General features: G+C 38.6%; 2 protein-coding genes and 1 non-coding gene across 8 annotated transcripts; all 3 read right to left on the minus strand.

The window, feature by feature from the left end:
- Positions 1-20,722: 20,722 nt before the first annotated feature.
- Positions 20,723-27,197, minus strand: LOC135585211 (calmodulin-binding protein 60 B-like). 4 transcript variants are annotated; one of them, XM_065186662.1, is made up of 9 exons: positions 27,111-27,197; positions 26,572-26,730; positions 25,664-25,739; positions 24,713-24,771; positions 23,202-23,695; positions 22,955-23,115; positions 22,674-22,877; positions 21,813-22,056; positions 20,723-21,618 (listed from the first exon to the last, which is right to left on the minus strand). In XM_065186662.1, exons 2-9 carry the CDS (start codon positions 26,694-26,696, stop codon positions 21,077-21,079), a joined length of 1,905 nt encoding a protein of 634 aa, XP_065042734.1. In that variant the 5' UTR covers positions 26,697-26,730; positions 27,111-27,197; the 3' UTR covers positions 20,723-21,076. The 4 variants fall into 4 exon arrangements, with proteins under 4 accessions (XP_065042734.1, XP_065042725.1, XP_065042717.1 ...); XM_065186653.1 differs by having other exon boundaries at positions 26,936-27,152; XM_065186645.1 differs by having other exon boundaries at positions 26,808-27,152.
- A 2,534-nt stretch (positions 27,198-29,731) lies between these two features.
- Positions 29,732-29,805, minus strand: TRNAN-GUU (transfer RNA asparagine (anticodon GUU)). Its single transcript has one exon. It is a non-coding gene; the product is annotated as a tRNA-Asn (tRNA).
- A 1,293-nt stretch (positions 29,806-31,098) lies between these two features.
- LOC135585726 (general transcription and DNA repair factor IIH subunit TFB1-1-like) lies at positions 31,099-47,745 on the minus strand. Of its 3 annotated transcripts, none has more exons than XR_001978827.2 (20): positions 47,406-47,745; positions 46,869-46,947; positions 43,842-43,906; positions 43,564-43,627; positions 41,942-42,077; positions 41,516-41,591; positions 41,314-41,409; positions 41,080-41,124; positions 40,718-40,774; positions 40,407-40,562; positions 40,205-40,270; positions 39,245-39,368; positions 38,184-38,240; positions 37,947-38,071; positions 37,690-37,881; positions 34,435-34,580; positions 34,083-34,160; positions 32,762-32,809; positions 32,074-32,139; positions 31,099-31,293 (listed from the first exon to the last, which is right to left on the minus strand). XR_001978827.2 is itself a non-coding variant. In XM_065186673.1 (20 exons), the coding sequence occupies exons 1-20, from the start codon at positions 47,478-47,480 to the stop codon at positions 31,204-31,206; spliced, it is 1,809 nt and encodes a 602-aa protein (XP_065042745.1). In that variant the 5' UTR covers positions 47,481-47,745; the 3' UTR covers positions 31,099-31,203. The 3 variants fall into 3 exon arrangements, 2 of the variants coding, with proteins under 2 accessions (XP_065042745.1, XP_065042751.1); XM_065186673.1 differs by having other exon boundaries at positions 34,435-34,548; XM_065186679.1 differs by lacking the exon at positions 31,099-31,293 and adding an exon at positions 31,318-31,921 and having other exon boundaries at positions 34,435-34,548.
- Positions 47,746-64,397: the final 16,652 nt, after the last annotated feature.

Consider the following 64,397-nt stretch of genomic DNA (forward strand, 5'->3'; position numbering starts at 1 on the left):
AGCATTTGTTAAAATATCTACTTATGGGATCTCGAGTTTACGTTTCCACAAAATAACGACGATAGTTTGCTCATGCGTTCGCATGTTTTCTAGTTCAATTTTGATTTTTATTTGCATGTCCTCAGGGGACCATGCGAGATTATATGAAGATTAATTTTTTACGAACGGATACGTAATGACATCATACGATTTAGGCAAAACTAGCTAAGGATGGTATTAGAGTGAGACAAGCACATTAAGAAACACTTAGCATGCAATGTGGGAGACCTAGTTGGGTTGCATGGAGGGCAGTCTATATGCTCAACCGTTTGAGGGAAACAAGTATAGAGATGTAAGAAATAGAGTCACCTAGAGGGGTAGGCATTCGAGATTAGACCCTTCACATGAAAAAGTGTCACGAGAATAAGAAAGTTGGAAAGGACACATAGCACACAATGGTTGAGTTTAAGCTATTTTTGACATCGTCAACCTAACTTGATGATGTTTAATGCAAGCACGAGCGCTTAGCAAAGAATAAGATATACAAATAGGGATAAGTTGATAGTTAGTGAATAAGATCGAGCAAGTGAATGTTGCTATCAATGATGTAAAAGAAAACAGAATAAGTGCAAGGCTTATAACATGATTATGGAGGCTATGTGTGGGAGTTATAGCCTATCTTTCCATCAACTAAGAGAAAATTACTTTGAGAACACAGAGATATTGAAGTAGGTGGTCAAAAGGGGCGAGGAAGTGACGATAAGTCTAAAGGAACTCAACTCCTCGAAAGCAAGCATTCATTAGAATGGAAGTGAACATGGAGGGAGTGTCACGATTTCATAGTGGTAGATTTGTCGATCACAAAGAGAAGGAACATGCATGTGAGATGACAAATCATAGGGCCATAGGCATAAGAGAATGCCATGGTACCATAGGAGCAAGACTTCCATGAAGCAACCGATCCCTTATTCTCATGGAGGGGAGTGTTATAACAGTAAAAGGAGACCGAGGCCATGGAAAATATAATGACAAAATTCAAGTACTAAGAGAAGGCAGAATGGTAATGGCTAGGAAATTTCATAAAACTTATGTTGAAGGACTTCAAAGTAGGGGGACTTCGATCAATGTAGTGGTCATTGACCAAGGAACATAGTAGATAGCATATGGTATTATATCCTTTTCTACTCAGATAGGTAGGGTGACGAAAACGATAGAGAAGATAGTCCCCTTTAAGATGATCAAATCTATCATACACTTGCTCTATTCATGATGAAATTTTGCTATTTTTAAGCAATACTTAATCTAAAAGTTTAATGGCAATGTGGAGATGAATTGTAGTAGCTAACTCAGTATGAGTCCAATACTTCAAGTGCTTTATAAGTGTGAGCAAATGATTGATGAGGGCTAATAACTAGCTTTATACATGAAGTATAATCCTGAAGGAGTCAGATAAAGTCAAGTAACCATGGTTTTCTTAACTTTTGAGAGAATGTATAAAGTTATTTTAGTTATCCAACCGAAGAGCTCTTCACACTTTCAAAAATCCTTCTAAGAGTTTTTAGTGGCAAACAATAGTTGTGAAACCTTTACACCAATAATGATATATTCTACCAAAGGTAACTTATTTATTTTATTTTCTAATAGAGTGATAGTCAAAAGCTAAGATGATCGAAAACTTACTTTGAGGTGACAACTAAGCATAAGAGGAATTCACGGGCAAATCTTGTAGAGTATAAGACCTCAAAACTTCAAATTTTGTTTTGTGAGGCAATGCTCATAAAAATTCTAATAAGTATCCATTTAGTTCAATTGATGTTGAATCTTAGATTTTGATAATGAAATCAATTATAAATTTTTGATCTAATCTATATGTTGAGAAAAGCGTATAGGATTAATTACGATTGCAATAAGACATAAAGCAGGTGTTGTGCCGAAGTCAAGATCGAGATCTCGTTGGGAGTTCAAGAGTTAGTTGGAAGTTCGGACGTTCGTCGAAAGTTCTGCCAGAACCAACCGAGAGGTCCAAAGACTTGCCAAAGAAGCTCATCGAAACTCGCTAAGAAGATCATCGTAAAGTCCAGGAGCTTTGTTGGGAGTTCGTCAGAAGTTCGTTGGAAGCTCGCCGGAAGAGCAATTGACGTACCAGAACAAAAATGCTTTGTCAATTGTCTTAATTATTATAGTTAGTCCATAAATTGAGTTAGGATCGGGAGGTAATCACACTAACTTAACTAGGGGCCATATGGGCCCTTAATAGGGCTGAATTGGGTTTGATTGGACAGCTCATTCAGCCCCATGGCCGACGGTGGCACCGTTTGGGAGACCCAGTCTCCCAAGTGGTTTGGGCGGTGGTACTGCTGGTAATAAATGCTGCCAACAATGGTACCACCCCTGTTAGGTGGTGGTACCGCCCATTAATGGTGGTGGTACCACTAGCATCCTGAAATCCAAGGATTTGAATTTTTTGGCTCCAACTTTTAAATCGTTGGGGCCTATAAATACCCCACCCTTTTCTGCATGAAAGGGTAACAAAGTGTTACTATATGTGTGAAAAATTCTAAGTGTTTGGGGTGCGAAAAGCATTGTAAAAGTGAGAAGAGTTTTTCTCCTCTCTCTCTCTCTCTCTTAGCCTTGTAACCATCTAAGAAAGAGGAATGAGACTTATAAGGGTTGTCTCCTAAACCCGATAAAAAGAGAAAGAGTTGTAAAAGGTGATTGGTCTTCGCCTATTGAAGGAAGGCCTTTGTGGACGCCGGTGACCTCGATGAAGGAGGAATCCGAAGTGGACGTAGGTCTCATTGACTGAACCACTCTAAATTTTGGTTTGCTTTTCCTTTTGTGTAATTTACTTTACTGCAAACCTCCTTGAGCTTCTCCTTACGTTCTTACGAAAGTTTTAAGTTCAACATCTTTCCGAAATGATTTGAATCGAGACGAACTTTATACGAAATTGAAGAATTTTCTACTGCACTAATTCACCCCCCCACCCCCCCTAGTGCCGCTCTTGATCCTAACAATTGGTATCAGAGCAAGGTTCACTCTCATTTGATTTAAAACCCAAGAGAGATGATATTTGTTGGCAACCTAAAGGGTCATTCAATTACACATTCGCCCATGTTTAATGGGACGGATTACATATATTGGAAGACTAGAATGAGGATCTTCCTAATTTCAATAGATTTCGAATTATGGAATATTGTAGAAAATGAGTTTCAAAAGTTTTCTCTTCCAATGAACGATTGAAATGAATTGAAGAAGAAGACTTTCGCTTTAAATGTCAAGGCTATGAATGCCTTGTTTTCTACTTTAGATAAAAACAAGTTTAATCATGTATCTATTTATGAAACAACTTTTGATATTTGGCACATACTCAAAGTGACTCATGAAGGCACTAGTAGAGTGAATGAGTCGAAAATTAATCTTTTAGTGCACACTTATGAGTTGTTTTGGATGAAACCGAGTGAGACCATTGGAGACATGTACACCCGATTTACGGATATCGTCAATGGTCTAAAAGGACTTGGTAAAAGTTTCTCGGATTTTGAACTTGTTAATAAAATTTTAAGATCCCTTCCAAAGAGTTGGGACCCTAAAGTCATGGCCATTCAAGAGGCCAAAGATTTAAATAACTTTTTCTCTCGAAGAACTAATCGGGTTACTAATGACCTATGAGATGACTTGTAATACTCATGAAGAGCTTGAGAACAACTTTCCAAAGAACAGGAAAGATATGATACTAAGAACTCAAGAAGACCACTTGAAAAAAAATTCAAGTGATGAAGACTTTGATAAAGACTTGACACTCTTAGTAAAAAGGTTCAAAAAATTCATAAAAAGAAATAAATTTAAAAATAATACTAAAAATAAAATTGAACCCAAGAAAGAATAAGTGATATGTTATGAATGCAAGAAGTCGGGACACTTCAAGAGTGAATGTCCCCAAGCAAAAAGGAAGCAACCCAAGAAGAAGAAGGCTCTTAAAGCAACTTGGGACGACTCAAGTGCATCTAAAGAAGATGAGCCAACCAACATCGAGCAAGTTGCTTACTATGATGAACTATTAAATATTTTTCATGATTTATTTGATGAATGCAAATCAATTAGTAAAAACAAATAAATTATTAAAAAAAGAGTATGATTCTCTTGTTAGTAATTTTTGTTAGGATCAAGAGCACTAAGAGGGGGGGGGGGGTGAATTAGTGCAGCGGAAATCTTTCTGCGATTAAAACGAAACTGCGTTCGAACGATAAAAACGATTTCTGTGTGAAAGCCGATTCTAAGATTACCTTAACTTAAGATCAAACAAGATGATGTTAAAGTCAATCTATGAAGGCAGTTTGCAGTTATGATGAAAACCAGAATATAAGCGCAAACTGAAATACGACGTTCGTACGAAGAAACTGATTTACGTCTAAATGCTGATTCGTAAATCACTTGATTAGGCGAGATGCAGTTTAAGCAAGGGTATAAAGGCAGTTTGCAGTTATGATAGAAATCAAGACGTAAACGCAAACTGAAATATGATGATCGTACGAAAAAGCAGATTTACGTCTAAACGCTGATTCGGAAAGTGCAAAGCTTGAAACCCGATCGTATATGCGTAGAAAGCAGTAAGCTTCAGAGGAGGTTTGCAGTAAAGATAATATGCTCAAAGTAAATGCAAACCGAGATTTAGAGTGGTTCGGTCAATCTTGACCTACTCCGCTTTTGGCTTCCTCCACCGACGAGGTCACCGACGTCAACTAGAGGCCTTCCTTCAATAGGCGAAGGCCAACCACCCTTTTACAGTTTCACTCCTTTTGACGGGCTTAGGAGACAACCCTTACAGAATTTTCGCTCCTCTCTTTACAACTTAGAACTTGGAAGAACAGAGGGAGAAGAACTTTTGGCCTTTACAACAATTTTGAGCTCTAAGAATCACAGAAAAGGATCAAGATTTCGGTGTAAGTTCATGCCCTTTCAGTGCTGAATGGGTGGGGTATTTATAGGCCCCAACCCAGTTCAAATTTGGAGCTCAAAACTATCAATTCCCGGAATTCCGGGATTAGGCGGTTACACCTCCTGACTGGAGCGGTTGCACCGCCTGGCAGAGCTCGAAGACTGAGCCTCTAGGCGGTGCCACCTCCTGTCAGGGGTGGTTGCACCTCCTGCCAGAGCTCGAAGACCGAGCTCAGGCTGTTGCACCTCCTGACTGAGGCGGTTGCACCGCCTGGCAAAGCTCGAAGACTGAGCTCAAGCGGTGCCACCTCCTGTCAGGGGAGGTTGCACCGCCCAGTCTCGCTCGGAGACTGAGCCCCAGGCGGTGCTACCTCCTGGCTGGGGTGGTTGCACTGCCCAGTCTCGCTCGGAGACTTAGCCTAGGCGGTGCTACCTCCTGGCTTGGGCGGTTGCACCTCCCGCCAGAAATTAGGGTCCGAATGGGTTAATCCATTCGGCCCAATTTGGGTTTTTCAGGGACCCAATTGCTCCAAGATTAAGTTAATGGGATCACCTCCCATTTATAACTTAATCATTGTGCTAATTACGATTTTTCCTAAGACATTTACTGCAACTTGCTCCGGTGCGTCAATCGCTTCTTCCGGCGAGCTTCCGGCGAACTTCCGTCGATCATCCGATGAACCCTCGGTGATGCTCCTGCGGACTTCCGGCAAACTCCTGGACTTGCGACGATCCACTTGGCGAGTTCCAACGAGCTTCTTTGGCAAGCTCATGGACTTCTCGGATTTGTTCCCGCAGAACCTCCGACGATTGTCCGAACTTCCGTCGAACTCTCGAACTCCCAACGTGATCATTGTCTTGACTCCGACGCAACTCCTGTTGCATGTCTTTCTTCCATCGTAGTTAATCCTGCACACTTAAAACAAAACTTTGATCGAGACAATTAATCCTAAGCAATTAACCACGTTGTCCGGCATGTCATTGGTCCCTCGACGCTTTGTCCGATTCTTCGGCGCATCGTCCTCTCCTGCAGCTTATTGCCCAATCGACTAGTTGACTCTGCAACTCCGATATCCTTGGCACAATACCCGCTCTTCTTGGCCCGATGCCTGAGTCCACGGCCCGAAGCCTTCTGTCGATACGTCGACCGATCCACTGGCCCGACGTCCAATCTTCTGACATGTTCCTCCGGCACAACATGATTTTCTTGCTTTAATTGTCTCATCCTGATCAAAGCATCCTGCATCACTCAAAACACAAATTAAATCATAAACATATATCAAGTAGTTTCATCATCAAAATACGAGATTCAACAATTTTAATAGATTAAAAGTTGAGCACAATGATGGTTTAGCTCCATGTATGAAATGTGATGAAGTAAAAATACTTCAAAAGGAAAACTTGCTACTTAAAGAAACCTTAGAAAAGTTTGAGGTTGGTAGCAAGTCCTTGAACATGATCCTTGCCAACAAGGGTCACGTTCATAGAAAAGGCGGAATCAGATTTGTGAGTAGCTCCCACCAAAATCCAATCACCTTTATTAAAGGCCGTACTTTATATGTTTCACCCCGAAATAAATGTAACTTTTGTTATAAATTTGGGCATATAGCTTATCATTATCCATTTAAGAAATGTAGTCTACATAAATTGATTTAGGTTCCTAAAGGAACCATAAAGAATTCTATGTAAAATTATAAGTTAAGCCGATCGATTTTTGAGGCACCCAAGGTCAAATGGGTACCTAAAAATCATCCTTTTTTGTAGAAATGTTTACCATCACAAGCTAGGAGCAAGAGATGGTACCTTGATAGTGGTTGCTTAAGGCATATGACCAGAGATCCATCTCAATTCTCTAAACTCACTAGCATAGACGAAGGATATGTCACTTTCGGAGACAACAACAAGGGTAAAATTATTGGCAAAGGAATCATAGGTAACAAATCTAATTTCTTTATTAAAGATATGTTATTGGTTGATGGCTTAAAGCATAACCTTTTGAGCATTAGTCAATTATGTGATAAAGGTTATATTGTTAGATTTGAATCTAATGCTTGCATTATTGAAAAATCACACAAAAACATATCTATGATTGCCTTAAAATAAAATAATATATATACTATCGACATTGATGATCTTTGTAATAAAATGTGCTTTTCGATTTTGAATGATAATGTTTGGCTTTGGCATAGGAGATTTGGTCATGCTAGCATGAAACTAATCTCTTAAATCTCATCTAAAGAACTTGTAAGAGGAATTCCTCACATAAAATTTGTTAAAGACAATGTGTGTGATGCATGTTAATTAGGAAAACAAATAGAAGGTAGTTTCAAACCAAAGAACCAAATAAGTACCTCTAGACCATTGCAATTGATCCATATGGACTTGTTTGGACCAATTGCTACATCAAGCCTAGGAGGTAGCAAATATGCCTTTGTCATTGTAGATGACTATAGGAGATACACTTGGACTTATTTTTTGGCATACAAAAGTGATTGCTTTAGGTATTTTTTTAAGTTTTGTAAACTTGTTCAAAATAAAAAAGATTTTACGATTTCATCAATTCGTAGTGATCACGGTGGTGAATTTTAAAACCATAATTTTTAAGAATTTTGTAAATCTAATAGGTACAATCACAATTTTGCTACTCCAAGAAATCCTCAATAAAATGGAGTTGAGAAAGAAAAAATAGAAACTTACAAGAAATGGCTAGAACTATGTTAAATGAACATAGCCTACCCAAATATTTTTGGGCTGAAGCCGTAAATACGACATGCTATGTCATTAAATAGGGTTCTAGTAAGACCATTGCTTTCGAAACTCCTTATGAGTTGTGAAATAACAATAAATCCAACATTTCATATTTTAAAGTCTTCGGATGTAAATGTTTTATTTTGAATGAAAAAGATACCTTATGGAAGTTTGATGCAAAATCCGATGAAGGAATTTTTCTTGGTTATTCTTCTATTTCTAAGGCTTTTCGTATCTTTAACAAAAAATCTTTGGTTATAGAAGAGTCTATTCATATGGTTTTTAATGAAGTTTCTAAAACTAAAAAAAAAAGATTTTGATGATGATCTTAACTTTGATGTTTTAAAATTAAATGAAACCCCTTCTCCATCTAACAACTTGAATGTATCTTCTTTCGAAACATCATTACCCAAGGAATGAAAGTATGTAGATGCTCGTCCTAAGGAGCTAATCATAGGAGACACATCAAAAGAGGTTCAAACTCATTCTTCCCGTAAGAATTTTTGTGTAAACGTCGCTTTTCTCTCCCAAATTGAACCAAATGCATTGACAAGGCCTTAGAAAGATGATTCATGGCTTATCGCAATGCAAGAAGAGTTGAATCAATTTGAGAGAAATGAGGTGTGGAAGCTTGATCTGAGGCCAAATGACCATTTAGTTATTGGCACTAAATGAGTCTTTAGAAATAAGGCTAGATTAGTGACCAAGAGTTTCAACTAAGAAGAATGTATCGATTATGAAGAAACCTTCGCTCCTGTGGCACGATCAAAAGCCATAAGGATGCTCCTTGCCTATGTTAGTAGTAATAATTTTAAATTATTTCAAATGAATGTTAAAAGTGCTTTTCTTAGTGGTTTTATTTCCGAAGAAGTTTATGTTGAACAACCTCCCAGATTTGAGAATGATAAATTCCTCAATCATATGTGTAAATTGATTAAAGCTCTCTATGGTTTAAAACAAGCCTCAAAGGTATGGTATGAGAGACTTAGCTCTTTTTTTATTCAAAATAATTTCTCTGAAGGCAAGGTCGATACTATATTGTTTATCAAAAATTTTAAAAATGATTTTTGTATTGTTCAAATTTATGTTGATGACATTATTTTTGACTTTACAAATGAATCCTTATATGAATCGTTTACCAAAAGCACGAATCTAGAATTTGAAATTAGCCTAATGGGGAAACTAACCTTCTTTTTAGACTTACAAATCAAACAACTTAAGGATGATATTTTTATTAGTCAAACAAAATATATATTAGACTTGCTAAAATAGTTTAATATAGATAGTTCAAAGGTTATCAATACTCCTATGAGCCCCTCCACTAAGCTAGACATTGACGAAAGTGGAGAAAGCTTTGATCAAAAAGCCTATAGGAGTATGATAGGTAGTTTGCTATACCTCACCGCAACTAGACCGGATATCATGTTTAGTATAGGACTTTGTGCTAGATTTCAATCTAACCCCAAGCATCTCATTTAAAAGCTCTTAAAAGGATTTTTAGATACTTAAAAGGAACTCTAAATTAGGATTATGGTATCCAAAATCTAAAAATTTTGAATTGCTTAGTTATACCGATGTTGATTTTGTTGGGTGTCGAATAGATAGAAAAAGCACATCCGGAACGTGTCAATTTTTAGGACACACACTTGTCTCTTGGTCCTCTAAGAAACAAAACTCTATTACACTATTCACAACCGAAGCCGAATACATTGCGGCTAGTGCATGTTGTGCATAAGTTGTATGGATGAAAAATACATTAGAAGATTATAAATTTTATCTTAAGAATATTTCTATAAAATGTGATAATACATGTGTAATATGTTTAACAAAAAATCATATTCAACACTCTAGAACTAAACATATTGACACTAGACATCACTTTATACGAGATCTTGTTAATAATCATGATATAATCTTAGAGTTTATTGATACGAAATATCAATTGGCCGATATCTTTATAAAACTCTTAAATGAAGAACAATTTGATTTCAATAGAAGGGAATTAGGGATGTTAAATTGTCTAAATACATAAGTTTGTTGTATTTCTTTTCCGGACTTGGTGACTTCTCTTAATGTATTTCATGAATGGAGCTTTCATGAATTTATTTCGGTTTCATCTTCCTTGATATCAAGTTTACTTTATATCTTTGCTCCATCACTTAATGATGTTTGACATATGGAATTCATTGACGAATGCATCTCTCATGCATTTCACTCTTATAAATTTTTAAATGAGAAATGGATTTGATTTATGAAGGCTTATTCATGGAATTTCCTTTATCCTTGATATGTTGCTTCTTTCTCATGAATTCTTCCTTATTTTTCTCATGAAAGATGAATTTTATGAATTCCAATGGATATATTGATCCATGAAAGATGAATTTTCGTGTGAGATGATTACTTACAAAACGGTGATTTGATTTAAAATGATATTTTGATTCAAATCATTTCATAAATTAGGTTTTTAATGGATTCCTTCCTTACCTTCCCTTCCTTGCTCTTCTTCACGTAAAGTTTTTGATGACAAAGGGGGAGAAGTTGATGGAATCTATCTCTTTAGTATTGAGAACTTTTGAATGTTACCATGCAACAATGCAATATTGATTGGATAAATTAGTGTGAAACTTGCATGATTTTTACCACACTTAGATTGTTGAATTGTTCTTCTTTTTGTTGATGACAAAGGGGGAGAAATAATACCAAAAAATAGTAAATTGATGACAAATTGGCATTGTAAATGTATGCAATGTATCTTATCGTAAATGCTTATCATAAACACTTGTATGCTTTGTGAATGCTTGATAAATATCTTTCATTATGATAAGATATCTTGAGCTTCGCTTGCTATTTTACAATTGATATCTTACTATGGAATGATGAATTGCTATCTTAGTCATCTTGCTATATTTCATATTTGAAATTCGTATCATACTTACAAATGATGAATGTCTATGATTGGACTTGAAAATGTATGTCATGCATTGACATCATTTTCATTGATAAATACGTAGCATCGTATTATGAGAATGTTAAATCATGATAAGAATCATGATGTGCATGTTGATAAGTTTAAATGAACTTAACTTATCGATTTGATACTTGAATTCAAAGGTCTTGAATTCAAGAATATTTTTTCTTATGTATGGCATATAGATAGGGGAGTTAAGGTTAACTCCGTCATCAATTGATTGTCATCATAAAAAAGGGGGAGATTGTTGAATCTCTAATTTTGATGATGAAATCAATTATAAATTGTTTGATCTAATCTATATGTTAAGAAAAACGTGCAGGATTAACTATGATAGTAGTAAGACATAAAGCATGTGTTGTGCCGAAGTCAAGATCGAGATCTCGTTGGGAGTTCAAGCTTTCGTCGGAAGTCCGGACGTTCGTCGAAAGTTCTAATGGAACCAACCGAGAGGTCCAAGAGCTTGCCAAAAAAGCTCGTCGAAACTCGCCAAGAAGATCGTCATAAAGTCTAGGAGCTTTGCCGGGAGTTTGTTGGAAGTTCACCGGAAGATCGTCGGAAGCTCACCGGAAGAGCAATTGACGTACCGGAATAAGAATGCTTTGTCAATTATCTTAATTATTGTAGTTAGTCCATAAATTGATTTAGAATTAGGAGGTAATCCTACTAACTTAACTAGGGGCCAACTGGGCCCTTAACAATGTTGAATTAGGCCGGATTGAATAGCCCATTCAGCCCCTAAAAATATGGCCGGCGATGGCACTGCCTTGTCACGACCTTAGCTGGAATTGCCTAAGGCGTAAGGCACCCTTGCGGCCAAAGACGCGAACTTAGCTTGCGTTGCCTAAGTCGCGAGTTACCCTTGTGGCAAAGACGCGAACTTAGCTTGCGTTGCCTAAGTCGCGCTTCGCCCTTGCGATATTGCTCCGCAAGGATCAGCCCACTTTGTAACCTCTCGCAGGTCCCGAAGGACCTGTAAAAGAGAAAGTTGGTTAGTTCGAAAGAACAAGCAACGGACAAGTCCCGAAGTCTCACGAAAAGGGGAAGCTTTACAAGCAATTCGACGAACACCTTGTGTGCACAAGAGAAAAGAGGGAGAGGGAGAAAAACAAGGCTTTCAAGGATGAACGAACAGCTGCAAGCCCACAAACAACCGCTCACCTGGTCCCGGGCGCGAAGACAAGTTCCCGTAAAGGTCACGTGCGAACTTGCGAAAGAGAGTTCAACGCTCGGTATATAACCGAAGCCCCATCCAGCCCTGTGCCACCCAGGGGGTTCCAGGGGTCTAAGATGGTTGACATTTTGGTGAGCGGAGACAGTTCTCCGCAACCCTCCCGCGGCACGCGAAAACAGAGCTGTTTTGGGGCTGTTTTGCTCGGTTCGGTGAGCGGTCGCTTTATAACGTAGCAGCTTGTTCAAACTTACATATTTACAAGCAAAATGACCCAAAACCAAGAGAAAACATGCTGTCAAGCAGCTGTACATGCAGGTGTGAGCAACGAACGGTTCGTTGAACGAAGTTGTTACGGGTGCGCGACGACCGTTCGTGACATTCTCCCCACTTTAAACTGTCGACGCCCTCGTCGACGCTTATTGGTAGTTGTTGATGACTTCTTCTTCATGTCGCAGGGCGTCTTCAGGCTCCCAACTGGCTTCAGTTCGGGGAAGCTTTCGCCACTTCACCAAGTACTCTGTCTGCTCGGCTCCGTTGGGTAGCTTTATCTTGCGGTCCGCCAGAATGGTTTCCACTCGCTTCTCGTAGGAGGCAGTGATTGGAGGTAGCCGAGTTGGAACATTTTGGGAAGCATCTTGCGGATCCGAGTGGTAGGCTTTTAGGTTGCTGGCGTGAAGAATGTTGTGAATTTTGAACCACGCCGGTAGCTGCAACTTGTAAGAGACGTTGCCTACCCTGCTGATAATCGGGAAGGGCCCTTCATACTTGCGCACCAATCCTTTGTGGACTCTGTTCCTAAAGAATTGGAGTGATGCTGGTTGGAGCTTTACCAACACCAAATCGCCAACTTTGAACTCTTGCGGATGCCTTCCCAAGTCGGCCCACTTCTTCATCCTTTTTGCCGCCTTCTCCAAGTAAGCCCGCGCAATATCTGCATTTCGATGCCACTCCTTTGCGAAATGATAGGCTGATGGACTACTCCCAGTATACCCAATTGTCATGGTGTGCGGAGTTAACGATTGTTGTCCTGTGATAATTTCGAAGGGGCTCTTGTTGGATGCAGAGCTCCGTTGCAGGTTGTAGGAGAATTGGGCAATGTCCAACAGCTTCACCCAATCTCGTTGATTGGCACTCACGTAGTGCCAGAGGTATTGCTCCAAGAGCGAATTTATTCTTTCCGTCTGGCCATCCGTCTGGGGGTGGAGGCTTGTAGAGAAGTATAACTTTAACCCCAACAATTTGAACAGCTCGGTCCAAAATCGTCCCAGGAACCGAGCGTCTCGATCACTAATGATATTGTGCGGGACTCCCCAATACTTCACTACATTCTTCATCATCAGCTTGGCCGCCTCCTCTGCTGAACAGTGTAGGGGAGCAGCAATGAAAGTTGCATACTTTGAAAACCGATCGACCACCACGAGTATCGATCCGAGTCCCCCTACAGGTGGCAAGCTTGATATGAAGTCCAAGGAAATGCTCTCCCACGGTCTTTCTGGTACGGGCAACGGCTCCAGAAGTCCCACCGGCTTGCGCTGCTCCACCTTGTCTTGTTGGCAAGTAAGGCATGTTCAAACATATTCCTCCACATCAATCCCCATCTTCGGCCAGTAGAAGGTGCTAGTCATAGGTGCCCAGCAAGCCAATCACGTGAGTGATGGCACGTGTGACTTGATACAGAATCTTTTTGCTTATTATATTTTGGCGTATATCACTTTATAACTATTGCATAAATACATATATATTGTGATGTCCTTGGATTTGTGCAATGGGAATCGGATCGTGATGAGATCACGATAATGAGATCGATTCACCTTTAAACACATATCGTAAATAATCCCGGTCATAGGTTACTCGAGAGGGACATCGTGATAACCGGATAGACTGGTGTGCTGTATACCCGTCTATATGATGGATGCAGCTGGTCTCATAGCTGCTCGTGTAGGGACACTAGGGATACAGTACAGGTGCTCATTGGAGAATGAGTTCACTGATTGATCCGCTTACGGAATGCTGGATGGTTGATGATGCCTTATTGTCAGACAGCGATTCCGTAGTCCTAGTGGTGTATCTGGTCCTTAGACTTGAGACACCAAGGATGTCCTGTATGAGTGCTCCACTCTTTGATACCAGACTTATAGGTTTGGCTGTCCCCAGATCTAGTACAGCTGGTCATTGGGAGTGGTAGTCGACCTTACGAGGGCTATTGAGTGTCAATAGAGGATCATCCACTCTCGGCGTCATGAGAGGAATATCCTATGTGTTCTTGCTCAGACAAATCCCTGGCCAGGGTCATTCGAGTTGAGAGAGAAAGAGTTCTCCGGGAGAATCCGATTAGAGCGAGACTCGAGTAGAAACCGTATGGGTCTGACAACACCATGCTCGATATACGGTCTCTAGGATATTAGATGGATGAGGGACTATAGGTACATGGTAACTGAGGACAGATAGGTCCAATGGATTGGATTCCCCTGTATCGTCTGGGGACTACGGCGTAGTGGCCTAGTACGTCCGTAGTCGATGAGTCGAGTGAATTATTACAGAGATAATAATTCACTGAGTTAGAAGGAGTTCTGACAGGTATGACTCACAGCCAGCTCGATATTGGGCCTAGAGGGTCACACACATATGGTAGGCATTGCGATGAGTAGAGGTTCGGATATGAGATATCCGACGGAGCCCTTGTCTTATTGGATGCAGATCCAATACCCACTAGGGAAGGACCCATTAGGGTTTGACACGGGATCTCTATAAATAGGAGGGATTCACAGCCTCATAGGCTAGAGTCTTCGCTTGCCTTTCCTATTCTCCTCTCCCTCTCCACCTCAGAGTAGGCCTGGAGTTTTGAGGAGCGTCGTCGCAACCCTGCTGTGTGGATCACCGCTAGAGAGGAGGACGCTTGACCTCCTTCCCCCTCTCCTAAGGATCTGCAAGGAAACAGGGATATACGATCTCCCTAGGTAACACAATCTCTATACACAATTTTGTGTTTTGCGGATTTTTTGCGCACCAATCTTCGCACGACGACGAACATCTTTTTGGGAATCGGGGATTTTTGTTTTTTTGTTCTTCCGCTGCGCATATGATGTTGCCCCCCAATGATTTCCCAACAGAAGGCCCTCTCCACGAGAGCCAACGTTCTGTGAATGCTTGGGTGTTCAGCCTAAAGGGAATCGTGACACTCTTTTAAGAGCTCACGCCTTAAATTGTCTACTCGGGGAACATACACCCTATTCCCTTTTGTGTAAATAAGCCCCTCCTGGACCCAAAATCGTCGTGCCTTGCCTTCTTTGATGAGTTGCATTGGGATAACTGCCTAGGGATCACTATACAGTCCATCCCTAATTCAGGAAAGGAAGTTGGAGTCCAACTGACTTGCTTGGCCTCTGCCCTCCAATTGTACGGCATTCACGCATTCCACTTTCCGACTCAACGCATCGGCCACGACATTCGCCTTCCCGGGCTTGTACTCCATTGCCATATCAAATTCAACTAGGAAGTCCTGCCATCGTCCTTACTTTGGGGAGAGCTTCTTCTGAGTTTGGAAATAGCTCAGGGCGATGTTGTCCGTCCTCAGCACAAATCGCGACCCGAGGAGGTAGTGTCGCCAAACTCGCAGATAGTGGATCACGACTGTCATCTCCTTCTCATGCACTGGATACCGCCGCTCGGTCTCGTTGAGTTTGTGGCTTTCGTAGGCCACCGGATGACCCTCCTGCATGAGTACCCCCCCAATAGCGAAGTCCGAAGCATCTGTATGGACTTCAAAGGGCTCTCCATGGTTCGGCAATTTGAGCACTGGTTCTTCCAGAACAGCAGCCTTTAGGTCTTGGAATGCTATCTCACATTTATCCGACCACTTCCAAGGCTGCTCCTTCTTCAGCAACTCCATCAGTGGGGTTGCCCGCATCGAATATCCCGCTATGAAGCGTCGATAGTAATTGACGAAACTAAGGAAGGATCTTAACTCTGGCACCTTCTTTGGAGTTCGCCATTCCGCAACTACTTGCACCTTCGACTTATCCATCCGAATGGAGCCATCACCGATTCGATGCCCCAAGAATAAGATCTCAGTTTGAGCAAAGTAGCATTTCTCCCTTTTCACGAACAAAGTGTTCTCCCTGAGAACTTTGAAAATCGTCCGAAGGTGCTTGACGTGCTCCTCGAGCGTTTGACTGTAGACGACGATATCATCCAGGTAGACGACCACGAACTTATCCAAATACTCCTTGAATAGCTGGTTCATGAGAGTACAGAATGTGGCCGGAGCGTTGGTTAAGCCGAAAGGCATCACTAAGAACTCAAACGCTCCATACCTAGTCACACAGGTAGTCTTCGCTTCGTCGCCTTCAGTAATGCGCACCTGCCAATACCCCGACCGAAGGTCGAGTTTTGAGAAATACTTAGCCATGCCCAATTGGTCGAACAAGTCCGCGATGAGCGGGATGGGATACTTGTTCTTCACTGTTACTTTGTTGAGGTCTCGGTATTCGACGCATAATCGGAGGCTCCCATCTTGTTTCTTCTGGAAGAGAACTGGAGCTCCGAAAGGTGCTTTAGAGCTGCGGATGAGACCACCGCTTAGCAGTTCCCCTAACTGCTTCCTAAGTTCTGCCAACTCTGGCGGGGGCATGCGGTAGGGTGGTCTCGCTGGAGGCTTCACTCCTGGCTCCAGCTCGATGTTGTGATCCACGCCTCTACGTGGTGGAAGAGTCTTCGGCAACTCGGGTGGCAACATCTTTGAACTCTTTTAGGACGTTCGCCACCACAGCAGGTTCTTGAATGGCCTCCTCGTTGAGTGGCTCTAGCTTCATAGCAGCCACGAATGTCAATTCGCCCTTTCGCACCCCTTTCTTCAGTTGTAATGCTGAAATGTGTTGGGGCTCCTTAGTTCCTCTCCGAGAGACGGGAACCACGCAGGGGTCATTGCCTCCCATCATTCATAGGGAGTTCAAGAACGGCATCGGCACCAACTTCGCCGCGTGCATAAACTCCATTCCAAGAATCACTTGGAAGTCGTCCAGTGGTACGGCCATCATGTTGGTGTTTCTGCTCCAAGTCCCGATTTTGATGGGAACTCCCTTCGCCAACCCAGAGATTCGCCTGGCCTCCGAGTTCACCGCCTTCATTCGGCTTGGGCTCTTCTCCAAGGTCAACCCAAGTCGTTGTGCTTCGCGATCGGCTATGAAGTTGTGGGAAGCGCCCGTGTCCACCATTGCACGGGTCGTTTGGCCATTTAGCTTGATGTCCACATACATCAGCTCACTACTTCCTGCTTTTTGTGCCTTTGTCTTCATGTTCTCCCCCACTTGACCCCGCATAGCGTTCAACAACCGCATTGCTCCCATTTGGGGTCCTTGCGACTCCTCGTCGTCGCTGTTGGATTCTGAACTGCTCGAACTAAGAGCAACAGCTTTGCCCTTGTCCGATCGGGGAGGGTGGATGGAAGCTGTCAAAGCATTAAGTGCCTGTTTCTGTGGGCACTCCCTTACCATGTGTGGTCCTCCGCACAAGAAGCATCCTCCAGGTTTTGAGGCCTTGCCTTTTGGGTTCGGCCCTTTGTGGGAGCTCTTCTTCTTCTGTTCGCCCCCGAGCTCCTTCCCTCGAGAATGTTTTGGAGGGCGATTGCCTGAAGATTGTTTCCTTCTCGCTGGGTCTTCAGAGGAAACAAAGTCGGTGAGCCTTTCTGCAGCAGCTATTGCCCCGACCACGTCGGTAACATTCCTTCGATTTAGCTCCTGTTGAGCCCATGGTTTCAAACCATCAAGGAAACTGAACAACTTGTCCTTCTCGGACATGTCCTGTATGTCCAACATTAGTGCAGAAAATTGTTTCACATAGTCTCGGATGGTGGTACTTTGGCGGAGTTGTCTCAACTTCCTTCTTGCGACGAACTCTGTGTTCTCCGGTAGGAACTGAGTTCTCAACTCCCGCTTCAAGTTCTCCCATGTGTCGACTCGACACCGACCTTGTTGGATCTCCTCCCAACGAGTTCGCCACCAAAGTTTCGCATCTCCGTTCAGATACATTGTTGCTATAGAAACTTTGGTATCTTCAGAATCGGGCCTCATAGCTTGGAAGTATTGCTCCATGTCGAACAGAAAGTTCTCGAGCTCTTTGGCATCTCTGGCCCCTCCATATCGATGAGGCTCAGGTGCCCTCAAATTTTGTGGCGGTGCAACGCGGGTGTTGCCTCCTCCCGCATTTAGTGTTCTTGTGAGCATGGCCACCTTAGCAGTGAGTTCTGCCACAACATCTTGTAAGTGTTGCACGGAGTCTTTGGTGTCGTAAGACAGTCGGTCGACTTGGGCCTCGACCTTGTCGATCCTGGACTCTGCTTCCTCTTGCGGGCTCTCTATCCCAACAAGCCTTTGTTGGCCATGGTAGAGTTCCTCCATGCTCGCCTCCAGAACATCCAGGCGGGTTTCCGCCGTTGTGAGTCTCTCCTTGTGACTCTTTTTCCCAGTTAGCGCACCAGATTGTGCTTCCTCCGCTCGCGGAGAGTAGCCAACTTCTCGCTCATCTTGTTCGCTGCCGCGCTTCTCTTGAGCGGCTCCAACAGCATGAGAGCGAGTGTCCACATGCAGCCCACCTGTGGCTGCTTGGGGCAAGGGTCCGACTTGCCCCGTCTTGCTTGATTCGCCACGATGCTTAGCCATGGCGAAGTTGCGAAGTTCGTTCGCTGTTCGCTCGAAGTGCTTGCCCGCTCTGATACCACAATGTCACGACCTTAGCTGGAATTGCCTAAGGCGTGAGGCACCCTTGCGGCCAAAGACGCGAACTTAGCTTGCGTTGCCTAAGTCGTGAGTTACCCTTGTGGCAAAGACGCGAACTTAGCTTGCGTTTCCTAAGTTGCGCTTCGCCCTTGCGATATTGCTCCGCAAGGATCAGCCCACTTTGTAACCTCTCGCAGGTCCCGAAGGACCTGTAAAAGAGAAAGTTGGTTAGTTCGAAAGAACGAGCAACGGACAAGTCCCAAAGTCTCACGAAAAGGGGAAGCTTTACAAGCAATTCGAGAACACCTTGTGTGCACAAGAGAAAAGAGGGAGAGGGAGAAAAACAAGGCTTTCAAGGATGAACGAACAGCTGCAAGCCCACAAACAGCCGCTCACCTGGTCCCGAGCGCGAAGACAAGTTCCCATAAAGGTCACGTGCGAACTTGTGAAAGAGAGTTCAACGCCCAGTATATAACCGAAGCCCCATCCAGCCCTGTGCCACCCAGGGGGTTTCAGGGGTCTGAGATGGCTGACATTTTGGTGAGCGGAGGCAGTTCTCCGCAACCCTCCCGCGGCACACGAAAACGGAGCTGTTTTGGGCTATTTTGGGGCTGTTTTGCTCGGTTCGGTGAGCGGTCACTTTGTAGCGCAGCAGCTTGTTCGAACTTACATATTTACAAGCAAAATGATCCAAAACCAAGAGAAAACATGCTGTCAAGCAGCTATACATGCAGGTGTGAGTGACGAACGGTTCGTTGAATGAAGTTGTTGCAGGTGCGCGACGACCGTTCGTGATAGCCTGGGAGACCCAATCTCCTAGGTGGTCTGGGCGGTGGTACCGCCCAGATTAAGCGGTGGTACCGCTCTTGTCAAGCGGTGGTACCGTCAGAGCTCAGAGATCAAGCTCCGTCCGGCGGTGGTACTGCCCATTAATGACGGTGTCAGCATCTCGAAATTCAAGGATTTGAATTTTTTGGCTCCAACTTTTGAAGTCATTGGGGCCTATAAATACCCCACCATTTTCTACATGAATGGGTAACAAAGTCCTATTATATGTGTAAAAAATTCTAAGTATTTGGGGTGTGAAAAGTGTTGTAAAAGTGAGAAGAGTTCTCCTCCTCCCTCTCTTAGCCTTATAATCATCCAAGAAAGAGAAGTGAGACTTGTAAGGGTTGTCTTCTAAACCCGACAAATGAAGAAATAGCTATAAAAGATGGTTGGTCTTGGCCTATTGAAGAAAGGTCTCTTTTAGTGGATGCCGATGATCTCGACGGAGGAGAAATCCAAAATGCACGTATGTCTCATTGATCGAACCACTTTAAATTCTGGTTTGTTTTTCCTTTTATGTAATTTGCTTTACTACAAACCTCCTTGAGCTTCTTCTTACATTCTTACGAAAGTTTTAAGTTCAACATCTTTCTGAAACGATTTGAATTGAGACGAACTTTATACGAAATCGAAGAATTTTTCATTGCACCAATTCACCCTCTTTAGTACTATTCTTGATCCTAACAATTGATATAAGATATTTGAGGGATTTGCAAATAACAAGGAAGGTTCATTTCCTTCATTCAAGGGATTCACAAGTACTAATATTAACACAATTCAATCGAATCTACACTTAGAGTTAAAGTCATTAGCAAGTTGAAACAAAACAAGGAGCTCAAACAAGGAGTAAGTGAGAAGAATATCACAAACAAAGGTGTTCAATGTAATATTCATATTTTAAGTTTCATTCATCCCTTAGGCAACATGTAAGGGACTTCCAGTAAGCTTGATAAACCTATTTTGATTGAGTTTTCTGTTTTTTTTTTGCTTTAAAGTACAATTTGTATATGGTCATCATATAGTGACAAAATTATTCAAAACAGTCTTTAGCTCACAAACTTCAAAGCTTTTGTGTAGAAACTTTTGCATTCAATGGACTAACTTGGATCCTTTATCATGTGATCTTTCAAAGATTATAAAGTTCGGCTGTGCCTATTAATTGTTTGATAAAATATCTTCTTATAAAATTTCGAGTTATACGCTTCAGTAAAGCAACATCAATAGTTTACTTGCACGTGCACATGTTTTCTAATATGTTTTCTCTCAAGAAATGTCATTGGGGACCTTAAGAGTTATAAAGAGACAATACATGGCTTAAATAAAACCAACTAGATATATTACATAAGATCTAATTGCATCCTAACATACTCTCAAGGAATCCAAGTGTTCTTTATTATGACTAACAACTTTATTAACAATGACGTTTGTCGGCCATTTGCTTCGACTGATTCATTTTTCTCCTTATAATCATCTAACATGGTGAGATTATAAGTTTTGACTAATCTTTAATAAGCAGGCATTGTTAGGGATGTCACATAGCTCAAACGATTACAACATAATATGCTAAAATACATCGAATGTGAAGCATATGGACAAAAGTTGAGCTTCCCAACTCGAGTAATTGTTCCGTTAAGCCTCTCGTGATCCCCACTCTAAACATCACCATAGTCCATGAGAAGAGGAAACCACCACATGAACTGTTAGATGATGACGATGAACGCATGCTTGCTAGTCCTCGAGCTCAACAAGCTGAGCCGCTCTTCTCTCGGCTGCCTTCTTCCGCACAAATATCCCCCATCGCATGGCCGCCTTGATCTTAAGCCACCCGACCACCGCCCTACCCGACGGACGGCTCCGTTCGTCATCGTCATCGTTGAAGTTGGAGCACAGCGAAGGCACGTACGGTGGGAAGCCATATCCATCCTCATGCAGACTCGTGGAAGCTCCAACAACACTTAAGTTGCGGAGTAAGTGCTGCATGTCCTCATTCTCCAGCATCTCATGGCTTCTCAACCGGATCTCCTCCTCCGAGAGGAAGTCATCCTGTTGGCACGACCAGTCTTCGTATGGTTGGAATTCTATGCTCGGTTGATGTAGCGGTGGAGCGAGTGCAAGACCTGCACGATCGTCTCTTCTGAAATGGGACTGGTGAGAGGAGCTACTTGACTGGTTTTGGAAAGCAAAGGAAGTGCTTTGGATCGGCATTTGGGCATTTGAATCTGCATCTTGTGGAAGGTTAGAGTACCGAGTAGCTCGACTCCCATTATATCCTAAAGAAAAGAAAAGAGCAGTTGAGATACTAACTATTTGGAATCGGCTACATAAATCTGAATATACAAATAAAATGCCTGCTATAATTATATATCCAATAATGTTGAAATTACTTCAAACTAGTGCTCTTAAGCCAACTCCTAATTAATTATCTAAAACAAATAGTACTTGGAGAAATATAATGATTTCTCACCTTCGGCGGTATCAGCAATTGCTACTGGATGGTGCTGTAAGGGAACTGAAGACTGAGGGTGAAACTGAGAGATTTGCTGGTCATGCGAAGAAGGATGATTCAATGATGAAACAAATGGGGATTCTTGTTGCAAGGAAGCGGTTGCTTTCTTGCTCTTTGTGAAGTCCAAGAGGGTGTGACCGTCGTATGCTATGGCATGCATCCAATTGTCGTATGCCTTTTTGACCAATGTATCTGCAAAAACCTGCAATGGATGAAGGGAACACAATCATCTTCTCAACCTATATTGATCATTGGAGTTTCTACTAATGTACTGGGTATCCAGGTGCTGTGCACTTCTAGTAGGATCAAATGGAAGTAGCAGCTCAATTTATAGAATTCACATCCAACAGGTTATAGATCTGAAAATTTTGCTCTCTCTCTCTCTCTCTCTCTCTCTCTCTCTCTCTCTCTCTCTCTCTCTCCAGTTTTCACAAATCAAGTTTGTAATTTCCATACCTTAGTTGTAAGTGTAGACATGGATTCATTAGCTTGGAACAATGGAGATTTTAGAAATGCAGCTTTTCCCAACTTTATCTTCACTTGTTAATAACAAAGTTTGCTTTGGAATGGATGGAGGAGAACATGCAACTAATAAGATGTCAAGGCCAATGATGTCAATTCTATTTCAGCCTATCAACTTTTGTAGTTTTAACTCCTTTGTTGTCACAAACAGATTTTGCTTCAGTTTCACAAGAAAATTGTCACGATTAGTAGCCTAATATCCTCCTTCATGATAATGACTACCAATGAATAACTGGATTACCGCGTGCCATGGTACGAAACAGCGAAAAAGAGTATAATAATAGAAATACTACTCACCTTCTGACTGTCATTAAGTCCTCCTGCTGAACAGAACTGCCCTCCAGCGATTAAGCCACAGAACTCAGAGATGTTGTTGAAAATAGCACCAACATCCCTCGTTTCATCTGAGTAGTATACATAGTACTTTCCACTTAAGACACAAGTCTTCGCATGCTCCACAAGGATATCCCACATCTTATTTGACATACCAGTTCCCAGGATCTAGAAGCACACAATGAATGAATGACACAAAAGAATGAATAAAAAATTCTATCGGAGAACAATACATCAAAACTTACATTACGCAATCTTTGGGGATCTCTGACAACAAGCCTGAGGAAATCTTCGACTGTGTTAATTCCGTTGCTATTCAACCTCTTGTGGAATGACCCATCCTTGCCAATCTTTTCCAATCTCCAAACTTCATCCTTCAAGGCAGGTGGATAATGTTTCTTGTACACTATAAAAAGATTAGAGGAGAAAAAATTATATATGAAATTGCGAGGGGAAAAAGACCAAATAATTAAAAATGTTAAGAAGACCTACATTCTCCTCTATGATCCTTAACCACGAAAGCTTCTGTCTTTGCTTCACGTATACGAATACCCTCACAATAGCCTGAGGCAATCTTCAAACCAAGTCTAAATTTTCTGCTTCGGATCCAACTAGAATTATCAGTAAAATTAAGCTCTCCGAGGCTACCAACACCATCTTTCAAAGAAACCTGTACGTCCCCTGTCAAAAGTGGTCTCTTTCCTTCACGCTCTTTAACTACATGGCTCTCAAAATCTTCTTCCGTCCAATTCTCATCATCTTCATCATTAAAATCACCCTCTAGAACTAAAACATCTAGCTTTGCAGATGCCTCAGGTCCTGAGCTTACCACATGACCAGAATTTGCATCAAGTAATACAACATGAATTGCAGCTCCCTGTTCCCCTTCTACTTTTCCACCTGTAAAAAGAGGAAGCGATAGCCTCGTCCTGAAGTGCAACTGTAGGTTTCTTCCATCAGGTCCTTCTATTTGTTTTGGTGAACACCTGCATGATGTATAACCAGAAATACTTATTTCTAAAATATTAAATATGCTTATTTCAGAAAAAAATTACTGAATATACTGTTAGCTCATGTTATCATCATTTTTCTATCTCCTGTAGTATAAGCTACAACTAAGTAGACTAATTCCCATTGGTTGACAACATTAAACTAAAAGAAGAATGACACAGCTCATAATGGTTCACAAAGAATAGCAAATATAATAAAGAACTTACATAAGCTAGTTGTGTGATCCTGCAACATTATTTTTTAAAGATGCTGATTCCATACAAATAAAATATGATGCGCACACACAAATGAAAACACAATACATATATCAGTTTTGTATAGATATATAGTATCTGTAAATAAGATTCCATGTGCTTGTGTTGCTAAATCACCATGGAACTGGTATAGCAAATCCACCTAGGATTTCATATATTCTGATGAGCATTTCATCCTTTTGGCCTTTGGATCTTCCTCAATAGTAACAAAACAAATGTTATTGGGGCAGTTCCTGACATAATACTCTTACATGACACTCATATAAAACCTTTTTCTCTATGCTTTCCGGAGTCTGGCAGATTCTGGACTAGAAATTGTGGTCAAATTAGAGCTAACAACTCAAGTGGCAATCAATCATATTTTTTATCACTATTAAAAGTTCATAAATACTAATTCTCCAAGAAATAGAAGTTGAAGGCATAAGAGAGTTCTGTAGATAACTTGTACTTGAAATCTTAAAATAGGAAGAGAAAAAGTGAAGAAAATCTAACATTGTATCACAATTGTTGGTTTTTTAGTTCAAAAACAGCAGCAGGATGAAAATTGTTTTCAATTACCAAAGGTTCCATTTTATAGTGTAGAGGATGACACAACAATAGCCAATTCTAGGAGCAAACAGCATTCATGTACATGATGGACAGTCTTCTACTCTCAGAAGCAACAGTGAGATGAGAGAACTAGTTGGAATTTGCAAAGGTTTAATCTGTAGTGTAGTCGATGATGTAACAATTTTATACCTTCCACCAATCCTGGTAGGACCCAACTTTGCTAAGGCTCGTTCCACTTCTTCACTGACCTATGTAAGCACAAAACAGAATAAGATTAGCAGTCAAAAAATGTACCTGTGTAAATGAATAAAACTGCAGAATTTGAGTCCCACAAAGAGAGAAGGTTCAAAAGATTCATGTTCCCTTAAATGCAGTTAATTAGTAATAACTACAAATTTACATTATAAAAGATAAAGGAATGGACAATAGGCAAAAGTAACATGATAAATTTTACATTATCACAGGACATGTGCAAGCTGGATTCATATCTCACTCAGAAATTAAATTAATCATTTGGAATGCAAGTGAAAGAATACAAATAAAGAACATGAAGTGTCTACAGTTCATAGATGAAACAAAAGAACCAAACAAGAAAACTAGTGGGCATACAGGAAGGCTGATGCTACAGATATGGTAAGGGCCGATGCTACATGACAATTTCCCAAATCAACCTTCATCCAAAGCAAAATAGCCCAGGACTGAAATTGCATTTCTAATTCATCCAAGAAATATATCAATCGAATGACATGTCATAAAAAGTTAAAAAATAGACAAAGGCAGCAAACTAGCATGGCCCATCTCATAGAAGATCATGAACTGAAATACGTATGCCACATTCTTTTCTGAGAAAAAAAAATGAGGACAAGTACTTAACTCCAGAAAGCTTAGCAAGTTTAATATCAACCAGATCCATAATTTCAAACCTCATTTCAGAGTTCACATGGGATACTAATATCACCTAACGGTATCATAAACAATGGAAAGAGAAAAGATAATGAAACGTAAGCATCATCACGCAGAAATCCCAGTAACTACAGCCCAGGAAAAGCTGTTGTGGTAGCTTAATATTTGCAATCATAAAATGCCCCACATATGCATGATTTCAAGAAAATCTGCTATGAAATAAGACATTTGTCTTACAACTCTACGAAGGATGGGCTCCAATGACGAACAGATTTTCTGCAGACTGTCCACTTTCAATGCCTCAACGATCACACTGCAAAGAATATTTACTCTGATTAGATATTTACTCATGCTAATCATAAGTAGGCACACATGCATTTATGAATATCTAATCTTAAGGAACTGGAATAAGTGAAACATAATTATCAAATAGTTGATGCCTCTAACTACTAATGTTTGCATAGGACATGTCTATGCAATGACACATGTCAAAGGGTAAAACCAGGTAAAATAAAAATCAAACGAATCATCTTAAAAGGTCAGTGACAAGATTGAATCTGTTTCTTTTTCTTTCAGTGTTCTTAACCCTGAAGACTTCTCATTTGTCCAGGCATTTGTTTTTCTTATATTGGTTTACATATGAACAGGCATGCACACGCACGCGCGCACACACAGAGGGAGCAAAGTCATCCTGTCTTGTTTGTTAGAACAGGAATCAGAACATCATCTGTTAACGAGATTTCAAGCTTCAGCCCCTTGCACCTGCTGTCAAGCTCAAGAGTTTTGCCCCTGTACAGAATTGGAGCTATTCGGGCATGACTAGCAGCAAATGATAAATAACTTGAACTTAACACATGAAATTATCTCTGTTCCAACTACAATGAGGAATAAGTAAGAAAATACACACAAAACAATAGGGTAGTCTTCGGGAGAAGGGAAGAACTGTATCAGAAGGCAAGAATCTATAGAATAAAAACCTTTCCACCAAAATGACCCTACAAATCTATTCCAATAAGATGGAAAACGAACAGACCAAGCTAAGTCTTGCTTTATTTGTCATACGGCAATACTAGAAATCAGAATAGTTTAAAGAGGTAAGCTTTTCTAAGTTTCTATCTTTTAGTCCAAATTTCTTGGTTGCTTACCTCGCGAGGGCCGGAACCTTAGACCGCTTGGGCTCGGGTTGCAAGCCGTCCCTGTCCCTTGCTTCCAACCCCCGCTTCTCCCTCGGCAGCGTCCCCTGCCGCTCATACCTCCCGGGCCGCTGCATTCCGCGATCCAAATCCCAGATATCTCTCTATGGGCTGTGCAACAAATCCCAGAACCAAAATCCGATGATTCCGGAACAACATACAAGTCATGAAGAGCTACATGAAGTTACCATCTTCGGCACTGAAAACAAAAGACTGTCTGTCTTTCCGGACAAAACCTATCCAAAAATGGCGAAAGAGAACACTTGGTCGAAACCATGAAGAATCTAAAACCGCTGTAATGAGAGCTACAACAAACCTTCTCTCTCTCTCGTCGAGGTATCGCACGTAGTGGCAGCAGAAAGACAGAGAGAGAGAGAGAGACACACACACACACACACACACACAAATTTGTCGAAATGGTGTTATCGCTGAGAGAGAGAGCGACAGACACACAAATCTGTCGAAATGGTGTTATCGCTCGTGCCTTTTACCTTCTCTGTGTGCTCGCCCTTTTTTTATGACGGCTAAATAATAGAGTTCGGTGCCACCATACCAAGCAATATATACACCAGAGACGTTCCCTTAGGGACGCGTGCAACTACGTCCACTGCGTAGCATTGCTGTTTGCTGTGACAGATGAGGAGGGCCGGCAGCGCACTTAAAAAAGATTCGATATTGTGGAACCCTTTCCTTGAGATACCTGCCAGGACAATGGTAGCAGAAGTGGCCCCACCATTGCGCCTTCCAATGGTCATCCCGGTAGCAGTTCCGTTCGTATGCACGGCATCTTGCACCGTGCATAACTGTCGGTTCCCGCGCGTGTGGTTTCCGAGCGACTTCCAGGCTTCTTCTCGGAAAGAGGTGAGAGTTCTGTGAGGTAAAGTTACGGTTGGGTCCCACGCGTGGAGTTTCCAGGCGGGTTCCAGGCTTCTTCTAGGAAAGGGTAGAGTTGTGAGCTAAACGGAGCTGGTAAATTGTGGCTCCTCCCCCTCGTCCTTGCGCTCTTGCACTTCGTGTCGGCATGGCCTTTCTTTCTGGCGACTTATAAAGCTCACCCACCACCAAGTTATGCCTGACGCAAAGCTTGAAGGCTCGGTTCATTTTACGCACAGAAGCAAACAAAGAATCCTGCAAAGTTGACTTTTTTTGTTTGGAATCGCCTACACGTATCTATGTTTTAATCAATGACGAGGGTGGATTGCGTGATGCAGCTGACGCTTCGCTGCTCGAACAGCCTCCACGCCATGTGTCTACTTAAAAGGACTAATGGATATAGATCAGATAGAAAACTAATTGAACGTGGATTGTAAAACAAATTAACTCAAGTTTATATATACTAAACAAAAACAGATGGTAATCAAACATTGTAATAAACTAAAACAAATTAATATTGCGAGAAACAAAATATTAGGAGGTAAATCGATTGCACATAGATTGTAAAAAATATATATTAATGCATATTTACAAAAAAAGAAAAATTCTTTCTAGAAGAAATCTAACAGATGCACATAATTTATAAAATAAATCAACCCATGCAATTGCATATGGATTACAAAATAAAGTGACACAAGTTTGCACATGGATTAAACAAATCAATATTGTTATGGAACTATATCAAATTAATTGCAAGAAATAAATATCACTAGGAGGGATAAAGCATGTGGTTTTCTACATATGCTTTTTATATATCTTAATGATGATAAAAAAAAATTTCATATCCTAAATAGTTAGGATTTAGGATTCTGTTATTGTTGTTATTGTAACAGAGAAAAAGCAAAACAAATCTACATATAGATAGTAGAATAACCATTATAAGAAAAAAAAAAAAGTAAAATGATGCTACAAGGAGAACAATTAATTGGACATAGATTATATTAAAAAAATCGTACCAATTGTATATAAATTATAAAATAAATAGTCAAAAGTTTTCATATAGATTATGACACAAGTCAATATTGTAATAAAGTTTAATTCAAACTAATTGCAAGAACAAAGAACACTAGGTTGGATCAAGTAATACAAGTCTTCTATATAGATTGTAGAATAGCCTTTAAGAAAAAATAAAATAAACTAAATCTACAAGGGGAATAACCAATTGGACATGGACTATAAAAATAAATCAATTCATACTAATTTACAAATTGATTATAAAATAAATTGGTACAAGTTTGCATATAGATTATAAAACAAATCAACATTGCCCAAACAATATGGCAATAATTAATTAAAAACAAATGATGTAATAAAAATTTAATTAACACTTAAAATAAACTAAAAAATATTAATATTATTATAAAATAACACTAGAAGGAAGGCTTGATTATAAAATAAATTGACACAAGTTTTCATATAGATTATGACCCAAGTGAATATTGTAATAAAGTTTAATTCAAACTAATTGCAAGAACAAGGAACACTAGGTTGGATCAACATATAGATTATAGAATAAACGTTACAAAGAAAAAAAACTAACTAAAGCTATAAGGGGAATAAACAATTGAACATGGACTATCAAAACAAATCAATTCATACTAATTTGCATATTGATTATAAAATAAATTGGTACAAGTTTGCATATAGATTATAAAACAAATCAACGTTGCCCAAATAATATGGCAATAATTAATTAAAAACAATTGATGTAATAAAAATTAAATTAACACTTAAAATAAACTAAAAAATATTATTATTATTATAAAATGATGCTAGAAGGAGGGCTTGATTATAAAATAAATAATTGGCATAAGTTTTCATATAGATTATGAAACAAGTGAATATTGTAATAAAGTTTAATTCAAACTAATTGCAAGAACAAAGAACACTAGGTTGGATCAACATATAGATTGTCGAATAGCCTTTACAAAAAAAAAAAAACTAACTAACTAAAGCTACAAGGGGAATAACCAATTGGACATGGACTATGAAAACAAATAAATTCATACTAATGTACATATTAATTATAAAATAAATTGACACAAGTTTGCATACAGATTATAAAACAAATCAACATTGCCCAAACATTATTGTAATAATTAATTAAAACAAATGTTGTAGTAAAAAATAAATTAACACTAAGATAAACTAAAAAATTAATATTATTACATTAAAATAACGCTAGAAGGAGGGCTTGAACCTCCGACCTTGTGGTTAACAGCCACACGCTCTAACCAACTGAGCTATTCCAGCTGTTAATATTTATAGAATCTTTTCTTTATATCAAATATGTTTCATCAAGTTTCGAAGTACAAATCATTTTTATGAATAATTGGGTTTTTATGTATATGAAAGACTAATATTCTATTAGTCTATGGTTCAGAAAAATTGACTATCTGATGCATTATTGTAAATTTTCATTGACACAATGTGATGATACTACATCCTAAGATTAGAAATGCTATCGTCGTTTATAAGATTTGGGCTTAGAAATACATGATAACACTAGTGAGATATTAGTTCCTAAGTGAAAAAATGGTTAGTATACCTAAAAAGACATTCGGATCTTAGCATAGTTAACAAACCAAAGGAACGATAGACGCACTATGGGTGCAGTAAGTGAAATCAATATCAGTATACTGAAATAGGAAGGATCGATGGGATTGAATTTGGAGGTTACCTTTGGTTTCCGAAGAAAAGGCGAAAAAGAGGAGGAACGAGACTACTCCACCACCTCGTACCAAGAGGAAACTCGCAACCTTGCGGATAAGGATCGAAGAAAGAACACGAGAAGTAAATAGCAAGAAATTGAAACAGGAAGTCGGATGTGGTCAAAGGATATCATCGGCTTTGAGGATTACCTTCGAAAGGAGGAATCCGATGGAGCGGGGATACTTCTTCGCATTTACCCTCCCATGTATTGTGAAGTGGGAGAAGGCTGATGGGAAATGGAACTGGCCGTGCTACCAGAATATTCCTCGTTAGAGCGGGTAGGAAGTTATGATGAGGTGTATATACTCTAATGATCTGGGCGGGAATTATGTCTGTGATTCAGCATTTGGAATTCTTGAACTTGACGGTGAAGATTTTGAGATAGAACACACGGACGGTGCAGATGGTCAGATATTTCACATATGCTTGGACTCCTAGAGTATTCAAACCAAGCACACATGAGCTCAAAGATTAAAGACGAATTGAAATAAATAGGTTCTTCCGAAGATATTCTAACCTAATCTCAAGTTCTGAGACAGGATGCACAAAAAAGCAAAACCTCGAATAAGATGAACACCTCAGCCAACCAGCCATGTAACAAATAGAGATATTAGTTCAGCACAGTTAGTCCAGATGGGTAGCTTATAAATTTTGTGCCAAAGCATCCGGTTATTTGATTGGAAAGATTTTACCCATTATCCTGAGTTTTAACGTTCTGCTCATGTCAAAAAATAACAGCTGAAAGATTGTATTCTGGTAAGAATATAATGGCTAACATATGATCATGTTACATAGAAAACCATACGGGTTTCAGATTTCATGAACACTAAGAAATAAGGCGATGGAAGGTGTTCTACTCTTCATTGGAAAGTGGCCGAAGAAGCTGTTCTACAAGAATATCAAAATTTAATTACATGTACAGATGAAACAAGACAAGGTTTACTGAACAAACCCATTTGGTTTAGCCCCATTCTTTTTGGAATGCTTATGTTCTTCAGCATCATAATGAGCGAATGCAGCATCCAAAGCCTGAAAGTTATGGAATCATCCAGAGAGAACAGTAGGCTTCAGTTTCTAACCAAAATGCAGAAAACCATATTGGATGGCAGTTAAATGAGAATTTGATATTAAAGAGAGCTATCATACCACTAGCTTACATCGCAGACAAAATTGCTCATAACACAAGATTTTGACATCAATATGTACAAAAATCAAACTGCTTAAGGACTAAACTATGGTGACTTTATCATCATTCACATGTTTGTTCACCTAAATAACTACACTATCATAGTTCCAAGTGCCTCAAATTTCATCCTAGATCAGCTTAACATATTCCCAGAACGTGTTTTGAATTATGAAATAAAACTTCTATTAGTGCCTGAGATAATGAGATTAATTTCATTGACCAAATGACCTAGACTTTGCAGTTGATATTAAACTATCAGACAATCTGCCACAACTGTGCAATGATGCATATGATTGTCAAAATAATTAATCTATCAGACAAGGCTTTTCTTTGGAAGTTATTCCAGACAAATATAAGAGATAAATGACTGATACAAATAGAGAAAAGATCAGGACACGTCACTTATAAAAGCTAAAGGTATGCCATACTTCTACCATGGCACCACGTCAGGCTATCATTGCAGAGAGATTCCTATCAGAGAAAATAATTGATTGTAGAAATTCAAGAGAGTTCTATTGAAGAAAATAAAAAACTCTTTTGAATTAAGCTGTGTCAAATAACTAAACAAGTTCCAGCAATTACACACACTCATGACATGACACAAAATGCTTGCACTTGGATACCTGTAGCATGGGCTGAACAAGGAGAGAGATCTGATGCCGGAAATCTGATTGCACATCCTTAATAGCCTGAAAAGCAAAATGCAGATATTCGTAAGGATTTACTGTTACATGCATAGTGCTTTATACGAGACAGTACCACTCTACTCATGGTGCACAGAAAAGGGGCATTGGCTGATGACTCAGCACCCCTTCAAAACCCGGTATTTTCTTATCATGTTGAACAAGTTCATTCCTTGAACAAGATGATTAACTTAACATAAAGGACCAAACATTAGGATTTGGTCACTACAAGGTTTAGAAGTTTATGGAAATCCTTTAGCCTCAACCCTCACCACCGAATCTTTGGATACATCATCAGAAACATACCGTCGTCCAAAAAGTCAACCAGAGGAATAACACACTCGCACTGGAAGGATGCCCTTCCCCTTTTCCTTCTCCCTCTTCTTTTCATCTTATTTTATTTTCTTTTCCTTTTCGTTGGTACACTCACATCTGAGTGTTCTGTACCGTGACATGTTCCACCGAACAGGTGGTCCACACAAATGGCATGCTTGAATATATTAACTATTTGGAATTTCTCATGCTACTAGCAACATATTCTATGCCAATTAGCAGATATAATACACAAATGGCTTCTCTGGATAGAAAGATATTTGAAATTTCTCAACCTGCAAATATAAGCACATACCTTGAGCTTCTGATAGATATCTGTCATAGCACTCTTCAACCTGAGGACCTGTATCAAATATATGGTCATGGCCGAGAAAAATGTAAAGAAAATCAACGAATGAAGCAGGACATCAAAAAAGCAAAGTCATCATAACTAGACATCGCTATTCCTTTTGTGCATCTTAAAATATGTATCTAATACCTTACTAGAACACTTCTACAACTTCATCTAAAATCTGTTCATGCCAAAGGGAAGACCTACTACAGGTCCTTGCACCTGCCAAATCGCATTGCATCATAAATTTCACTGCTGGCCTCTTTATGGACCATGTTGCCAAATGGCAATACAGATTTCATTTCTAGGTTACCAGTATTAAGGTGATGCCCAGTCAATCAACATATTCAAAATTAAAAAGTATCAAGACAGTTGACAATCATAAGACTTAAATTGTTAGTTAAAATATCAATCCATTAACAACTTCAAGATACAAATAAGTGTCAACATAACTTTTAACAGAATAACTAAACGACAACCCTCATTTAGAGAGGATACTTCTGTTCTATCTATGCAATGCCAGATTTTCATTACTTGATCGAACTAACACAACTTGTAAACTCTGGCAAAGCAAAGTCTCAAAAAGTGTATCCTCCAAAACAGACAAGTGCCTAGGTTAGTTTTGCCAACATAAGCCACCAAGACAATATGACAACAAAGTGAGAAGTCAAATAAAATTTTAAGATGATAGGAAGATTGAAAAGACCATGCTAAGAATACCAGCAATGATTATAACAGCCAAATATCACAGTTTGCAAGAGATATCAAGATGTGACAACTAATTTGCATAGAGCATATGATTATAATAGATTAAGAGAAGCAAAAAGACTTTGAAACAACAGAGTATAGTTTAGTTTCACTCTGAACAATTATCATGTAATTCTTATAACATTTCGACTAAGTGTCAACATAAATCTTCATATAAAATTATTTATGTATTGATTCTTTACAGTGATCATAAAAGTTAAACCTCATATTGCTTTGACAACACCATTATCACCTGTATTGCACATGCCAATTGTCATAAACCGCAGGTGTTCTATCCTTTGATAATGCTACTCTAGAGCTGAATGCAAGACATTTGCCCATGATGGCATTACAAAAACATCTACCTAAACAATATCATGGTACAACATTTATGGATATATCATTTTTCTAAAATTTCTCACTAGTTCAAAATGTTAGACATTTGCTGTAAAGACTGGATCAATGGCAACTGAAATTAGTTTTGGGGACTTTAGTGTCAAGTTTGTGAACCTTCGTAGCATAAAATGAGGAATATTACCTTATTATATAGGTAACTAGTTGTAATTGGATATGATGACCAAAAATGACGAAGTAACTCCTGAATTGATGTCCAATGCTGAAACCAAAAAAGAAGTCTTAGAAGTCTCATCTAATATAAACAACAGGAGAAAGCCAGTTAAATCTTCAGATTTGACGCAGCCAATTTGCAGCATAGAAAGTAATGCAATTTGTCCTACAGGATAAATGGCTGGCGCACCAGTACAGTGCATGATGTATCAAGCTATAAAGAAACTTCCATTTGCTATCAGTCTTACAAAAGATGCTTATGTATATACCGAAGTTCCAAATCTCAAACTAATGCAAGCTGCTTAGGTATAAGGGAAACTCACAAGCATAATTTCATCTTTGGTCCTTTTAGGTAATCTATCAAGAACGCTCTCCTGAGGATTCTTCCCAAGATGATATCTGGTGCTTGAAATCTGTTGCGTAAGCCCACTCAGAACCTAGCTCATACCAGTTAATGAGTTAGGTTTTCCTGCTCCATACAATAATGATGATTTATGTACATGTAAATTGAATGATGCAAATTAAACCATTTCTTTTACAAAAAGAAACAATAATGTTAAATAGACATTGTGATCAGGAGAGTCATTCCATTGAACTCAAACTTCTGTAGAAACGTTCATCAGTGATACATGAACTAAAGTGGTCTTTAACTTGAGAATGCTATTTTGGCCAGAAGCAGTGAATCTGCTATGCATCAGAAATACAGGCATGCTTCGAACATGGGAAAATTTAATTTCTGTTAATAAGTAGATAAGAACCTCTCTTGCATGAGTAGTCAGATTTGGTTCATTGCATGATCCAAAAGATGCACTACAGATCCATAAAACATTCCAGATGATTCATGTATACAAAAGTCTGGTTCTATTCAATTTGGCTCATGAATGGAATATATAATAAATGCTCCCTTGGAAGCTAGAATGGAATAGTGTTTCTTATTAAAAGAATTCAGTCATTGCCAAGTTGGACACAGGGATTTGTAATTTCCACAATATCAGAACTCATATTATAGTAAAAGAATATAAACATGAACTTTGTCGTGCTCTATGCAATTTTCCTCAGTTTGTTGGATCTATGTTTTATTTCATACTTCTTTGTTTAATGGGAACATGCAACAACATACTGAAACAATACAAGTTATTATTAACATAACTCGTCTTAGTCTCCTGACATTTGTACTCTGACCACACAAGCCCAAGGTGAAGTGCAACTTTTTGAGGGCTGCAACACCAAATCTGAAGCACTGGTAAGTGCTAGCGAAGTATCAGTAATCTATCAGACCAGTATGGTACCAACGTGAAGGATGGCGCACTGATGTATAACATCCAAAAATAAATATTAACAAAGTAATGCCGACTAGTATCAAACCATAAGGTCCAGTAATCCCTTATCAGACTGGTAAACACTGGCTGGTATGGTACACACCAACCAGCTTATGAAACTTTTGAGCATCAGTAATATTGGGAATATTGCTTGCTTTTTGAAATTACTCAATTTGGTTGACACAAATCAAACAGAGTAATTAGTCAAACACAATATTTTTAATAGCTCTAGATTGTGGGTAATCCGAACAAGATCAAGTACATAGAGAATCACTTTAGTTTCTGGCAGATTCCTTGAACACTACTAGTTGACTTTAATTTGAGCATCATAAATGGAAGAAAAAATTATCACCATATTTATAGACTACAAAGGAACATGTGTTAAAACTGCAAGTTAGATATTTAAATTTGGCATATGGACAAATCATATACCATTGCACAGCCTAATCCTCAAAGTGGAGTTAGCTTAGGTCCTCTTAATCATAATAATGCTATGGAAGTAGAAGAATCTAATAATACTAAAACAACCTTCTTAAAGCAACTAGCTGCTACTCATTAAATATAAGGTGTAAGCAGCAATGTACCATATAAAGTTGAAAATGTTGTTAAGATCAATTTGAATTGGCGCTAGACTTCTATAAAGAGAACCAAGAGAATTTTCCATATGGAGTAATCTTTAAAAATTAAACAAAATATCATATTTGTGCTTCAAAATTATTCATTATGTGGGTGGTCATACAATTCTTTGACTACTTGCATTCTTTAATTTGATCAAATTGTCACTCACTTTTTCTGTCAGCACAGACTTTATCATATTAAGAGATCAACACTGCTAGTATCAATTTGGATATTATATACTTAGAATAAGACGAGGCATCTAATATAATAACCATATATCCTGTGTTATTTGCTGTGATCAAATTTTCTCCCACAACAGCTTTATAAAAGACACCTAAGTGCATAAGGGTCTCATAACTTGAAGAGAGTCTCCATAAAGAATATCTCTAGGGAGGGTTACTATACATAGCCACACACACCAAGCGAAGAGTTTCCGTAACTTGAACCCTAGTTACCTAAATTAAGGAGCAAGTTTACCATCACAATAAGGCCCCAGCCCTCCATAACAACCTTTATCATGTTAATAAATCAGCATTGCAAGTACCAATATCCATGGTTATACAGTTAGTATACGGTGATGTAACTTATACCTTAACCGTGCATGACAATATATAAAATTATAAATAGTTAAATATACACACTATCACTAGAAATAAGAAATCTACACAAAATTAATCTCCAAAATAATTCAAGCAATGCGCATAATCAGTAAATATTTCTTTCTTGTAGTTATCAGAATAACTAGAAACCCAAATCCTATGACAGTAATTGGAACCATCCAAATCCTGTGCATATTGATACACATTCCACAAGAAAACAAAATAAGACCTTTTTCTTACCAAGAGATAATTGTTTTCAGTTCAACCAATTCTTACCTCTTTCTATCTTTTGATTTATTCTCATTCATATTTCAGCTTGCCAGATTAGATCAGGTTTTGAAGTCATGTATTAAGTTGAAATCACATCTTCAAGTCCAAGTTTACTTATAGATAGAAGTGGGAGTCCTAAAGACATTGTAAAATCAAGTTAGGAGGGCTACGTGATTTTAGATAGAATTTTGTGGAATTCTGAGATTTACATATCATTTTAATTGTCCATATACATGGTATACTGTAAATCTACGTATTGGGGTTGGTTATTTCATTATTGCAAAAGATTTATTGTAATTTAGAAGTAAGTGTTCTTTTGCATTGCTCACTCTTTCATTCTTGGGAGGTCAATTCTCCACAAGCTGAAGAATACCCTAAATCATATGGTATCAAAGAATAACATATAGAAAACAAAAGAGATTAAATAACTCAAATTTGAACTTGTAATTGTTCCAATCTCTAAGCAAAACTATAGTCTTTTGTGACAATGACACAAAAATCCTTGGGAAATAAAAATAGAAAGTAGATCAAAAAATCTTAACAAAAAAGTTTGCCACAAGCCTTGGTGTTTTTAGTTCATAATCAACACAGGTAATAAAAAGCAACATCTGAAGAGCAAAGCCTCCACAGTCACTTTGAGCATGTGAAGATAATATGATATTCTAATTTCTGAAAACACTCAAGAATACAGGGGAAAACAGAGCGACAAAAGTCTTTCAGAAGTAACTTAAGATAATAAGCAAGCAATCACTCTCAGTGTAAAGAAATTTACCTTACAAGCAACTTCAGATTGAACAATTGGATTATGCAACCCTTGAGCTTTCACCTCAGAGATCTGATGCATTAGATAAGTATAAGCCTCCTCAGAATTTAGGCTGTAATCGATTGTTTTGGAACCAGCACCAGTGCCGCCTAAAGCTTTAAGCGCATTGACTTGTTGAGAATCAAAATACTCCCGTGGATCCTAATACAAGAAAGATTATTACCTGCCATAACGAGATTTCATTTATTCACACAAGCAATAGACACCTTGATGCAAAGTGGTGCATATGGAAGGCTATGAGGAGCCTGAAGATCTTCAATCTCGGTCATACGTGAAACTCTTTCTTGTCGTTCTAGTTTAGAATTCTCATCTAAAGTATCAGCAGATGACTCTGTTTGAAGCAATCATCAAACCAACATGAAAGTATGCTTAGTTAATTTGATTCAAGTATATGGATAAGTCATATTGGTGTGTAAACTATGTACAGAGAACATTGTTCTAACCTTGTTTGGACCTAGCAAGCGCTTCAGCTACAGCTCGCGTATCTCCCAATTCAATATCTGCATCCACAAAACCAGACATTGGAATTTTGATTATTACACCTAGAAGGGCCATATCCTCAATCAGCTAAGAAATGGTATCATGGGTATTCATAGTCTAGTAACCAAGGTTCTAACTACTAGTCATCCCATACCTTTTTACTTGATAACTTCAGTTAAGAAAAGGACCAAGATGTTGAATCAGGGGGTCTCACCAATACTACAATCATATCAACTTCCAGTACTTAAGGGCGAAAACAGCCAGCAATTGACTCATCCCACTTATTGAAACAGCTTTTTTTTTCCAATCACAGTTCATGACTCATGCAAGGAAGACTGACCTCTGCTACTCACATTCTCGGTTTGGCAGTGCCATTGGGGTACAAAAGGGAGATCCAATGACACATACTCATCAAACATCACAGGCACAACAGTGAGTTTTTATATTTATAGTATATCATTTTTTATTTTCATTTATATTATTTTTCTGGGAGAAGTTATGCTGGTTTGCCATGAATGACCTAAATGACCAGAGAAATTAGTGACCGAAAAAACAACCAAAACATGTACATTAGGTGACAAAAGAGAACTATAGACAAGAAAAAAACAAGAAATGTCAGGAAATGAGGGCATAAGTGAAACCTCAATTTTGTTAATGTTTCTCAACTCGAGCATTTAATGTAACTACAGTCACTGCAGCATTGTCACTATAGGAGTCTCATCCTACCTGAACATGATCAGTTTAGGTACCCTAATTCTAGCTAAGAAGTTCAGTATTACGCATGTACAGTACAGTACCAAGAGAAAATCCTTCTGATAGATGTAATATCAAAATATCATGAGACGATACTGCACCCTGAGTTAATAGAATAACCACAGGTGTAGACAGCGATCAGATCATCAGAAAGAGAAGCTCATAATTAAAATTATTTTAATAAATGCTAACAAGGCCTACTTCAGATATGTTCTCATGAGCTAAAGAAAATAGTTAGGGTGACAATATAGGCTTCACAGATTGCACCTACCTAGTGCCCTCCCTTCAAGAACAACAGCCGCATGACGATTAACATCTTGTGCAAGAGTCCTCCGAGCTAAATCATTCTCCGAATCTGCAGTCTCTTTGCTACCATCACGAAGAATTCCATGATCCTGAAAATTAACAAGAAAACTAAAATTCGGCAACCAAATAATTGATTTTATGTACTCGTACTTCTGAGAGGTACATCTAATTTCAGGGCATTAGTGTATAATTCTTATTTATCAAGTTTAACAATAATCTAGGGAACCATCAAATAGAATATAAAAAACAAGATTGATAAAAGAATTTGGCCATGTTTCATTTTAACAAGAATTTAAATATTTTCTTCAAAAACGTTACTTTCCTAAAATGGAAAATGCAACATAACAGCACAAGGGAAACTTGTTCATAGAGTCATACAAAGATGGATAGGCAAAAATTATGTACGAAATGAGAACAAGCATAGTATCAACAAATGGAGAGTGCTTTCATAGATACAACATAAGCATATGGTCAGCTATATAATGGGGCAGCAATACTTGACATGACCTCCTAATTCCAACCTGAACATGAAACAAAATTAGTGGGTTAAGGTTATTCTTCTATGGGCCCCTGGCATAAATGTGTTCGCATGGGAACCATAAAGAGTTGAAAACAATACCCTCTGCTACAAACATGTGCGCAGCACATTAATTGTTCTTATCAAATGCCTGATGTTACGTATTGTTACTATAGAATAATAAGCTAAAAGTACATATAATATTATAAATTATTCTTAGTGTGAAGCAAGTGTAAAAAGCTACATGTTATTCAGTGGCCAAGTCACAATGAAAGTTTTTAAAGAAAAGGCACCACAACTGCAAAAAATACAAAACAAGAGAAGATATTGCAAATGAATTTTCTCAAGAATAATTGGGCATAGGATGAATTTAGCAAAGGGACCAAATTATGAGGGATGTCTACGTACAGGAAGATGGATGTAGTCATCACCTAAATCAGCTTCCATGTCCAAGGTTGGATCAACCCGTCTGATCTGCATCACAATCAAATGATTACTCCTAGAAGTAATCTATTAATAATCCATCGTTATTAACAAACTTATGCAGCTAGGAATCTGTCAGAGAAAACAAAATAATGGGGTTTGTGTCTAAAAGCAATCCAGCAAGCACCTTACGCCGAGCTTCATCAGCCAATATGTCATCATGCTTCAGAAAGACAGCAAGTTCTTCATCTTCAGCTGCCTCTGCTGCAGCGGCTACAGAATTTTTTGTCCTGTGGAGATATTCAGCTCTACAGTATTTTGTCCAGAAATCCTTTTCTGTCATCTGGAAATCCAGGAAAAAGAATTTAATGTTGAGAAAAAAGAAATTAAGTCAAAAAGACTGCTCATGCTTGCAATAAAAATTGACTTATGTGTTATTACATTAGTTGTAAAAAAGGATGTTAACAGTAAATAAAGCCTGACAAAACATATTGTCACCTTGCTTGGAACAAAATTCAAAAATGCCCGATGAACAGCAGGTTTTTCAGCGAAAATCTGTAAAATATACACAAACCAGAGTGAAATTGTCTAACAAGACAATGAAAAACTGATAGTCAAATTAAAATTACAGCTAAACTTTGTAATTTGTAAGATTGCTTCCATCACTCCTTCATCCACTCAATATCCTTTCCTATCACCCTTCCATTCTACAAAATATTAACAGTTCTAGATGCTCACTTCAGATGACTAGACATTGTCAGCAAGACCAAGTAACATCCTAAACATGCTTCTCCCTCTTTTTTTTTTCTCTCTCTCTCTCTGTATTAAATTACTGAATTACATTCAGAAACTGCACATACCTGGTGAATAATCTCCGGCGTAAGGCTAAACGTGACCTTATTGGTCTGCCAAGATGTATGAACAAGGAAAAAATTAAAGGGTTTACATGTTTCAGCAGACAATATTCAAAAGGAAATGAGAACTCATAGGAGTTCTAAGAATAAAGCATAATTTTTAGCATTGACTATTAGCAGTTAATTAAGGACAGTAACAAATAAAAATATAACAGGTAAAACACAAGGTCCATGTTGTACCCGACCATCAGTTGATGGCCTTATATCTGCAAGCATAGCACTTTTAAACCCTGTCCGTTGCTTTAATGTTCTATCAGAATCATAGTCTAGTAGATTCTGCATCCAAAACATGCCAACAAAAATTTTCATATCAGATGCAGAGATACAAAAAAAATCAGATGAACTCTTTAAAACTTCCATTATGGTTGATCAATTTATCCACCTTTCTTGTAGCCCAAAACTCAGATTCCGTCAGCACATTGCCAATGACGAGCTCCTTGTGCAGTTTTTGCAATTCACTGTAGAATGCACTCATTAGTCTACTATGAAGTCTGAACTAGGTGATATACATAAAGGAAGGAGAGAGGTGAAGAGAGAGGACTCCAACACCAGCAACCTATTAGTTCAATACCCATCCTTAACTATAGGAAGGTCGAACAGGTTGCTAAATAAGTACTGGTGATTGTGCTCAAGTCCCATTATTTTGTGAGCTACATACACTAATAACAGAAGGTCAAAATGACCAATCCCAAAAAGGAGAAATAACTAGTATCTATTAGAAGTTGGAGGAGACAATATAAAAGAGGATATAAAATTGTGTATATTGTTGATAAAATGACAGAGATGCAAGGCATCAGATTATTGTTACCTATCTTCCCGCAACAACTTCATTCTGCGTTCCATCTCTATAGTGCTAAGTTGTTCAAGTGATACAGCAGATTTCTCAGAGGCCGGTTCATCATTTTGCTTGGACACCAAAGCCTGGAACTTCCCTAGAACTTTCCCTGTTAAGGAGCAAGCAGTTATTTATGACACAGGTAAATTGAATAAAACCAACCAACAGAAATTTCCATGGATCCCACTGGTCAATACATTATAGATGCTCAGGTTTAGAGGTAGACGCATATATACATCACACTTGGACAAAGCTAGTTAATTGATCTCACTAGTCAATACAAGAAAAAGCCATTAGTCAAGCTATTTGAAGTAAGCTACATGGATATTTCCCCCACCTAACTCCACAGTTGGCTCCATATTTTACTGTTGAATGCTCCAGGCATATCATGACATTGCTCATTGCTTCAGCCTACTACTTTCTTTCCTGCAGCAACTATACTTTTAACTGGCCCTCTCTTAACCAGGCAAGAATTTTTCAACATGTTTAACATATAATATTTTACTAATATTCAACAAAATGATGCTTCCTTCAAGTCCAAAGCAAGTACCAAAGCAATGTTATGGTTCAAGTACCAAGGCAATTTTATTAACAATCTAATATCTTTCTACTATTAATATTGGCTTACAAGTACCAAAGCAGTTTTATGGTAATTCTTGATCATCTGCTTTACTATATGTATAAAAGTATGCCAATTTAAGATATACAAGCATACATTGCATCTCAAACATGGACAAATGAAATATCTGAATTTATATGTCTGCAAAATCGAACAAGTGCATTGCCCAAACATCCAAAATGTTCATAAAGGCCTTGAATCCTTCCAATGTTATCGTATGATTGAAGTAACAGTTAAGTGGCAAAAATCCAATCCTCGACTAGAATTTCAACATACAACAATCTACAACATCTAAATTTGGCTTTGTTGTACCAGAAGAGCAGACCATTCAAAAAGCAAGAGCATTATGTAGCCTATATAATCAGACTAAACTTTCTAATAACAAAGCCCATTCTGTCAATTGACTGCATAGGCATTGAGTCCCAATTGTTTGTTGTCTAATTTTATAGAATAAAGATCCTGTACTACCATTTAAATGAAATGACTGAGTCTTCAATCTTGATTTGATGCTGTACATTTTAGTTCATATGGTCAAGTCATCCATATGCAGAGGAATGAATTCCAAATAACAAGATGACCATTCACTGGAAGGGGTAAAACCAAACTGCAAAATTTGGCCAAACTCATTTATCTCACCTCTTCAGAAACATCCCTTGTTTCTAAAATTTGACATCATCATCATTCCTATTTGTAACCTGTAAATATCTTTCTTCCATCCTTCTCTGAAATCTCAGCCCTTCTTCTGATGACTAACTGGGTATACAAACATAACACAAGCTGTTCATATAAGGCGATACTCTATCAAGTTCCACTAAAAATCTCTAGAATACAACCCATAAAATCTTGACATGTTAATTAGAAATTAAAACGAAGCAATGGAACAACTTAATTACTTATACAAGGAAACATTATACAAAACAATTGTTGAAAAAACTGATGAACCTTAAAATGTGTCAAGATGGAGATTGGAATTTACCTACAAAATCTCGACAATCATTACGTTCAGTAAAATTATTAAACTCAAAAATGTAACCTCCCCCCTGAAACAAAATATAACCAAGTTAGTTTAAGCTTTCTGCTATTGAAATAAAATGTGAATCATAAGAAGCAATACAAATACACCATTTTAAAGTTTAAAGATGGTATATTGCTTGCATGATAAAATCAAAATTCCAGAAATTCTTATTCTGCCCAGATGAAGTATAATTTTGAATAACTGATTAAATGATAGTTAAAAATGAGTAATAACAACACCTTTTCAGAATCTTGTGTAAGATTTAATAATGCTTGCTTTGAACCATCTTTACTGAATTTATGACCTGAAAATCACACAAGAAACCAAATTAGGACATATAATGCATGATACAGAGCCAAAATAAGAAACATGCCTTTGTCAATACTATATAACCAAGATTCTTAAACATAGCCTAAGAGCTTTACCAATTTACAGTTTACACAAGTCCAATTTGGCTACAGAATCATATGAAATCCTCAACCAAATAGAATATCAAAATGCTTGAAATGGCAAGTGTTCTGTGATCAGCCATCTTATCACTGAACTCTTTCTTGGAAGCTAAAATCACCTTTAGCTCTGTGACAAAATTATTAACATTCAAACAGAAAAAGCTGCAAAACCATTGCATGACATTGGGACTATGCTGATTATTACATTGGTCATTATGTAGAATGATAGATCTTCTTAACTACTCAGAAAACCATGGAGATCTTTTATAGCCTAACTTTCAGAAGTATAAAACATTTCAAACTCTTGATGTGTCTTTGACTCGTCTAAAGAAGATGAAACTTCAACAACCATAAGCTTTGTGTAGTTACACAATAATGTAAGAAATTCGTATTTAGTGGATACATAGGGAATTTTTTAAATGTTAACCTTCTGCGAATGTAGCAATCTCCTGTCTATAAAAAGAATCAGGTTTAAAATTGACAAATTACAAATGATAGTCTCAGCAAGAACCAACATCTATAACCAGCAAAGGATTGACCATCTTAACATATCTTTTTTGATTTTCAATCCCATTACAAGGTACATGTTATTTCCAATAAAGACTAGCATAACAATATAAGTTCTACTCCTAGTTTTGGACAAAATGAAACAAAGAAACATAGAAAATGTTGGGTTTTGATAAATAAAAATCAATCGACGCAATAAAAGGATAATCATGGTCTCTAAGAGCACACCTAACAACTACAACATTATACAAAGAGTTGCTTCAAATGTTGTTTTTTTTTTCTTAGAAGCTGCATTTGATACCATCCGTGAGTTTCACACTTTGGCCAGTCTTAAAGAAAGGATCTTTGTTTTTATTTTATATTATTTATGGATGTATTTTCATTCATATATTTATTTAATATTTCAATGTTTTTTTCTTCTGTGTCCTAATTTTGTTATAGATAGCTTTAGGAGCGTCCTTAAACCACTAGAAATCATGCTTTGAGAGTTGTAGACATATTTTAAAATAGGATAAGATTCCAAAACCTCCACATTTAGAAATTATTCTCCCATAAGTTATATTAGTTTATTACAAGATTCTGAATACCATACCGTACCGATGTACCGATCAGTTGTCGGCAAGGTTCGTCGTATCGTACCGTACCGGCGTTTCGACACGGGTTCGATACGGTACAGTACCGGTGTACTGGGCGGTACATCAGGGCATACCGAGTGGTACACCCTAGTGTACCGAATAATTTTATATTTTTTATACTATAGCACTGTAGCACTGTAGCGGTACCGGGCAGTCCGCGTACCGGTAACCTGTCGGACCGGTACGTACCACCCGGTACGGGCGGTACGTTTCGGTATGACAGACCTTGGTTGTCGATATGATACATACCGACATATAATACACTAAGATGTACAGATGTACTACCTATACCGATCATCTATCGGACCGGTACGTACCACCCATACCAAGAGGTATGGTATGGTATTGCAAACCATGGTTTATTATATACATAAATATGACAAGGCTATATCATGAGATCATTTATCTTTCTTTTATTGCAACAAAATATACTAGAATAGTTACATTAATAATCTTCTCTGTCTTATTTATCATGACCGACCTTTTTAACTCCTCAATATTTTTGTAAGTTAAACTAACATCTAGAAAGTTACTCATAAGTCAGACCCCAACACCTAAGAGTATCATAAGACTCAAAAACCCCTTCTTCCCTTATTTCCACAACATGGCAAGTAATTGTTCCAGCAAGTAATGCAAAAAAAGCTCCACCACAAGAACCTCAACTTGAACCTTAAAAGTTAAGGACTACCAAGCAGTCAACACTTTGTAATGGAAAATTTAATACCCATGATTGTTTTTTTCCAGAATTAACCTCAAAAGACTCTCCAGATTGTTTTGTCCTCTATGATTGTAGTAAATATTTTGAATAATACCCATAGAAAATTTAATGATGTGTGTCTTTCCCAATCCCGTTCCTAGGTTATACACAAGAATCATAAGCCAAGTTTATATGCCTAGACACTCTTTTTACAAATAAATACAGATTACAATAACAAGTCAAGTAATATCAAAAGTTCTATCATGACATCATGATTCACTGCAAAGGAAACAACATAGTATGAATGCCACCACCACTAGGCTCCAAAATATTGGCTAGATCTTGAAGATTGTACCCTTATGACAATGTTCTCATTATTTTCATACAACTCCTTATTGTGATAGAAGTTTAATTTGACTCCTCGTAGTTTGTTTACCTTGCTTAAATCAATATGAACAATATTTATGCAGCAACATATCTGGAATCTAAAAGATATGAAAACAGATGGATGCGATGGCTCCTTTGATTGTAAGCAAGGACAAGATTATCCATATCATTGCATGCTCAGCTGTAGATTCATGTTCATTGAAAAGCACAGTTATATTAGTAAACCTTGGCTAAATGTCGACCTTTAACTTCATTGCACCATCCTGCTACTGCATTGGATAAATTAATAGATAATGATTTATTATGTTATTTGATAATAAACCTGGGACAATATTTTTCTGCACTATAAAATGAACAATTGCCTATTGGAAAAACCACTAACTGACTAAAAGAAGAACTTTTAGTTGCAACTATAACGATTATCTTAGTTGGTACTTGTTAACTACTAGTATAATAATCCAAAAAGTGAAACTGATGAAATCTTATTTCACAGTAATGGCTTAGCATTAAGGTCATTGAATAATTCTTTCCACTATGATATGAAAAAGCAATCTTTTCAAAAAAGACAAAGAGAGGAAAAGTAGCCAGTACCTTTAATGTTTCTAAAGTCCACTCTAAGTTTCATCGCTGATCTAGGATCATGAGGAGTAAAAGTAAATACATCCTCCATCTGCAGATCATTGAACAAGATTGATGATCAGCATTAGCATTAAGGCTAACTATTTCCTTTAAAAAAGCAATAACTGATTTTCTTAGATGGAATATAACTTGCATTCCCCAATAAGCTAGTGGCTCTTCTTTAGTAAAGATACATAGTTGTCTGACATAAGCAAAAACCTATCTGATAAATTATTGCTCAATATAATTGTGAAAATTAGTTCGTAATAGACAAATAGTGCGTAGATATAAACACTCAAGACAATAACAATCGTGGATCAGGCCCGCGAAAATGCCAATTCATCATTACAAGGGGCAACTTGTTCTTCGCTAGGGTTAAGAATCACAAGAGATCTTCAGACACAAGGATCAAATTTTCATCCAAGAATGCGACACTAGTGAAAAAAGGAGCAGAACATGGACAGGGCGCGAGCGCATCAAGAACCAAATGGAGAGAGCGAAGCAAATTACCATATTAAGCACGCCCGGAATCCCGGGCTCTTTCACCGTCGTCTTATACTTGGCCACCTTGCTGATCGCCGCCATTTCCCCGGAGAGAAATCGGGGCCCCGGTAACCAATCAGCGGCGGCGGACGAGGAAGGGCGAGGGGCGGTGCGATCGAAACGGGCGGCGGAGATTAGGGCAAAGGGCTGCGCCCCGCGCGATTGCGGCGTCCCTGATCGATCGAGAGAAGCCGAAGCGGATATGTAGGGTTTCGACCAGAGATTGGTGGGTGGGTTTCCCGATTGAGGGAAGGGAATCTGTAGAGAGAGAGAGAGAGCGAGCGAGGGAGGAGCAGAGGAGACGGTCGCTCCGGTCTCACTGGCAAATAAATGGAATGTAGTCTGCTTAAATAGGCGTGCGGCCGATCGAAGGTTCCGAGTAGGGCGAAGGGTCTGCTGACCCGGTTCGAGGTCTCTTCGGTTCATTCTCGGCTCTCGATGGGTTTAATGATCATGTTCGTGGAGCATGGTTATTCTACGTCCAGATCAATCATGACGACGCGGCTTTCTACTTGATTAAGATAATAAATTCAGGGGAGATCTAACTTACTATTAAGACATAATATTAACTGCCCATATCAGAAATTCGATGACAATTTTAGTTTACTTCCGTTGGTGTCGAGGGCGGATTAGATACGATGAATAATTCTAAAAAAATATAACAATGACATTTTCGATGAGAATGCCTCTATATCCATGGTGCAGATAATTCTCTTTAAATTATTACATATGGAATCTTTTTCATATGCTACAGTGTTAATCCATGAGAGTGCTTCGGGTATTACTCAAACGCGAGATATCACATGAACCGTGGAATATTGTGGATAGTATCATATGTAAGAGATGACTTAAATCAATTTGTATTTCCAAATCGTTATAATAGAAACACAATAAAAACTTATGCGGAAACGAAACAGCATACCTCCAGCCATTGTCGTCAAGAATTTCTACAGAGGTTTCTTCTTGAACTTTGATACTTCTCGGCTCAGAACTCTCGCTTTGGATGGTGTAGGAAAGCCTTTCGCTTCAAAGAGATGATTGAGCCTAGGGACCAAAATCCTCATATATATAGATGTTCTCCCATCAAGAACATTTATCATCACCAAATCATAACGTTCAAGAATTAATTCAGATTTGTAACGTTTGGACCATAATGAAGAACTTTAATGATATTAAATATTTAATTTAATAATAACGATTTCATGTTTAAAGAATAAAAAACTGAAATTATTTAAATCATAATTAATGAAGAAATTCATGATAATGAATTATGAATCTTAATGATAACAGTTATATTATTATTAAATTAGATATTTAATAATAACAATTACATTCTCCCACTTGGTCCATACGTTTATCTTAATAATTTGAATTAATTTTTCTTGAACAACTTTCTTAAGAAATAAATACACGAATCATAGCAATAAGTCCACTAAAAGCGAGTATTATCATCCATGTATTACGATGTATTTAGTTTCATAATCTTAATATGATAATATTACTTAATGAATAAACCTTATGTTTATTCTTGGTCCAGTAATAATATATTTTCTCAAATTAATGTGCACATGAATGAGAAAATTTCACAATATATAAGAGTTTCAATATCATTACAAAGTGGAACCAAGTCCCATTTTCTCTATATGATCCTTGAATTTCAGAGGTGGCATGCCTTTAGTCAAAGGATCAGCAATCATCAATTCAGTGCTAATATGCTCAATGACAACTTTCTTTTCCTTTACACGTTCTCTTATGGCTAAATACTTAATGTCGATGTGTTTACTTTGACTTCCACTTTTATTATTTTTAGCCATAAAGACAGCAGCTGAATTGTCATAGAAAATCCTTAATGGCTTAGAAATAGAATCCATGATTCTAAGCCGAGAAATGAAACTCTTAATCCATACACCATGTGAAGTAGCCTCAAAACAGGAGACAAACTCAACTTCCATGGTAGAAGTAGCAATCAAGGTCTGCTTAGCGCTTCTCCAAGAAATAGCTCCACCGGCCATTATAAAAATATATCATGATGTTGATTTACGAGAATCAACACAACCAGCGAAGTCTGAATCTGAGTAACCAATCACATCCAGATTGTCTGTATGTTTATACATAAGCATGTAATCTTTGGTTCCTTGTAGATACCTCATCACTTTCTTTGCAGCTCTCTAGTGGTCCATACCTGGATTACTCTGATATCGACCTAGCATCCCCACAATAAATGCAATATCAGGTCTAGTACAGACCTGAGCATACATAAGGCTTCCTACGATAGAAGCATATGGAATGTTTTTCATTGATTCCCTTTCAAAGTTGTTCTTTGGGCATTGGTTCAAATTGAACCTATCACCTTTCACAATGGGAGCAACACTTGGTGAACAATCCTTCATCCGAAATCTTTCTAAAAGTTTATCAATATAGGTTTCTTGTGATAGACATAAAATGCCTCGAGGTCTATCTCTATGGATCTTAATGTCAATGACATAAGATGCTTCACCCATATCCTTCATGTCAAAATTTTTAGAAAGGAATTGTTTCACCTCATGCAGCAAACCCTTATCGTTGGTTGCAAGCAAAATATCATCTACGTATAAAACAAGGAAACATATTTTACTCCCACTAACCTTTGATCCATGGGATTTTCAACAAATCCGAATGAAGAAATCACTTCATGAAATTTAAAATACCATTGATGGGAGGCTTGTTTTAAGTCGTATATAGACTTCCTAAGCTTGCAAACCAAGTGCTCACCAACACTAGAGAAGAAACCTTCATGTTGTTTCATATAAACCTCTTCCTCTAGATCTCCATTAAGAAATGTCGTTTTCACATCCATTTGTTGCAATTCAAGGTCAAAATGAGCAACTAATGCCAAAATTATACGTAGAGAATCTTTCTTAGATACAGGAGAAAACGTCTCCGTATAATCGATTCCCTCTTTTTGAGTAAATCCCTTTGCAACAAGTCTTGCCTTGTATCTCTCAATGTTGCCTAACGAATCTTTCTTAGTTTTAAAGACTCATTTGCAACCAATAGCCTTTGCTTCATTAGACAACTCAACAAGATCCCAAACTCCATTGCTCATCATGGAATTCATCTCTTCTTTCATGGCATTATACTATAAATTTGAATCTTTGCAACTCATAGCTTATGAAAATGTTTCAGGATCATTTTTGGCTCCAATATTATAATCAGATTCTTGTAGATATACAACATAATCACTAGGAATTGCTGATCTTTTATTTCTAGTAGATCTTCTTAATGTTGTACCAATGGTTCCTTGAGGAACTTGTGGTTCAACTAGTTGTTCAGGAGCTTGTTGTAATTCCTGAACTGCTTGATCTATTAGAATACTATCAACAACTTGTGGAATTTCAATGATTGGTTGTTCAGCACTAGTTTGTACTTGAGGGGTGCTATGAACTATAACCAATCTATCATTTGATGTGGAAGGTTGAGATTCTATATGATCATGTACGGAAACTATGTTCCTGAAATGATCACTCCCACTAATCACATCATCCTCAAGAAATTTAGCGTTTCTTGATTCCACAATCCTAGTTGTGTGAGATGGACAATAGAATCTGTAACCTTTGGACTTTCCGGCATATCCAATGAAATACCCACTGATAGTCCTCGGGTCTAGTTTCTTCTCTTGTGGATTATATATCCTGACTTCAGACGGACATCCCCAAATGCGCATATGTCGCAAACTCGGTTTCCAACCTTTCCATAATTCAAATGGTGTCTTTTGGACAGCCTTGGTTGGAACTCGGTTTAATATATACACAGCCGTCTTTAGTGCTTCAGTCTACAAGAACTTAGGAAGACTAGAGTTGTTAAGCATACTCCGCACCATGTCTAATAAGGTTCGGTTTCTTCTTTCTGCAACATCATTCTGGTCTGGAGAACCAGGCATAGTGTATTGGGCAATAATCCCATGTTCTTGAAGAAACTTAGCAAAAGGACCAGGTGCTTGTCTATTTTCAGTATATCTACCATAATATTCTCCACTCCTATCTGATCTCACAATTTTAATTTGCTTACCACATTGGTTCTCAACTTTAGCCTTAAAGACTTTGAAGGCATCCAATGCTTCATTTTTGTTATGAAGCAAATATATATAAATATATCGTGAGTAATCATCTATAAAAGATATGAAGTATTTCTGACCATGTATGTCCATGTTTGGACAACATATATCAGTATGAATTATCTCTAATAAGTTTGAACTCCTATTAGCACCCTTTTTGGACTTATTGGTCTGCTTTTCCTTAATACAGTCCACACAAGTCTTAAAATTAGTAAAATCAAGAGTACTAAGTACCCCATCTTTAACTAATCTCTTAATTCTCTCTATGGAGATATGTCCTAATCTCCGATGCCATAATATAGAGGAGTCCTCATTAATATTACACCTCTTAATGCTAGCGTGAACATGCATTGAACTTTGAGTATTATCATTTTGTAATAAAATACGGTAAAGACCATCAGACAAAATACCATTCCCAACACAATCAGATTTATGTAATAAACAAAATGATGTGTCTTTAAAATTAAAGGAATACCCAAATGGTACGAGTCTGAAAATTAAGTTTCGTGAGAAACTTGGTACATAAAAAGTTCTTTCTAATTTTAAAACAAAACCACTACTTAAAGTTAAAATGCATGTTCCAATTGCTTCCACATGTGAGCCCATCTTATTTCCTGATAAGATGCTTTGCTCACTTCCCACTAGCTTCCTTAGGTTTTGCATACCCTACAAAGAGTTTGCAATATGGATTGTTGATCCAGAGTCAATCCACCAGGTGTTAATATTAACATTGACCATATTAGATTCATAACATACATATGAGGTTGGTTTACCTTTCTTTTCAAGCCATTGTTGGAATTTCGTGCATTCCTTCTTCACGTGTCCCTTTCTTTTACAAAAGAAATACCTTACTTCTTTCTTGATATCAGCTTGGGGTGGTATTTTACCTTTTCCCTGTTGATGAGCTTTCTGATTAGCTTGATGATTGTCAGTTTTGTTTTTCCCTCGAGTGGTTACTACCAATGCACTCTCACCCAATTCCATCACTAGCCTCTCTTCTTCTTGAACACACATGGTCATTAATTCATTAATTGACCATTTATCCTTATGTGTATTATATGAAATTTTAAAAAGGCTATATTGAGGTGGAAGGGTGTTCAGAATATAGTGCACTAGGAAGGATTCTGACATATTAACCTCAAGTTTCTTAAGTTGAGCCGCAATATCTCGCATTTGCATTATGTGCTCACGCACACCCTTTATGTTGGTGAGTCTAAGGGATGAAAATTTCATAATAAGGGTACTTGCTAGTGCCTTATCCGAAGTGACAAATTGTTCATCAATAGCTTTTAGCAAGTCTCGGACATTTTCATGCTGGTCAACAGAACCACGTATGCCAGCAGTCATCTTAGTTTTGATAAACATCACGCTGAGCCGATTGGATCGCTCCCATCGCTCATATAACGTGAACTCAGTTGGAGTGCTGGTATTAGTGACTATAGGTGATTCGTCTTTCCTGATAGCATAATCGATATCCATCCACCCTAAATGGAGGAGAACCCTCTCCTTCCATATCTTATAGTTATCACCATTAAGTTCAGGAATATCACATCGAATATTAGAGAAATTAACAGTTTGAGAAATTGCATAAAATCAAACATGCTTATGTCAAAATTTGAAGCTTAATAGACTAAATTACATGTTTTACCAATGTGAAACATGCCAAAAATATGAATCTCATGACATAAAATTGCTTGTGGGCTAAATTCTTAATTCAAATAGATTCATATGGTCTTTATGATAAAACTATCAAATTATATTCCAATTCATAATCCCTGTGGGTAAATTATGAAAATAATCTGATATTTTATCCTGATTAATTATATTAAATATAATAAAAGATCCTGTGGGATAACAATTATTATACGAAATATAATCAATCATAATATGATGTCTAATTACTTATGTGATCCTTATTTTAACTTTATATATAATTTTAATTAATTAAGGATGCTGTGGCTAATTCTTAATTAATTAAGATTATATGGATCACTAGACATTTTAAACATAAAAAAATTTGCTCATAAGCATAATTTAATATAACTAAATATGCATACATAATATGAGCATTTTATTAACTAAAATGTTGAAAATGAAATTTTCTTATGATTTTCAATAAAATATATCAAGAAGTTTCCAAGAAGAAACGAAAATCAAATCATTTTCATGGCATAAAAAATGAAAACTCTTTCGTATCAAGGCAGAGGACAAAAGGCTATGATACCAAATGTTAGATATGACTTAAACCAACTTGTGTTTCCAAATCGTTATAATAGAAACACAATAAAAACTTATGCGGAAACGAAATAGCGTACCTCTAGCCATTGTCGTCAAAAATTTCTGCAGAGGTTTGTTCTTGAATTTTGGTACTTCTCGGCTCAGAACTCTCGCTTTAGATGGTGTAGGAAAGCCTTTCGCTTCAAAGAGATGATTGAGCCCAGGGACCAAAATCCTCATATATATAGATGTTCTCTCATCAAGAACATTTATCATCACTAAATCATAACATTCAAGAATTAATTCAGATTTGTAACGTTTGGACCATAATAAAGAACTTTAATGATATTAAATATTTAATTTAATAATAACGGTTTCATGTTTAAAAAATAAAAAACTAAATTTATTTAAACCATAATTAATGAATAAATTCATGATAATGAATTATGAATCTTAATGATAACAGTTATATTATTATTAAATTAGATATTTAATAATAACAGTTACATCATCATGTCGATATTGTTGGTCATTTGTCTAATATATCCTGTACATATTAGGAAAATATTATTGATATTTTGGTATTGGTTTTTCTAACTTGATTATTTCGATACTTAAGTTAATAATCAAAGGTATTCGAATGTGGGTTTAAGTAGTTCAAAAAGAGTCGATCTCTCTCTCTTTATTTATGATGTATTTTTACATCTTTGAACGAGGGGAAGAAAGTTTTTAGTAACCTTCTTTTATCATAAAGGAGAATGAGGTTTAGGATTACCTTTCTTGTCATAAAGGGAGAGAAAAAATTTGTATTTCTCTTGTTATAATGAATGAGATGAAAGCTCGTATTTCTTTATTTTGACACTTTGTACACGTAGGTAGGTAGATGGAAGATGACTTGAATCTCACATGACAACCGTATGTCAACTAACAGTATATTTCCTATCATTTATCCCCCATCCCCCTCTCCGAAGGTATGCTTCAAGGCTTTTGCGAGAGATTTGAAGCATGTCATTTGGTTTTTTCCATTATTGGAGTGTTCGGGATCTCATCTACGGGTCGGGTTTTCCCAATTTAAGTGTCTTGGGTACGTTGGACTCATGCCTCCATTGTTGCGATTTTTCTTTGACATTGGTCGAGTTTTCTAGCTCACCCACCTTAGACACATTTAACTTATACATTTGCCATAATAGATTTATCTCGACACTGATCGAGTTTTCTAACTTATACACCTCAGGCACATTTGGCCAGTGTCTCAACCGTAGTAGATTTATCTTAACCGTAGTAGATTTATCTTAATGTCGGTCGAATTTTCCGACTCACATGCCTCGAACACATTTGGCTTGTACTTTCACCATGATGGATTTATCTCGACACTAATCGGGTTTTTCGACTCACACACCTTGAACACATTTGGCCTGTATCTCCATCATAATAGATTTATCTCGGCGTCGATCGAGTTTCATGACTCACACACATCAGGTACATTTAGCCTATGCCTCTATCGTGGCAAATTTATCTTCGTGTCAATCGAGTTTTTCAAATTATATGCCTTAGACACATTTGGCTTATGCCTTTACCGTAGTAGATTTTGCAAGGAAATTAAGGGGTGACATCATATGCGTAGTGAAAAAATAAAAAACAAAAATCCTCAAATTTCTCAAAAATATGCCCGTCGTCGTGCGAAGATTGGTGCGCAAGATCCATGAAAATAAAAACCACATGTGAGATAGTTGTGTTACCTAGGGAGATCGTATATCCTTGATTCCCTATAGATTCATGGGAGAGGATGAAGGAGGTTAAGCATCCTCCTCTCTAGCGGTGATCCACATAGTAGGGTTGCGACGATGCTCCTCGAATCGCTATTCAAATCTCCATACCTATTATCTGAGGAGGAGAAGGAGAGAGGATAATAGAAGGTGGCAACTAAGAAGCCTCTAGCCTATGAGCCTTTGGTTTCTTCTTATTTGTAGAGGTCCCTTGTCAACTTAACCATAATTGATCCTACCCTATTAGGTACTAGATCTCCATCCAACTACCTAAGCCACTTAGATTAGTGGATTTCAATCCAATAATCTCTCATTAGCTCTTATTGGATCTCATCCATATGATCTAATAATTCAGGACCTTATTGGATATCCATGGAAGTTCCAACGGATATCTTATATTCGAACATCTACTCGTTGCAATGCCTACCATATATGTGTGACCCTCTAGGCTCAATATCGAGCTGGTCATGAGTCATACCTGTCAAAACTCCTTCTGGCTCAATTAATTATTATCTTCATAATAATTTACTCGACTCATCGATTACGAACGTACTAGACCACTACATCGTAGCCTTCAGACAATATAGGAAAATCTAATCCTTTAGACCTATTTGTCCTCAGTTATCATGTACCTATAGTCCCTCATTCATCTAATATGTCAAAGACTATATACCGGGCATGGTACAGTTCTACTCGAGTCTCGCTCTAATCGGATTCTCCTGGAGAACTCTTACTATCTCAATCTGAATGACCCTAGCCAAGGATTTGTTTGAGTAAGGACACATGAAATATTCTTTTTATAATACCAAGAGCGGATGATTCTCTATCGACATTCAATAGCCCTCAAAAGATTGATTGTTATTTCTCAATGACCGATTGTGCTAGATATGAAACTTTCAAACCTATAAGTCTGGTATCAAAGAGTGGAGTACTCATATAGGACATCCTTGGTATCTCAAGTCTAAAGACCAAGTACACCACTTAGACAACGGAATCACTATTTGACAATGAGGTATTATTAACCATCCAACATTCCGTGAGCAGATCAATCAGTGAACTCATTCTCCAATGAGCACCTGCATTGTAGCCCTAGTGTTCCCACATGAGCAGCTATGAGACCAGCTGCCTCCATCACATTGATGAGTATACAGTATACCAATCTATACGGTTATCTTGATATCCGTCTCAAGTAACTTATAACCAGAATTATTTATGATCTATCTTTAAAGGTAAATCGATCTCATTATCGTGATCTCATCACTATCTGATTCTTATTGCATAGATCCAAGAACATCATAATATATATATATATATATATATATATATATATATATATATATATATATATATATATATATATATATATATGCAATAAGTAATATAAAGTGATAAAATATCAAATAATATAATAAATAAAAAGAATGCATATCACGTCACACGTGCTATTATTAACAATCTCTCACTTGACCTAAAGTCAATCATCTATGTGTCTGATCTTCATCATACCTTTATGATACTCAAAGACAATATAAAATAATGGCTTTGTTAGTGGATCTACAATGTTATCTTCGGATGGAACTTTTTCCACTACTACATCTCATCGGGTCATGATCTCTCTGATCAAGTGGAACCTACTCAGAATGTGCTTAGACTTTTGATGAGACTTGGGTTCCTTCGCTTAAGCAATCGCCCTGTAGTTATCACAATACAAGGGAATTGGCTCCTCGTTGCCAAGCACGACTCTCAAATTTGTGATGAACTTCTTTATCCAGACTCTCTCATTTGTTGCCTTTGTTACATCAATATACTTTGTCTCTATGGTCGAGTTAGTAGTAGTATCTTGCTTGGAACTCTTCCAGCATACTACTTCTTCATTCAGGGTAAACATATACCCTAAATTAGACTTGTTATCATCGACATCAGATTGGAAACTTGAGTTCGTATAGCCTTCAACCCTGAGGCTACTATCTCCATATATTAGTAAAAGTTCATTAGCCATTCTCAAGTATTTAATGATACACTTTACTGCTTTCAGTGCTCCAAGCCTGGATCTTCCTGATACCTGCTCATGACACTCAAACCATACGCTATATCAAGCCCCGTACATAGCATGTGTTGGGAAATCTTGGGGGCGACATCACATGCGCAGTGGAAGAACAAGAAAACAAAATCCCCGATTCCCAAAAGGATGTTCGTCATCGTGTGAAGATTGGTGCGCAAAATCCGCGAACTTAAAACTGCGTATAGAGTAGATTGTGTTACCTAGGGAGATCGTATATCCCTGTTTCCTTGCAGATCCTTAGGAGAGGGTGAAGGAGGTCAAGAGTCCTCCTCTCTAGCGGTGATCCACACAACAGGGTTGCGACAATGCTCCTCAAAACTCCAGGCCTGCTTTGAGGTGAAGAGGGAGAGGAGAATAGGAAAGGCAAGCAAAGGCTCTAGCCCATGAGGCTCTGAATCCCTCCTATTTATAAAGGTCCCCTGTCAAACCCTAATGGGTCCTCCCCTAGTGGGTATTGGATCTGCATCCAATAAGACAAGGGCTTCGTCGGATATCTCATATCCGAACATCTACTCATCGCAATGCCTACCATATGTGTGTGACCCTCTAAGCCCAATATCGAGCTGGCCGTGAGTCATACCTGTCAGAATTCTTCTGACTCAGTGAATTATTATCTCTGTAATAATTCACTCGACTCATCGACTACGGACGTACTAGGCCACTACGCCGTAGTCCCCAGGCGATACAAGGGAATCCAATCCATTGGACCTGTTTGTCCTCAGTTATTGTGTACTTATAGTCCCTCATCCATCTAATATCCCAGAGATCGTATATCGAGCATGGTGCTGTCAGACCCATACGGTTTCTACTCGAGTCTCGTTCTAATCGGATTCTCCCGGAGAACTCTTTCTCTCTCAACCTGAATGACCCTGGCCAGGGATTTGTATGAGCAAGAACACATGGGATATTCCTCTCATGACGCCGAGAGTGGATGATCCTCTATCGACACTCAATAGCCCTCGTAAGGTTGACTACCACTCCCAATGACCAGCTGTACTAGATTTGGGACAATCAAACATATAAGTCTGGTATCAAAGAGTGGAGCACTCATACAGGACATCCTTGGTGTCTCAAGTCTAAGGACCAGATATACCACTAGGACTACGGAATCGTTGTCTAACAATAAGGCATCATCAACCATCCAGCATTTCGTAAGCGGATCAATCAGTGAACTCGTTCTTCAATGAGCACATATACTGTATCCCTAGTGTCCCTACAGGAGCAGCTATGAGACCAGCTGCATCCATCATATGGACGGGTATACAGCACACCAGTCTGTCCGGTTATCACGATGTCCCTCTCGAGTAACCTATGATCGGGATTATTTAGGATATGTGTTTAAAGGTGAATCGATCTCATTATTGTGATCTCATCACGATCCGATTCTCATTGCACAAATCCAAGGACATCACAATATATGTATGCATTTATGCAATAGTTATAAAGTGATATACGCCAAAATATAATAAGCAAAAAGATTCTGTATCAAGTCACACGTGCCATCACTCACGTGATTGGCTTGCTGGGCGCCTATGACTAGCAATCTCCCACTTGACCTAAAGCCAATCACCTATGTGTCTGATCCCCATCAGACCCCTGTGACGCTCAAAGACAAAATGAGACAACGACTTTGTCAGTGGATCTGCAATGTTATCTTCGGATGGAACTCTTTCCGCTGCTACATCTCCTGGGTTACGATCTCTTTGATAAGCTGGAACCTTCTCAGAACACTTCTGATGAGACCCGAGTTCCCTTATTTGAGTAATCGCCCCATAGTTGTCGCAATATAAGGAAGTCGACTTCTCGCTATCCGGAACGACTCCCAAATCTGTGATAAACATCTTCAACCAGACTCCCTCCTTTGATGTATCTGATGCAGCAATGTACTCCGCCTCTGTGGTCGAGTCAACAGTGGTATCTTGCTTGGAACTCTTCCAGCACACTGCTCCTCCATTCAAGGTGTACACATACCCTGAATTCGACTTGCTATCATCGACATCAGACTGAAAACTTGAGTCAGTGTAGCCTTCAACCTTAAGGCTATTACCTCCATATACTAGTAAAAGATCCTTAGTCTTTCTCAAGTATTTAAGGATACACTTTACTGCTTTCCAGTGCTCCAAGCTTGGATCCGCTTGATACCTGCTCGTGACACTCAGAGCATGTGCTATATCAGGCCTAGTACATAGCATAACATACATGATAGACCCTATTACTAAGGCATAAGGTATCATATTCATGTTCGCCCTTTCTTCTGGAGTCTTTGGGGACATACTCGTAGAAAGCGATATCCCATGTCTCATCGGTATGAGACCTCTTTTGGAATTTTCCATGCAAAACCTTTTGACAATGGTTTCTATGTACCTGGACTGGGACAAGCCAAGCATCCTTTTGGATCTATCTCTATAGATTCTAATCCCCAAGATATAGGATGCTTCCCCTAAGTCCTTCATGGAGAAGTGTCTAGATAACCTTGCCTTTACTATGGATAGCATTCCTACATCATTCCCAATGATCAGGATGTCATCCACATATAACACCAAAAAGGTGATAGCGCTCCCACTTACATTCTTGTACACACAAGGCTCATCTTCGTTCTTAACGAAGTCATAAGATCTGATTGCCTCATCAAATCTTATGTTCCAACTTCGGGAAGCTTGCTTTAGTCCATAAATGGATCTAAGCAACATACACACCTTATCTGGGCAGTTCTTGGACACGAATCCCTCAGGTTGCATCATATACACCTCCTCCTCGAGGTTCCCATTGAGGAATGCGGTTTTCACATCCATCTGCCAGATCTCATAATCATAGTGTGCTGCAATAGCCAATAGAATTCTGATGGATTTTAGCATTGCTACGGGTGAGAAGGTTTCGTCGTAGTCAACACATTGCCTTTGACGATACCCCTTAGCCACTAGCCTTGCTTTATAGGTCTCTACCTTTCCATCTACTCCGATCTTTTTCTTAAATATCCACTTACAACCGATGGGTACAATACCTTCGGGCGCATCAACTAGGTTCCAAACCTTATTAGAGTACATAGAATCCATCTCAGAATTCATGGCTTCTTGCCACTTCCCGGAGTCTATACTCATAATAGCCTCCTTGTAGGTCTGAGGATCAATATCCTCAACATCATCTCCTCTAATATGTCCCACATATCTCTCAGGAGGACGGGATACTCTATCAGACCTGCGTAAAGTTGAAACTTGTGTATTAGGTACCTGAATAGACTCGGACTGTAGAGTGGTGCTTGAGCTTGGTTCTCCAACCTCGCTCAACTCTATCATTCTCCCACTGTCTCCACCAAGAATGTGTTCCTTCTCAAGGAACAGTGCTCTCTTAGCTACAAAGACATTTTGGTCCTCGAGATGATAGAAATAATACCCATAAGTTTTCTTGGGGTATCCCATAAATTTGCATCGCTCTGTCCTTGATTCTAACTTATCGGGGTTGTGTCTTTTAACGTGGGCAGGGTAGCCCCAAATCTTAACAACCTTAAGATCATACTTCTTCCCTTTCCATATCTCATATGGTGTAGACACTACCGACTTAGTTGGAACTCTATTCAGAAGGTAAGCTGCGATTTCTAGGGCATATCCCCAGAATGAGATGGGTAGGTCAGCGAAACTCATCATGGACCGTACCATGTCTAATAGTGTACGATTCCTCCTTTCAGAGACAACATTGAGCTGAGGTGTATAAGGAGGTGTCCATTGGGATAATATCTCATGGTCCTTGAGGAACTGAGTAAACTCTATATTTAAGTACTCACCTCCTCGATCTGATCGAAGAGTTTTGATACTCTTTCCAGTCTGGTTCTCCACCTCATTCTTATACTCTCTGAATTTCTCAAAGGCCTCGAACTTGTATTTCATTAAGTACACATATCCATACCTTGAGAAATCATCAATAAAGGTAATGAAGTAGGAGTAACCACCAATGGCATGAGTTGACATAGGTCCACATACATCACTATGTATGAGTTCCAACAACTCAGTGGCTCTCTCTCTAGTTCCACTAAATGGAGAGTTGGTAAGTTTTCCATGAATGCAAGGCTCACAAGTTGCATATGGCACATAGTCGAATGGATCTAGATATCCATCATTTAGTAACTTTTGAATCCTTCTTTCATGGATGTGACCTAGCCTACAATACCACAGGTATGCACTGTTCAACTCATCTCGTTTCCTTTTGGACACATTTACATTCATGATATGTGGAATAGTGTCTAACATAAATAAATCATTATGCAATGTTCCTTTCGTGATGATCTTATCATCTAATAATATCGAACAACCATTGTTCTCAAAAACAAATTTATATCCACTAACTGTTAAACATGAAATGGAGATAATGTTTTTGATAATAGAAGGAACAAAATAACATGCATCTAATGCAATAAAAGCTCCACTAGGCAGATGTAGGGCGACCTCCCAAACAACTACTACAATAAATTTTGCTTCATTACCCATCTTGAGGTCCATCTCACCTCTCTCTAGTCTCCTAGGCCTTGCCAGAACCTGCAACGAATTGCATATATGATAAGCACTACCGGTATCCAATACCCATGTGTTATCATAAGAGTCTGACAAATGGAGACTGATCATGAATGTACCTGAAGCTTCATCAAGCTTTTGTTTCGCCCTTTCTGTAAGGTACTCTTTGCAATTTCTCTTCCAGTGCCCATCTTTACCATAGTGGAAGCACTAGCCTTTGTCCTTTGCTGGGTCTTTCTTAGCAACCTTTGCTCATATCGTTGAGTCCTTCCCTGTTCCTCAAACAATTTACGGACATGTAGGAGAATGGATCTGGCATCCATCTTTTCATGTTGTCTCTGTAACTCAAGAGTCATAGAGCCCAACATATAGTACTGAGCAAGAGTGGAGTCATCAATGTACTTCACATAGCGAGCGATCTCATCCTCGTTTGCCCTTCTTCGGGCGTAGGCATCACTATATCAAGGACGTACACGATTTTCTCCGTTGTGAGAACAATTCTCAAGTTACGGAGCCAATCTGTATAATTTGGACTAGTGAGGCGATTGACATCAAGTATGCCACGTAAGGGATTTGAAAGCGACATTTTCTGAAAATAAAGATGTAGTAGAAATGAATAACATGCAGATTTTGCAAGAAATAAACTATTAAGATATGGACTTCTATCTTAATATGCTCCCACTATTTTACTAACGAGTCACGCGACACCCTCAGCACGTGAAACGGAAGTCTCCAGCAGACTTCTAGTGGGGATCAGGATCCAATCAGCGTCTTAGTGTAACCTCGAGGGACTCGACCAATCACACTAAGCCTAAAAGGTAGGCAACTCTTGCCGATCACAACTCCTTATGATTCCCGTCCTGTTCGGCCTCCAAATCACCATGGCCTCGAGGGACTCGACCAACCATGATGCTCGGTTAAGTCAACACCTTCGTTACAAGATGAGTCTGATTTGATAATATACCCTCGAGGGACTCGACCAAGCATACCATGCCCTCAAGTCACCGGTGACATCTCTATGTCGTAAGCAAGATAACGAATCGCGATATAGGTGAGTCTCGAGGGACTCGGCCAACTCAACCTACACCGGGAATCGGTTCCTACTTATAACGATGGAAGGCCACGTGGGTCAATCTAATTGCCTCACGTTTACCGACTTAATATTATCGAAAAATGTTTCTATGATTTGGTCTCCTAATACGACATTTCACACATATACATATTTAATATATATCTACATCGCATGCAAATATATATACATATCTAGTATGTGTATAAGCAATCACACCAGATGATCATGGACCACAACCTAATATGATTAGGCCCGAGCCAGTAGGCCTAATCACTCACATCAAGATCTATGTGTGCAACGGTGCATCTCCATGCCCTGTGATCGTCCATCTCGTCCTCGTCGGTTCCGTCGACATTTTGATGCATCTTGATGCATCGCGATCGTCCGTCTCGTGGGTCCCGCTATCGCATCCACGCTCCCGCTGCGCCTCCTCATGTGATTACAACTTAATCATAGGCACGCAGGCCCAACAATAAACGAGAAATATAATGGAGGCTCGCAGACCTCAATAATAATAATCACAAGTACACACATCACACGGTCCATGATCATCCGTCCACACATCATACATCACATGTATAAATAATCATCATCATGTAGGACTACTAGATAATAATAAAAATAATAATCAACTAAATCTTTTAATTAATTAATATTTTCTGAAATCAGGGACATGTAGGAAATTTCTCAATTCCTAAGGGTATTTTCATAATTTGGATAAAGACAGAAATTAGAATTTCTCAAATTCACAGGAGCAAAACTGTCCTTTTGCCCAAAACCCTAATTCCCTCTTACTGTTGCTGCCGCCGCCACCCTGCTGGCGGCGGCCTGTGCAGCGTTGCGAGGGCGCTGCCCTCGCCTGCAGGCGGCACGCCCGCTGGCGGCGCTACCGCTGCAGGTGGGCGCCCCCCGCGGGCGGTTCTGCCGGTGGGGCAACGCCCGCAGGCGGTGCTGTCCCGCCGGGCGGCCGCCCCTGTGGGGGGGGAGTTTCGCCCGCGGGAGCAACGACGGCAAGCGCCGCTGCCCTGCGGCGCCTCACCCCGCGGGAGAAGCGGCCGCAGGCGCCTCTGCCTGCGGGCTGCCAGCCCCGTCGGACGCAAGCCTACTGCAAGTAGGCCGTCGGTCGGTTGCTGCAGACGCAGCCCCTGTGCTGCCCGCCTTCGGCTGCGCTGCACGCATGCAGATCGAGGGCAGCAACTGTTGCTGCCCTTCCGAGTTTTTGCGTCAACGATTTTATCGTCAAAATT

This window comes from Musa acuminata, chromosome BXJ1-1 (genome assembly GCF_036884655.1).
Source record: "Musa acuminata AAA Group cultivar baxijiao chromosome BXJ1-1, Cavendish_Baxijiao_AAA, whole genome shotgun sequence".
Classification (NCBI taxonomy): Eukaryota; Viridiplantae; Streptophyta; class Magnoliopsida; order Zingiberales; family Musaceae; genus Musa; species Musa acuminata.

What these genes read in the sequence shown, in the direction of transcription:
- LOC135585211 (XM_065186662.1), bottom strand. Translation starts at nt 26,696, where the DNA reads ATGCAGCGGCCCGGGAGGTATGAGCGGCAGGGGACGCTGCCGAGGGAG. An exon ending in AAGGTTCCGGCCCTCGCGAG is followed by an intron (nt 25,740 to 26,571) that starts GTAAGCAACCAA and finishes TATTCTTTGCAG; the next exon opens with TGTGATCGTTGAGGCATTGA. An exon ending in GACTTAATGACAGTCAGAAG is followed by an intron (nt 22,057 to 22,673) that starts GTGAGTAGTATT and finishes CATCCATTGCAG; the next exon opens with GTTTTTGCAGATACATTGGT.
- LOC135585726 (XM_065186673.1), bottom strand. Translation starts at nt 47,480, where the DNA reads ATGGCGGCGATCAGCAAGGTGGCCAAGTATAAGACGACGGTGAAAGAG. An exon ending in TTCCGGGCGTGCTTAATATG is followed by an intron (nt 46,948 to 47,405) that starts GTAATTTGCTTC and finishes AATGATCTGCAG; the next exon opens with ATGGAGGATGTATTTACTTT. An exon ending in ATATCTATCAGAAGCTCAAG is followed by an intron (nt 32,140 to 32,761) that starts GTATGTGCTTAT and finishes TTTGCTTTTCAG; the next exon opens with GCTATTAAGGATGTGCAATC.